Raw genomic sequence first — 72089 nt, 5'->3', positions numbered from 1 at the left:
GAAGATTTGAAGAAGATGAAGATTTTAGGGTTCTAAGTTTTGAGAGAATGCGCTTACTTCGCAAGAGGTTTGAGAGCAAATGTGTTTGTTGTGAGTGAGTAGTGTGTGAATTGTCAAAGTGTTAAAAGTAAAACGATTGCAATTCAAAAGAGACAAACAAACATAACATTAATGACAAAATTGGGGGCGCGTGAAAAGTACTTTCAAAGCTATTAAATCATCATTGCCCTTTTAGTTATACACCAACACATACAGGCCACGTAAGAAGTTCACAGAGTAACTACCAAATTAGTGGGCCAGAAGTTACTTTAAAAAGTAACTCCCAACGTTTCCACTAATTCAACTATTCAGAAGCAATAAATCCAGCTTCTGGACTTCAGATGCTGACGTCATCAGAAGCGAGTTTTCCTCAGAACCTCAATAAAGAGCTTCTGATGGACTACCGCTTCTGAACTAACTTCAGAACCTAAAATCCTATTCAGGAGCAAGCAAGCATTTAATCAGATACAAAGTGCATGTTCAAATTTTTCTTTATAAAATCAAATCTTTCAACAGTTAAAGGCTTAGTAAATATATCAGCCCATTGATTTTCAGTATCAATGAATTGTATATCTAAAATTCCTTTTTGAACATAATCTCTGATAAAATGGTGTTTGATTTCAATGTGCTTGGCTCTTGAATGCAAAATTGGATTTTTAGACAAACAAATAGCAGCAGTATTATCACAATAAATGGGAATACTGTTAGCAGTTATCTGATAATCTTCCAACTGATGTTTCATCCAAAGTAGTTGTGTACAACAACTTGCAGCTGAAATGTATTCTGCTTCTGCTGTAGACATAGCAATAGTTGTTTGTCTTTTGCTAGCCCAGGATATAAGATTATCACCCAGAAATTGACAATTGCCACTGGTTGACTTTCTTTCAATCCTATCACCAGCATAATCAGCATCACAGAATCCAATTAGCTTATAATCTAAGGATTTCCTATAAAGGAGTCCAAGATTAGTTGTTCCTTTCAAATACCTGAAGATTCTCTTGACAGCAGTCATATGAGATTCTCTAGGATCTGATTGGAATCTTGCACACAAGCATACACTGAATAAAATATCTGGCCTAGATGCAGTGAGGTATAACAAAGAACCAATCATACCTCTATACAGCTTCTGATCTACTTTAGCTCCTTCATCTTCTTTGCTTAAGGTGCACGTAGGGTGCATTGGAGTGTTCATCACTTTACAATCTTCAAGTTTGAACTTCTTCAGAAGCTCCTTTGTGTACTTTGATTGATGAACATAGACTCCATCTTTGCATTGATTGATTTGAATGCCCAGGAAGAACTTCAGCTCTCCCATCATGCTCATTTCAAATTCATCCTGCATTAACTCAGAAAATTCCTTGCAAAGAGATGCATTAGTAGAACCAAATATTATATCATCAACATATATTTTCACAACAAGAATATCTTTCTCAAGGGTCCTTCTGAAGAGTGTAGTATCAACCTGTCCTCTTTTAAAATCATTTTTGATTAAGAAATTACTTAGTCTATCATACCAAGCTCTGGGAGCTTGTTTCAAGCCATATAGTGATTTCTTCAGTTTAAAAACATGGTCAGGATATTTAATATCCTCAAATCCAGGAGGTTGCTTGACATACACTTCTTCTTCTATGACACCATTTAGAAATGCACTCTTGACATCCATTTGATATAATATTATGCCATGATTAACTGCATAGGAAAGAAGTAACCTGATTGCTTCCAATCTTGCAACTGGAGCAAACGTTTCAGTGTAATCAATGCCTTCTTGTTGACTATACCCTTGTGCAACAAGCCTGGCTTTGTTTCTTGTTACTTCACCTTGCTCATTCAGCTTGTTTCTGAATACCCATTTTGTTCCAATAATGTTCTTGTGCTGAGGTTTGGGTACCAGATCCCACACATCATTTCTTTGAAATTGATTCAACTCTTCTTGCATAGCTAGGATCCATCCATCATCTGAAAGTGCTTCATCAACTGTTGTAGGTTCAATCATTGAGATTAGTCCAATCATTGACTCCTCTTGTCTGAAATGTGATCTTGTTCTTCTTGGACTATCTTTGTTTCCAATGATTAGCTCCTCAGGATGTGAAGACTTGTGTTTGAATGTGTTTCTGGGAGGATCTGCTTGATGTGAGCCATCTTGTGCTTCATCAGAAGCAGCTTCATCTTGTGCTTCTGATGTGGGTTCAGCTTCTGGACTATCTTCAGATTCAGCTATCTGATCAGGTTCTGGAGTAGCTTCAGGAACCTGTATCTCTGCAGAACTTTCACCTTGCTTTGAAGTTTTATCTTCAAGCTCCTTGTCATCAAATTTAACGTGCATAGATCTTCAACACAAAGTGTTTCTGAATTATACACTCTGTATGCCTTTGACCTTTCAGAGTAACCTAAAAAGATTCCCCTTTGGGCCTTGGCATTAAATTTCTTTAGGTAGAGCTTGTTGTTCAGAATGTAACATGTACATCCAAATTGATGAAAGTAAGAGATATTGGGTTTTCTTCCTTTAAAGAGTTCATATGCTGTTTTCTCCAAAATAGGTCTAATATAGATCCTGTTTTGAACATAGCATGCTGTATTCACTGCTTCTGCCCAAAAATGTTTTGGTAAATTGTTTTCATGAATCATGGTTCTGGCCATTTCTTGTAAAGTTCTATTCTTTCTCTCTACAACCCCATTTTGTTGTGGTGTTCTAGGAGAAGAGAACTCATGGAAAATTCCATGTTTTTCACAAAAAGCTTCAAATGGCTCATTTTCAAATTCTCCACCATGATCACTTCTGACTTTCAAAATTTTTGATTCTTTTTCAGATTGAATTTGAGTGCAGAAGCTACTGAATACATCACACGCAACATCTTTACTCTTTATGAATTTCACCCAAGTCCATCTGCTGTAATCATCAACAATGACTAATCCATATCTACTTCCATATAGGGATGCAGTACTCACTGGTCCAAATAAATCAATATGGAGTAATTCTAAAGGTCTTGAGGTTGAAACAATGTCTTTGGTTTTAAAAGATGATTTCACAATTTTCCCTCTCTGACATGCACCACAGAGTGCATCTGAATGATAGTCAATGTCTGGTAGCCCTTTCACAAGTTGTAACTTACTAAGCTTAGAGATTAACCTCCAGTTAGCATGTCCCAACCTTCTGTGCCACATCCATTTCTTATCATTCACTGATAGTAGGCAAACCACCTTCTGATCAGCCAGTTCAGAAAAATTGATTTTATAGACATTGTCAACTCTCTTTCCCTTGAACACAATGGATTTGTCTTTCTTGTTGATTACTGTACAGTTGGGTTTTTCAAAAAGCACATCATAACCATTATCACAAAATTGACTAATGCTCAAAAGGTTATGTTCAAGACCATCTACCAACCATACATTATTAATTGAGGTAGAGGAATTACCAATAGTTCCTGTACCTATGATCTTGCCTGACTGGTTGCCCCCAAATTTCACATTTCCTCCCTCTTTCATTGTTAGGCTGAGGAACATGGACTTGTCTCCTGTCATGTGTCTTGAGCAACCGCTGTCTAGGTACCATGATCTTTGCTTTGGCACTGCTCTTAGACATACCTGCATCATTGACATTTTTAGATTTAGGTACCCATTGTTCTATGGGTCCTGGAAGGTTAGTACTTAAGGCTTTACTCTTCACTTCTTGTACCTTGTGCTGTGAGTTGGGTTGCTTCTGATTAACCATCACCTTAGGTTTTGGTACTTCAGAAGCAGTAACTATCTTCTTCTGAAACTTAGACTTCAGAACCCCAGATTTTGGTTTCACCAGACTCTGAGGAATAGGTTCTGATCTTTTCAGGATCCTGACCTTTGAAGTCTTGGAATCAGATTTGATCATAGCCTTTGACTTAGAGTTCTTTGGCTTTGAAGTAATCTTAGCCTTAGAACTAGAAGCTTCAGGTTCTGATTGAACAACAGTTTCCAACTCAGCCCTTTCTGGTACAAAGAATGTTTTCAGACCTTCCTTGATGCATTCACAACAAGATTTTAGATTGGTTTTCTCAAGTTTCACTTCTGGAAAACCAATTCCTCTGCCGTTGTTCTTGTAAATGCTATAAATCATAGAAGCCACTCTGCTTCTGTCAATGCCAGATATAATAAAATCTTCAAGAGCAATTTCATGGTTACTTAAAGGTTTTTCATTACACTTTTCTTGTAGCTTCTGACATAAGAACCTGAGCTGATCTTCATATGTTTTACACATGAAGTCAAAGCCCCTAAGTCCTTGTTCAGAAGCTTTCAGATCCAATAGAGTTGATTTTTGCTGTTGTACCAAATCAGCATATTTTTCTTTTAAATCCTTCAACTCATTGGTTCTTACTTCAAAATGTGTAAGAAGTTCTTTAAGTGACTCAACAAGTTCATCTCTGGGAATTTTGGAATATACCTCGTTTTCATCTTCTGAGTCTGAATCTGATCCAACTTCTGAAGTTGCTGTTGCTACCAACCCAACAGCTACCTTTGCATCTTCATCAGCTTCCTCTTTATCAGATCCAGATTCACTACCCAAATCATCCCAGGTTGCCATTAAACTCTGCTTAATCTGCTTCTTGAGTTTGCTTGGTTTGAATGTAGACCTCTTTGACTTGTCCTTTGACTTTTCTCTTTGAAGATCAGGGCATTCAGCAATGAAGTGTCCAGGCTTCTTACAGTTGAAGCATCCCTTCTGATCTTCTTTCTTTGAGCTTCTGGAGTTACCCCTTCTGGAGAGAAACTTTCTGTTCTTCTTGGCCAGATATTGAAGTCTGTTTGAGAGCATGGCCATTTCAGCAGCATCTGGTTCAGAATCTGAACTTGACTGTTTTTCCTCTTCAGATTCAACCACTTTGAGAGCTTTTGATGACTTGCCTTTGGATGGAAGAGCTATTGATTTACTCTTCTTAGTAGACTCATGTTCATTAAGACTTAACTCATGAACTTTGAGAGAACTAACAAGATCTTCGACACTTAAAGTGTTTAAATCTTTAGCTTCCTCAATGGCAGTCACTTTTGGTCTCCATCTGGCAGGTAAGCTTCTGAGAATCTTGCTTACATGATCAGAAGCAACATAGCTCTTCTTTAGAATCTGTAGCCCAGAAACTAAGGTTTGAAACCTTGAGTACATCTCCTCAATAGTTTCATCATCCTTCATCTTGAATAGCTCATACTGATGTACAAGCAGAAGAGCCTTTGCTTCTTTGACCTTCTTGCTCCCTTCATAATTTGAACAGAGAGAAGCAAACATAGCTTTAGCAGTGGATTTGTCACTCATCTTCATATACTCTGCTTTGGGTATGGCAGTGACAAGGGCTCCTCTGATAATATGATGCTTCTTGTAAAGTTTCCTCAGTTCTGGAGTATGTTTCTTTCTATCCACAGCAGCTCCTTCTTCATCAAGGACTAAATCACCAACACCATCTTCCAGAATATCCCATAATTCTTCATCCAGGCTCATGATGTAACTGTAAAAGTTGGTCTTCCACCAAGAGAACTCTTCAGCATCTCCATTGAACTTTGGAACTTTTCCAACACTGGTTTTCTTACTATCACTATAATCATGTGAGACATGTTTATAGCTAGTTTCACCAGAACCAGTAGGAGGAGGAGTAGACATGTTTTTCTCAGATCTTTGACTGTTGCACGGTTAAGTGATACACAACAGACCAAGGCTCTGATACCAATTGAAGGTGAGAAAAACACAAGAAGGGGGGTTGAATTGTGTTTTGAAAAATTCTTCGTTTCTCTTAAAAACTGAACACACTGATCAGAAGCTAGGTGAGACAGCTTCTGAAGTGATAATCAGAATCTAAATGCAGCGGAATAAAACAGAGAGAGAGAAGAAGAACGACACAAAGCAATTATACTGGTTCCTTCCACAATCCGGAAGTAGTCCAGTCCCCCTTGCACTTCCAAGGAGATTTCACTATGAGTAATATCTGATTACAAATGCTCAAGCACACAAGCAAGAGACTTCCAATGCTCAAGCACACAAGCAAGAGACTTCCTTTGCTCAAGAACACAATCAAGAGACTTCCTGCTCAAGCACAACTGCAAGAGACTTCCTAACTAAACAAAATTACACAGAAAATTGTTTAAGGTTGAACACTTGATATACAATCAGAGGTGCTCACAATACAAATCAGATACAAACTCAATGGACTTAAGAATTTCTAAGATATGACTTTGAGACACAGAAATTCTAAGTGAATGCAGAACAATTTCAGCAGAGGTTTGGTACTTGTGAAAACCTTGTGAGTCTTTCGTTCAGCGTTCTTGCATTACCAAATCTCTAGGTCTTCACTCCTTTATATAGAGGTGTGAAAGAGACGTTGTGAAATTGCCAGCACACCAAAGAGTCGTTATTGAAGCTTGATCTTTCACCAATGATCTTTTGCCTGATTTGGTTGTTGTCCTATGAAGAACAAATTTGAAATCCATTCCTTATCTAAAGGAACATATATGCATGCGAGACCGTATTCTAGAGCTGTTTTCTTGTCCTGTAGCGTGGACACAAAACAGAGTAGTGGAGAACGTGGTTGTACAATTCGTACAAAGTACAATGTCAACGCTTTCGTCCAAATTGCAAGCACACGCCTTCAAACACCTTTGAAATGACCGTTGCAATGTTCCACTAATTTTCTGCTATGTTTTCGAATCCAATAGACAGCTTTTGCAATGTAGATTCTTCAATCTTTGAATGTTCTTGCAAATCCAGTTGATCTTCAGCTTCTGGTGAAATAGCTTCTGATGAGGCAGCTTCTGATGATGCAGCTTCTGATGAAGTGACTTCTGCAGCTTCTGATGACGCAGCTTCTGATGATGTGGCTTCTGGACCTCTTGTCTTCAGAAGCACTATTCTTCAGGAGCAGCTTTACTTCAGGAGCGGTATTTCTTCAGGAGCAGCTTGACTTCAGGAGCGCTTTGCCTTCAGAATCATCTAAGCTTCATTTTCTTTTGCTCTTTATTTGCTCATTCAGAACCAACCAATGATGTAACTTTTTAATTATGGTCCTGTACACTTGAACAAATATTAGCTAGTCCAATTTACAATTTTTAATACCTTGTTATCATCAAAACTCTTTAAGGTTCATTGTTAAACACATTTTGTTCCAACAACTTCTTGGTCCTTTCTTTGTAGAGCTTTGAAGATTCATAAGCTTGATTTCTCAATTCTTCAAGCTCATGCATTTGAACTTTTCTTCTTTCACCGGCCTTCTCTTGATCAAAGTTTAGGAACTTCAATGCCCAAAATGCTTTATGTTCGAGCTCGACCGGTAAGTGACAAGATTTGCCATAGACCATTTGGAAAGGAGTGAGGCCTATAGGAGACTTGTATGCATTCCTATATGCCCATAAAGCTTCATCAAGTTTAGCCAACCAATCCTTCCGAGATGTAGAGACCGTCTTCTCAAGTATTCGTTTGACCTCTCGGTTGGAAACTTCGGCTTGTCCATTTGTTTGCGGATGATACGGTGATGCTACCTTGTGCTTGACTCCATAATGATCTAGGGCTTTGGCAAGTTGTGCATTGCAAAAGTGTGACCCTCCATCACTAATAAGAACTCTTGGTGTACCAAACCGGGTGAAAATATTCTTCTTTAGGAACTTCACTACCGTCTTGCTATCGGCTTTAGGCGATGCTACGACTTCCACCCACTTTGAAACATAATCAACAGCGACCAAGATGTACTCATTGGAATATGAAGAAGGAAAGGGGCCAACAAAATCTATACCCCAACAATCGAACACTTCCACTTCATGGATGAGTTGTAGAGGCATCTCATTTCTTTTTGACATTGATCCGGTTCTTTGGCATTCATCACAATGCTTGCAATGTGTATTGGCATCTTTGAATAGAGTTGGCCAATAGAACCCGGATTGAAGTACCTTTGTGGCGGTTCTTTCCCCGTTGAAGTGACCTCCATAGGGTGAATTGTGACATCGCCATAGGATCTTCTTTGCCTCTTCATCATCCACACACCTACGCAAGAGATTGTCCGCTCCAATTTTGAACAAGTAAGGCTCATCCCACACATAGTGGTTAGCATCATGGAGGAACTTCTTGCGTTGTTGCCATTCAAAATATTCCGGAATGAACCCGGTTGCTTTGTAGTTCACCATGTCGGCAAACCACGGTCTCACATTGATTGCAAGCAACCTTTCATCGGGAAATTCTTCACGAACTTCCGGTTCATTCTTGGTTTCCTCATTGTTTGTCAACCTTGAAAGGTGATCAGCTACAAGATTCTCCGTGCCTTTCTTATCTTTGATCTCTAAGTCAAACTCTTGAAGCAACAACATCCAACGGATGAGCCTTGGCTTTGAGTCGGACTTAGTAAGGAGATACTTGATAGCTGCATGGTCAGTATAGACAACAATTTTGGAACCTACAAGGTAAGAACGAAATTTCTCCATTGCATAAACTATTGCAAGTAACTCTTTTTCAGTTGTGGCATAATTTATTTGTGCCTCATTTAAAACCTTACTTGCATAGTGAATAGCATGAAAATTTTTGTCCTTACGTTGACCCAAGACCGCACCAACAGCATAATCACTTGCATCGCACATTAATTCAAAATTTAAATTCCAATTAGGAGCAATGATTATTGGTGCAGTGGTCAATCTTTCTTTCAAAGTTTCAAATGCTAAAAGACATTCATTATCAAAAATAAAAGACTTATCTTTGTTGAGCAAGTTGCTCATAGGCTTTGCTATCTTTCAGAAGTCTTTAATGAATCTCCGGTAAAATCCGGCATGACCAAGAAAACTCCGAACACCTTTGACATTCACCGGTGGTGGAAGCTTTCCAATAACATCGACCTTTGCTTGGTCTACCTCAATACCCTTAGAAAAAATCTTATGACCAAGGACAATACCCTCGGTAACCATGAAGTGACATTTCTCCCAATTGAGCACCAAGCTAGTTTCAATACACCGCTTCAGCACGGTATCCAAGCTATTCAAACACATATCAAATGACGAACCGAAAGCTTCAAGCAACTTCACTACTTCCTTTCGCACCACCTCTTTCATGTTTGGATTTAAGCGGCGTTGTGGTTGTGCTACCGGTTTGTAGTTTTCTTCCACCATAATCTTGTGCATACAATAAGATGGACTTATCCCTTTCAAGTCGGATAACTTCCACCCTATCGCTTCCTTGTTGGCCTTGAGGACCTCTACCAACTTTGTTTCTTCATTGATGGACAAGGAGCTACTAATGATCACCGGTTTTGTACCATCTTTCTCAAGAAAGACATATTTCAAATTAGATGGTAAAACATTTAATTCTACCTTGGTGTCATCAACTTTTGCTTCTTCCTTGGCTTCTTCTTTCAAATCTTCAAGTATGGCTTGATTAGGAAGAATCTCCTTCAAGGAATCTAGCTCCTTCAAACACTCTTCAATAGCTCTTGCTTCGTCTTCATCAATAGCATTGAGTGCGTCCACCAAAGCACTCTCAAGGGGTGTTCTATTGTGCAATTGCTTCCGAGTAGTCAAGATGACTTCTTCGGTTGCATCCATTTTGAAACATGCACCCTTGTCTTTTGAGTACTTCAAGGCTTCCCGGATGTTGAAAGTAACCTCTTCATCATTTACCTTGACCTTCATGATATTATCATCAAGATCAATCATCATCCGAGCCGTTTGCATGAAATTCCTTCCCATTAAGATAGGCACATCCTCATCTTCTTCGACATCCATAACCACAAAGTCAGCCGGAAAAATAAATTTGTCCACTTTTACAAGAACATCTTCGGCCATACCTAGTGGTTTTGCAAAGGATTTGTCGACCAATTGCAACATCATCCTAGTCCGCTTTATACAAAGGTCACCAACTCTTTTGGCAACGGACAAAGGCATGAGATTTATGCTTGATCCAAGATCAAGTAGTGCTTTACCTACATGTGTTGTGCCAATAGCTACCGGTAGAGTGACTCTTCCCGGATCTTGCTCTTTCTTAGGCAACGTTCATTGAATAATAGCACTACAATTGGCATCAATTTGGATCGTCTCTTCATCGTTGACTCTTCTTTTCTTGGAAAGGATATCTTTCATGAATTTCGCATAGACCGGCATTTGCTCCAAGGCTTCTGAGAATGGTATATCAATTTGCAACTTCTTGAAGAGTTCAAGAAACCTTGCGTATTGTCGCTCTTTGTCTTTCTTCGATGGAGCATGTGGGTATGGTAAGCGTTGAGCCACCCCTTGCTTCTCAACTTCTTGTTTCTTGCCTTTATCTTTCCCCACATCTTTCTTCTTCCTCTCCATCTCCTCTTCTTCCACTAGTTCTCTTTTTTGATTTTTTTCTTTATCAACTAATTCTTCTTTATTCTTTATATACACTTCCTTCTCTATCTCCACAACATCCTCCTCGAACTTCTCTTTATCCTCCTCATTGACAACTTCATCATCCTTATCTTCATCTACAATATCTTCACCTACCCCTTTACCTACTACTCTACCACTCCTTGTAGCAATAGCTTTTGACTGCTATGCTTTATGATGCTCCTTAGGATTTGGTTGAGTGTTAGCGGTGAAAGTTCCCACTTGCGGAGGACTTAGAGCCATTTGTTGTGCTAACTGACCAACTTGTGTTTCAAGGCCTTTGATGGACGCGTCGGTATTTTTCTGGTTAGCCATGGACATTTGAATGAATTGCTTCAAAGTTTCTTCGGTGCTTTGGGAATTGTTAGGTTGTTGGGGGTTATGTTGTGGTGGGAATTGGTATTGATTATTGAATGGTTGTTGGAATTGAGGGTACGGTTGTTGGTAGAAGTTTGATTGTGGATATTGGTAGTTATTGTTGTAAGGTGTTCTCCAAGGTCTTTGTTGGTTTTGGTTGGCCGGATATCTTCCTTGGAAGTTGGAAGTACCCGGATTTTGGGCTTGTTGTGAGGTTTCGGCTTGTTGTGGTTGGTTAGGTCTTTGTTGGTTTCCCACATAATTTACCTCTTTTTCAAAAGAACCGGGTGTGGGACAAAAGCCGGTGGGATGATCTCCCGTGCAAAGCTCACAAGCGTTAACCTGAGATGTTCCTCCTTCTTGCTTGAGAGATTCGAGAATTTGTTTTGGCATAGCTCTCATCTCCTTTTGCATAGCTTCTATTTGTTGAGCGAGAAGCTTATTTTGAGCCAAAACTGCATCATTTGCTTCTAGTTCAAGGATATCGGCTTTCCTTTGATTAGGATTCCGGTTGTGAGAAGATTTTCTAGTGTTGAGAGCCATTTGGTTAATGATTTTGACAGCATCAGCTGGACTTTTCAAAGCAATAGATCCTCCAGCACTTGCATCTAGCATTGTCTTGGACATGTCTTGAAGCCCTTGACGAAATAGGTAGATTTGCATCTGGCTATCATAACCATGCTTCGGACAGATCCTAAGCAAAGATTTGTATCGCTCCCAAGCATCACATAGAGACTCACTTTGACCTTGAGAAAAAGTTGTGATTGATGTTTTAGCTTCAAGATGTCTATCCTCCGGAAAGAACCTCTCTTGAAACATTTTCTCCAATTCAGGCCAATCTTTCATCAAAGAAGTAGGTTGATCTAAGTACCACTCCTTAGCCATACCAATCAAAGAATGACGAAATAATTTGCAAAACATTGGCTCTTCCTCATCTTCCCTCATACCAAGAGTACCGGCGGTAACATAGAAATTTGTGAGATGCTTGTAAGGGTCTTCATGATCCATTCCAGTGAATTGGTTATGAGTTATCAAATTTATCAACCCCGATTTCAACTCGACTTGCTTGGCATTTTGATTACCAAGGTTAGCAAGCCTTCTTGGACTAACCCAACTTGGAAGAGCATTCTCATCTTCATTAGCCATTGTTACAATAGTTTCCCTTTCCGGTGATGATGGTGGAGTTGTGTGTAGAGAACCACCCAGAGATAGTGTCTGAACCGAACCCGAAGGAGAGTGAATAGAACTAGATGATTCCGGCTGAGCCAGCCTGGCTAGTCTCTTAGCTTCCTTTGCTTCCTTCTTAAGTAACCTAGCAGTTTTCTCTATCTCTGGATCAAATTGAAGGTCTTCTTTAGAAACGGTACCTCGCATAAACAAAGTTTACCAAGACTATACCAGGTGGTTAGCATAAAAAAATAATGAATGATAAAAATGTATAAGTATATGCATGAAAGAATTTTGTGCAAAATTGACTTAACATGACAAAATTGTTTCAAAACTTATAATATAAAATCCGCTACTCCCCGGCAACGGCGCCATTTTTATGTAGAATTTCTACATGTCATATAACTATGTACACGTGAGTATATATAGGATCGTTTTCCACAGGGAGTTGCGTTAAATCATAAGCGTTTTCACAATCTTTCACATTAAGGTATCCTTTATAAAATGTTTGTTTGTAACACTATATCCATAGATGACATAAAAGTAAAAACGAGAGGAGATCGAACTATTTCGCTTGCGGTATAAGATAACGAGCAAGCATAACAGCAGCAATCTCTCGATCGATTAACAGGCTCTAGCTTTATAACCAATATTATTACAATCATTTCTACAACATCCTTCGTGTCCAAAGCGACATCGTTATTTCTAAGTTAGCGTTTAAACATTCGTGTCCAAATCCCTTAAACGATAACAAAATCGATCAGATAACTTAATCGACAGTGTCCAGCCTGATTAAATATCCGAAAGCATTAAATTCTTGATTAAAAGTAATTATCAAAAGTTTACAAACTTGTCAAGAGTGATATAACATAAGATAGATTGTTATTCTAGTTCTAGATTCAAGAGTTTGTGTCCAAATCATCTTGAATCTCTTTGAAAGCATTAAAAACAAGGATAACAACAATATTGAATCATTAAGCTAGAACCTTATATATTAAAAGATCAAAAGATTACATAATAGCTTGTTTGTTACCTCAATACTACAAAGAAGATGATAGCTACACATAGACATGTATACTATGCAAAGGATGAAGGAAAGATGAAGATTCTATGTCATGATCCTTCGTGTCCAAAGTGATCTTGAGTTGAATCAACTCCTAAACACCTTGCTTTGTGTTTCTCTCTTGGAAATAGCTCTGACCTCTCTCTTAGAATGTATGAAAATATCAATGGAATAGTGAATGACCTAAAAGAGAGGTAAAAAATGCTATTTAAAGGGCCTGTGTTTTTGTACCTACGCCAATAGCGCATATTATGCTAATAGCGTGGTATGTCGGCCTATAATCTGGCCAATGGGCTTGTGCCACGTTGGCCTTGCCCTGCTTCTACGCTCCAGCTACGCTAATGGCGTATCCTTCAGGAGCTTTTACGCTAATAGCGTAACCCACGCTAATAGCATGTTTCTTCATGACCAGCTTCGCTTCAGGTGCGCTAATGGCGTAGCTCCCTGGAGCCTGTACGCTAATAGCTCAGTATACGCTAATAGCGTACTCTTCAAGAGTGCTCCAGATCCACGCCCCAGGTGCGCCATTGGCGTATCTTTCTGACCTTGGGCATTTCTTCATTACGCTATCAGCGTAGGATACACTAATGGCGTAGGACTTTGAACTTTGACGTTTCTTGCTCCTTGCTTGTATTTTCCTGCACAAAAAGGGTAGAATAAGGCTCAAAAGCATAAATGACATATTTGCATAATATTTGGAGTTTTCCATGGAGAATCTTGCAAAATAAGTCACTAAAATGCCTAAACTCCTATATGAAATATATCACTTTTAAACACTTATCAAGCCACAACAAACATAGCATGAAATATGTCCAAAATGCATGATAAGACAAAATATTATTATAGAAAACTTAATAACAATAAACTCTAACATCATAATCATGCTATAAGAAAAATATTCAATTTCAAACCAAAAGAAAATTGAATCTTATATACACCAAAATATTCATGTCACAATTGATTCACATATACCAATTGATTCTTTAAATAAAATAATGAATAACTCTAGACTCAATTATTTCCTAAATAAGGAAATATACTTTATGTTTATAAATAAACAAACAAAACTAGAATTATTATTTCCCAAAATTTTAAAAATCAAAACCTTATTTTCTACACTACAAACTTAGGGCAAACAATATTTTGAGATTCATTAGCAAAAGACAATGCATTTTCTACAGATATCATACAATAACCAAATATATGATTCCTATATTTACTTTATTTCTCAAAACTTCAGGTGCAAAATTTGTGTGAATCAAAATTCCAAAACGGATTTATGCAATGATAAAAAATAAAAATAAAACTAAGCCAAATAAAAAATTCTGCCGATTTCATGCATTGGATCCAAAAATATGATAATTGCTTTATAAAACTTTTAAGGATCCTTTTACTTGGCTAAAAAAAGACGTAGGCACGTAGGACACATATAATCCCCAAAAGAAACAAAAATTGTATATGAATCCAGAAACATAAACACGATCGAAAATCTTATCAATTATGGCAACAACAATAGTACTGAGAATGTGAACCATAAAATAGAAAATAAATGAACTGAATTTTATTTTCCATTCTGTGCAAACAATTCAAAGCTGTGCAAACAATTCAAAGTATTGTCATATTTAAAAAAAAAAAAAAAAAATAATAGTTCCACATCATTTAGAAATCGTTGCCAAATAAGATTTTTGTTTTCAATCGATTTTCACGATGCCTATCTTCTTGGAAAATTGCTTTTCTGACATAGAATACTTCCTATTGACACAAGTAAATGACCAAATTACCCCTAACGGTACGTAGTTAACTACCGTTGGTTAATGCTCCGGTAGTTAACTGCCGCTGGCAGTCAGCGGTAGTTAACTACCGCTGAAAAATTGATTTTCTGTTCTCTCTATTCTCTCTCATCCCTCCCATCTCTGTTCTCTTTGTATACCCTTTCCTCTCTCTTTAATTCATTCACCCCTCCTCACTGTTCAGCTACACCACCAAGCTATAATTCAGCAGCTAATTTAAAGAGAGAAGAATTCAGCAGCTAATTTAATTTATAGATCAAATTACAAGAGACCGATCAAATTCAGCAGCTAATCCTTATCCTATCTCATTAACAATTCTAATTCTTCGTCCATCTATGTCTCAAATTTCATCTTCTTGCATGTGTTGATTGATAACAATGTTTCATCTAATCCAATGTTATGTCCTCTCTCTTCTAACCTATTAGCCATATATGACCTCATTTTTCTACTGTATTTCCCAGTTCTTCCACACAGGGTTAATTTATATGAAAATAATTACTCACTATTAAACCCAGATTATGAATAATTCTCATTGTAAAGTAAAATTCACTTGAATTGAAATTATTTGTTGTTTTGAGGGGAGAATTTAAATTATTTGTTGTGTTTGATTCGATGATTACAGTAATGTTAAAATGGGTTTCATTTTTTGGAAAAAAATAATTATTATCTTTTATGTTTTTTTGGTGTGAATGAAGATGGTGAAAACTGAAGTTGAGAAAAGAAAGGGAGTAATTTGGACGATTGAGAGAAATTAAACAATGGAGAAGATGTGTTTGTAGAAAGAACAGATCGAAGGAGAGAGATGAAGAGAAGACATAGAAAAAACAATAAAGTGGTGATGGACAAAGAAATGCCAAGATTTAATCTTGGAAAATGAAAGAAGCAACAATCAAAATTTAATGGTGTAGCTGAACAGTGAGGAAGGGTGAATGAATTAAAAGAGTGGAAAAGATATACAAAGAGAACAGAGATGGGAGGGATGGGAGAGAATAGAGAGAACAGAAAATCAATTTTTCAACGGTAGTTAACTACTGCTGACTGCCAACGGCAGTTAACTACCGGAGCATTAACCAACGGTAGTTAACTACCGTTGGGGTAATTTGGTCATTTACTTGTGTCAATAGGAAGTATTCTATGTCAGAAAAGCAATTTTCATCTTCTTGATTAATGCAGGCCTTCTTAATAATAACAATACCAATGGAAAAAATCATATATTGGTTACAAGCAAACCAAAAGAAATTTTTCACGTGTACCGATTTTCGATCAATTGAAAAAATCAATTGAAAAAAGGAACCACAAACAATAAAAGAAATAAAATAAAACCTTTCCATTGGCATCTTATATTATGGCATAATAAAGTTGTTATGTTTGAGTAACCGAATTGACTTGTTCAGCCAATCGAACAGGGTTACCGAAATTCTCAAATCACTATGGAGTTGGATCATTTTCGGTGAATAAAAAAAATGCAACCCAACAATATCACATAAATTTTTTTTATCGCAGCACATAAAAGCATCGATGAATAAACATAAAGCCATCGACAAACAGTTCTTGCATATTTTAAATCAAATCATCGATGAATGAATATAACAAACGAATACATAAACAACTATCGAAGATTGAAACTAGATAATACATGTGGATATTAGATCTCAATAAATCAAACATGAAGACATACCACTTGTTGGAAATTTAGGTGTAAAAACAGATTTCATAAAACATGTTCAACAATTCAAAATTAATAGCGAAAGCAAACAAATATTGAGCATGATTATGATCGGATCTACGACATGTTTGATTTATCAAGGATATTAAGAATTAGGGTACTAGGAATACCTGGATAAAGCTTTCATAGCAAACCTCTTTCAACATCAACCGTAGAGTGATAATCTGAAACACACACTAAGGGTTAGCGGTGGCTGATTTGGTTCTTCCTCAACAGGTACCTTTATGCCTCAAGTTTTCTTCAGATGGGGAGAAGAGAGAGAGTTTGCAGTGTACGGTATATTAGGGATCATAGCCTCTTTTATATTGAATGACCATTAGGGTTTCCCATTATTCCGTTAATGGGCCATCCGGACATCCACTCATTTAGTCCATATCAACTAATTAAAATATTTAATTAATTATCTAATTAAAAATCTAATAGCCTTATTACTTAATTTGATCACTAATCAATTAAGGCTCACAATTGATAAATAGCTAATATAATTATTGTTACGATACTACATAATCATATTGGAATATAATAAATAATAAATTATTCCAACAAAAATAACTTTCGTTCATTTCTTCAATCGTGCCGCTCTTATTTTTGATTTTGTTTGGAAAATGTTATACTTTCAAACAAGAATCGGTCAAGATTTTCTTCAACTTCCCATAACCTAGAAATGTTATTCTCTCATTTTTCTCTTGACCAACATGCAGCCATTTCTACGGCCTGCATAAATAACTTCCTCTGTCACACTAAGAGATTTTTTTATAAGCAATTTCTCTAAACTCACTAAACCTGTTTGGAAGGCAATTAGAATCAAATCCAAATACAACGGTGCAGAGGCTGTCAAAAGTTAACCTACTCAAGGAATCTTGCAAGTCCACCTGTGAACCAGCTTTAGACACATCATCAATAAATAGTACTCCCTCCGTCCCATAATAACTGAGCTATTTTCAATAAAAAAGTGTTTTCAAATAAGTGAGCCATTTCACTTTTCAATACATCATTAATTACTTTTTTCCCTTTATCACTCTAATTAATACTACTTTCATTACTCCCAATCCAATATATTCCACTTTGCATTTATGATAGTGGAGAATAGACTAATACTTAACAAGAGTACTTAAAACCATTTTTCTCTCTCCTTCATTTAATCTATTGTTTTAATATGTGTGATTTGAGCAAATGGCTCAATTAATCCGGGACGGAGGGAGTAGTATGCAGTTCTGCAACTTTTTCTGAATAGTTTTTTTGTGTTAGATCAAAACTTTGATCTATTGCGCAGCAAAAGTGCATATTCAAATAAGCTATTTTAGCAAGATGAGAAAATAGCAAAAATAAAACTGAAAACTGAAAGAGATAAGAATAGAGAGATTCCTATGAATTGTGGAATCTCATTAAGGTTTGAAGTTACACAATACAAAGCCTTTTATAGCCAACTATAGCACTTGCTTGTAGAACAAGCTATGTAACCAACTAACAAACTTTGAAACAAAAATTGTAGCTAACTTTGTTACAAGGCAGTTATGTATTAATCACTTAACACTCCCCCTTAATTCATAACTGCTGAATGATAAAAACATCAAGTTTCTTCTTCAAAAATTCAAATCTGTCAAGCTTCAAAGCCTTTGTAAAGCCATCTGTAAGTTGCAATTTTGTAGGACAATAATGCAGTTCAATCATTCCATTAGTCACCTGCTCCCTAATGAAATGGAATCTAGTTTCAATGTGCTTGCTTCTGCCATGAGAGATTGGATTCTTAGCAAAGCTTATGGCATATGTTGTCAATTCTCAAAGTTAGAGGGTTTACAACTTCACACTTGAGCTCCTTTATCGCCGAGTATAACCACATAGCTTGGCAAGTAGCAAAATGTCCTTGCAATATACTCAACTTCACAGGATGAGAGTTCAACTGATTGCATCTTGGTGCACCAGGATATTTATGTCATCACTATTGAATTTGAAAACATATCTTGAAGTACTTCTTCTGTCAGTCAAGTCTTCACACCAATCACTATCTAAGTACCCTATAAGCTCTTTCACTTCACTTCTGCTTCCATTAGGGAATAGCAAACCAAATTCCATAGTACCCTTGATGTATCTAAGGATTCTCTTAGCAGCTATCAAATGAGATTTCCTTGGATCATGCATAAACTTGCTAATTATACTGACTGAATAGCATATATATGGTCTGCTATTGCATAGTATTAAGAGTCCCACATCAGATGGGTGATGGTCTGACAATGCGTTTATAAGTGGGGGCAATCCTCACCTCACAAGCCGGTTTTGTGGGGTTGTGTTAGACCCAACCACGATTTTTAAGAGGGAATCAGAACACCTCCAAGATCCACTAGGCCACCTGCTATCAGGCCACCACCATTTATGTCCACGAACCAAGCCCAATAATGCCAGTTGTAACACCCTATTTCCCGACGATAATTATTACATATTAAAAATAAATTTAATATTTAGGATGTTACAAAACTTCACATGATTTCACATATTAGCATAAATTTTCCTTGTAAATAATAATTTTCAACAGCGGAAACAATCATCTGATCTCACTAATAAAAATTTCTCTTGTCGTTCGACATCGAAATAAAAATAACAATAGTTCTCAAGATTTAAACTTAAAGATAAATAAATTCAACGTCAACCCCAAACCTAGTGTTACAATATCAGAGCTCGTAGCAACTACATGCATATTCAACTACCAAACAACAGAACTAGACGGAGGGCATCCCATCGTCTCCACCTGCTAAAACGTCCCACCGCTACTCCTCGGCAACCTGAGTATCTCTACTCAAAGTATAACCACCATAAAAAAAAAACACAACAAAATAAGGGATGAGAAATCCTGCCATAACATAATAATAGGGAAAAGCACGCACATTAAATAAATTTCACAGGAATACAATTTCTACTATCGCATCACTCCCAACAGTTATCATGTATAGCCTTTTCTTTTCACAAATCACGACAGCACATTATTTTCACACATAAACAATTAGCATAAGCATCAACAACTACACATCATCCATGATGTCACCAAATCACAAAATATCATCATGTATATGCGAAGATGCAACTCTTTCCTAACACCTATATACATGCCGGTACCGGTCTCTACTCACCAAAATTGTATGTCGGAGTTATGTTACTGAACATACACGTCACCAGAATCGTCACCAGAATCTTAATCATGATATGATGCATGAATAAACTCACTAAATACAACACCATAGAATTTACATATATATTTACTCACCAATAACGTCACCATAATTTATTTGTTTTTCTCATCATTATCGTCACCAGAATTTATATGTTTTTCTTATCAATATCGTCACCAAAATTTATATGTTTTGTTCATCAATATCGTCGCCAGAATTTATGTGTTTTACTCATCATTTACTTCACCAGATTCTACATATATCTCTCATCGTTACATCACCAAAATCCACATATTTTACTTATCATTGCATCACCAGAATCTACATATTATATCTCATCAACATTCCTTACCATTGCACAATATATAGCTCGTCATCCCTTAACACTCTCATAATATTCAACTCATCGATTACCCTATTCTTCGTTTTTAGTTTAAGATTTTACCTCACTATTATCATTACTTATAACGACTTCAATATTTACAACTAAAACTTTATTATATTTTAAGGCTCTATCTCCCTATTATCAATCACCTTTGACACCATTAATTATCATAAACCACTATCCCATATTTTCAATTAAATCCGTCTTATGCTCCTCTAGTTAATTCATATCTTAGGCTCACCATTGCTCTAAAGGAATCTCTTCTAAAACACCTAGATATACGTCCCTCCCTTAGGAATCACTTCTTTCATTTTAACTTAAGGTCATTACCTCACTATTATTATTACTCTTAGCATCATCAATTATCTTAAACGACCACACATTATTCTTCATTTATTATAATCTTGTACTCCTCTATCCAACAATTATCTTATTAATTAATTAAAACTAAAGATTTCATTCCTAAACTATTAACCTACACAGTAACTCTACTTCGAATATCAAAAATCTATTTATACCGTCGCATTTCTAACTCTTTCTAGCCTACTTAATAAACCAAGAGACCAACTACTGAAAGTGCTACATAGTTTCTACTCCTTAAAAATCACAAATCCATAGTTTCTAGTCCTTAAAAATCACAAATCCTTATTTGCCGTAAGAAATTTTCATTCGTCCCAATATGGCTACACCAAAAATAATTAAATTAAGATATCTAATTAAACCCTCACGCAACCAGCAACTCACAATACCCAATTCTTATTTCTATCAATAGCTTGGCAATACCAACACATAGTATACAGATTCCCATATATATCTCTTTGAATCATAGCTACTTTTGGAATTCTACTTTTATCTTTTAATAAATTATTCGATTGATAACTAAAATGTGAGAAAATTAAGGTCACGCATCACACTTCATGGTTGCATTCTAATCTGAATCCATATATAATTCTCTTAAACTACACTAATGCTCTCGTAGATGTTTAAAGGGTTATGCTGAATTTTCATGGAAAACACAGCATGACTTACATACGGTATTTTAATCATAACTAAAGTTCTAAAAACTTAAATGAAGTCCAACCAAAAGAAACTTAAAGCTAACAACTATATCTACAACTTTTATGAAGACGCTCAAACCTAATTCGAAGAAGAGAATGGTAGAAAAGTTGATTTTTCCAAGGCTTGGGAAAAAGCACGACCTTGCTGATCCCTGCTGACCCCTGTGTAGTATTTTGATCATATCTTGAGTTCTAGATGCTTAAATCGAGTCCCTCCAAAGGCTGGTGAAAGATAACATCCATATCTACAACTTTCATGAAGACACCTAAATCCAGTTCAGAACTTAAACTTGCCAAACTGAGACATTAAGAAACGCACGGCGACAGCAAAATCGCAGTTCTGCTGCGATTTCACTTTGGGGAACCCTTTTTGACTCCGTTTTCGATCATATATTCTCCAAACTCGACCTTAATCTTTACCCCATGATTATCCTATCATTCAAACATTAATTATTTGTTAACCTACCAGATTATCTACTCTTTTAAGTCTTAAAAAACTCAATTCAAAAACATAAATTAGTTTTCCTCAATTCTCATCTTTCAACTTCATCTTTTAATTCGTTCATCATAAATATCTCATCAAAATCTCACATATTAACAACAACATCATATTAAGAATTAAAAGACCCCGTCATATACTAAGATACCCTAAAGTGAAAAGATTCTCCCCCTTACCTCGAATTCTCCGAAAACGCGGTGTTTGACTCTCTTCTTCTTAGCTAGGGTTTCCTCCACACCTCTCTTCTCCTCTTTTCTTTTCTCTGGTTCAGCAAGAGATTCTGATTTTATATCTCTCTATTTATACTAACAAAACTAGGTTACTTTATTATTATTATTATTATTATTATTATTATTATTATTATTATTATTATTATTATTATTATTATTATTATTATTATTATTATTATTATTATTACTATTATTATTATTATTATTATTATTATTATTATTATTATTATTATTATTATTATTATTATTATTATCCCCTCCACTTATCACAATTTAATCCCTCCTCCCCCACTTATTTTATTACTTATATTCCCCACCTCCCATCTCCATTATATATTATTTTACCATCCCTTCAGTCGTCATTTAAATTTCTATGTAGTCACAATAACTATTAGAGCTCTATTTCTCTCAACAATACTATAAAACATCAAGCAAATTGCATTATCATCGTAATAATAATTGATACTCTACCTATTTTCTTTATCAGATTAAATAAATTAAATTTGGGGTGTTACACCAGTCGTGAGAGGGTGTGTTAAGAGTCCCACATCGGATAGGTGATGGTCTGACAATGTGTTTATAAGTGAGTGCAATCCTCAACTCACAAAGACATAGGTACCTCAATTAATCCAACCATTTCTCAAAAGTTGGTTGAATCCACTTTCTCTTCTTCGCTACCTTCGCTACCTTAATGAATTCAACCATTTGTCTAAAGTTGGTTGAATCCACTTTCTCTTCTTCACTGCACTCATCTAGCGTTGAGTTCGTTCACTACTAGAAAACTCGTATTTAGCAACGGCCATTTTCTGTTGCTAAATAGTCAAAATTCCGTAGCAAACGACTTTCTGACGGATTTTGCGACGCAGCAAAAATTCGTCGTAAAATGGGGTCGGAAAAATTTAGCGAGGGAAAATCAATTCCGTCACTCAATGCTACGACTGATGTGTGGTCGCAAACACCAAAATTCCGTCGCTATACCTCTCAAAACAAGCCAGTTTTCCGTCACAGAATATTGACGTAATAAATATCCGTCACAAATTACTGAGGGAAAAAACCGTTGCAAATTACTGAGAGAATACTCCCGTCGCTAAATAACTGGGAATTTGAATAGCATCGAAATGATGGCCGACGCTACACTGCAAGATATAAGGTTTGAGTTTAGATTTTCCGTCGCAAATAGGATTTATTTTTTTGCCTTAAAATTAGATTAGAAAATTTCTCAGTTATTTCTCAAAACACTTTTCAAATATAAAACAAGGTGATGTAAAATCACAATATAAAATGCATAAATAGGATAAAATATGACAAAAATCACATAAATATTTGATAAAAAAAAACCTTTTTGGTTGCGTTCAGAAGAATCACACTACTTATCTTTTGTATCAAAATATATTAAAATAATTACTAAATAGTATTATAACATTTACTTTAAACTAAAAGTTATAATGAAATTCTCAATATAATATGATAAATAATCAAGTAAGTGGACACAGATATTGATCCTAACTCGAAGAATGAGGTCGATATATATGGAGGTAGATGTGAATGGCCTTGTGCAAAAGACTCCATGAATTTATGTGACTGTTGTGACTGCTCTCAAGATAAAAGTGACTCCTCCTGTGATGCACAAATCAATTCCTCATTAGTCTTTAACCGTTCCTTGAGTTCCATGTTTTCAGCTGACATTTTAGACATTGCAGTCCTCATATGCCCATATTCAGATGGTAAGATGCCGTCAGATGTTCCGGATGAAGAAGACTTGTATTTTCCTGCCTCTGCTCCCAAACCATATATGTGTCCTTTCTTGTTGACTCCTCCAACTACGTCTAAGAAGATGTAGTTGTCTGACGATGGTCAGTGGACACGTCATCCCCCTCTGTTTGATGTGAGTTCCTTTCAAAAATTCGTCTTTCATATCCATCCTACAAAATTTGAGTTCATCTTAATTCTTACGAACAAAAATATGAAACTGAATTAACTACTACAATTACCTTAATTAAATTCATATATAAACCAACCAATAACAACTTAGACATATTAAAACTAGCTTTTAATTAAGAGAAATTATATTTTGACAACCACTTTTTGACAACTTTCTCTCTCATACTCACATGATGTTGTTATCCTCTCTCTTCCTTTTTCTCTCTCCATTGTTTTTTACCAATAAGAAGTGAGAAAAACAAGGTTGTCAACAAAGTTGTCATCAAATGGATGTCAAAATATCATTACTCTTTAATTAATAACTAAGTTATCATGACTTCTTTCTAAGTGAAGAAACATAAGATTATCACGTTCAGATGTCAGAACCCGATGAACAACAATAAGCATGCAGAACATTAAAAACTTTAGCATAAAAGCAGGCAACATACAACAATATACATGATTAAATAACAAAAAAACAATTATAGCACATGATGAATGAGTTATAGTATAGCATCATACATCAATACACATAAGGACAATTATAAATACTAATTTTAAAGTATTTCCAATTACCTTAACTATCCACCAGCATACCAAGTCCACAAAAGGATATAACTAATTCTAGAAAATTTTCAATTATTTTATGTTTATTGGACAAAAGGCAAGAAATGATAATCACATCGGATTGTAACTTACCGAAACCATATGAGATTTGGAGGATACCCATTTTGATGGATCACCTTTCATTTTGTGTGTCTTTTGATACACCTCCTAGCAGCTTGGAGTCATGTTTGAGTTAGTTTTCTATAGTACAAGATAAATAGATTAGTATTATTATTAATTTAAATCACTATGCTTTACTGCAAATATAATTTGTTTACTCACTAATCTTTTAGAATGCTCGGTGGTTGGAATTGACCCAAAAGTGTGCAATGGACCATCAGAGGATCTTCTATTTTTCTTATTAACTTCTGCCTTGTCCTTCCATTTACTATCTTCCCAATTTTGTTCCAGTTTTTTGCGCAATTGAACAGGGATCCATCCGCCTTTGTCTATTCCTTTTCGTACTCGATACATTGTATTTTGGGCCTTATGATGATAAGTCTTCTTTATGTCTTGCTTATGTTCAGGAAGCCACTTATATATCCTCTACAATAAAAGCAATGTAAATAATATAGGATAAATCGGACATCAAACTAGGAGCTCCAAATGTGACCTTCACAATGCATTACATATTTGTTTCAACTAATAAAGTTCTATGCATTGTGTCATAAGCAAACCAACTCACATATGCACATTAACAAGCAAACTGATTCACCATCACTTACTATATCTTCAGTTGATTCATGGATTTTCATACCATAGTACTATTTCAGCAAATTAATCAATATGTCACATACCAAACATTCACACTTTATGCCAACACATTTAATTACAATCATGCAAATGTTTACTAATTTCTGCCTCATTAAATAACATGACCAAGATAGCCAATTTAATTTAAAGCTTTAGATCACTAAGTATTGATTTGTTGTTTAGTGCTTACTTCAATGCTTCTGTACACTGAAATGTGACAAATGTATCAATTTTATACGGAATAGACTCTCGCATGATATCTCTCCTCCATGGTTTATAATATTAAAGCAAACAAATGTATCGGTAGATACATTGGTGATTATGCATATGTTTAATGTTTGTGAGAACACATATTTCATATGATATTTCGTAATGGATCTATGAAAGAAAATGAAGATATAATGTATGTGGGTAAAAGTTAGACTAGTTATTTTCAACACTCAACAACCTAGTAATATGGCTGAGTAGTGATTACTGATTACAGAAACATACGATGCTTGAAGTGAAAATCTGTTAGAAGTTAGAAGTGGAAGTTGCTTATGTTAATGTAAGTCTCTAAGTTGTAAACTTTGCATGGAAATGTTTACAAGAGTGGTGAAAAAAAGTGTTATTTATCTTTAGATTTCAACTTTACAATCTGGTCCACCTCATACATTAATAATGGGACCACCACGGCTGTCGTCACTGACGTATAACGTGACGGAACCTCGACGACCACCATATCAATGTACTTGATGACATAGATCGATATGGATGAGTGACATGGAAATTTCATGCAATGTGATCTCTAAATCATGTCTATTTCCAACTGGTCCAACAAAAACTTTAGTGAGATCAAAATTGAAGTTTGCAAATTCAATATTTGCACAAAATGATACAGACATGGTTATAACAAACATAACCTCATGAAATTTATTTTTGCAGAAAATCATAATATAAAGTCTGTATCAATACCAAAACAAAAGTATAGAACATAAAATAAAAGAGACTTCCACTAATCCAAGGCATCCTTGATGACAACAACCATATGAAAGACCATGTGTCATGTCTTTGATTAGTGGTATAGCTAGCATAAAGTTTGTCTCTACATGTTCTATCATTTAACAACAATAATTTATAAGGCAATGAACCTTATAAATTTTGTTGTTAAATAATTATACGACTAAATTATGTCACTATATAACTTGAGCGGCCTTTCAATACTTTTAACTATATACAACCAAGTGACATAAATATTCACAATCATTTCCTGAGTTAGGGTGTGTATTATATACAGTCATCCAAAAGCCAGAGTCTAACACACTAATGATCTCCAAATTGTCAGATCTCGGATGTGAGCATAAACTCGCTTGTTCTCTTTAATAATCCTTATGGTTGCCTTTTTCACAATTCAAGCTTTGAATTGCTCAAGTATTTTCCTAATAATCTTATTATATATGTTGTTTCTAAATGTGTATAATAAGATCATGCATAAAAATTCTATATGCAAAGCGTAGGAAAATACTTAAATTACTGAATTCATAAATTTTCTAACGGACAATATTTATAGTATTGTTGTTCAGGTATAATCTAAATTTCGAGGACGAATTTTTTTTTAAGGGGGGTAGGATGTAATATCCCGCTTATTAATGATACGATGTTTTATCTGATAACGATAAAAATGCGCGCGTTTAAGGTTAAGGACATTATGGTAATTGCGCATGGAAGGTGTATATAAGGACTTTAAGTCCAAAATTCTTCACAATTTACTTCACCTTCTCTCTCTAGGGTTTGGCAAAACATATTTCTCCTACTTCTCTCTAGAAATTGGTCTTCTCCCTACTCCTCTACACTTAATCTTCACTCAATCTTCACTTAATCCTTTATCAAGCTAGGATCTAAGCAAGAGATGAGTGCAACTAAGAGTGTTTGGCTAGGAAGTTTTGAAGCAAGTTTCTCCAACTAGGTTTCCTCTCATCTAGAGATTTTCTTGCAAGGGTTTTGGTGTCAAGGTCTAGTGATTTTGAGTTTATCTTCAGCTTAATCAAGGTGAGTTCTTAGATAGAATCCACCCTTGGGATTATGTGATTACTCTTGTGAGAAATACATGAATATTTAGGATTTATGCATAGAGATTAGTTACCCCTTCTCATGCCATGCTTGCTAAAATGTGAAATAATTGTCATATGATTGTTTTTCAGGTTTTCTATGATCAATAGAGTCATAATATACTTGGGGACACTTGGTTTTGAGGTTTTTGGCCTAAAAATACCAATTTTGCAAGTTCTGGACTGTCACGACTCGCCGGAGCGAGCAAGTGCTCGCCATGGCGAGCAAACACCACAGAAGCTGTGGTTTACTCGCCTCCAACTCGCCTAGGCGAGCAGACAGCACCAAAATGTGTTGTTGGCTCGTTTCGACAGTTTTGGCGTTTTCGTATCGATTTTTCTTCATGCAGTCTTTCTTTTCAAAAGTAAACACCTCAAGCCAAGACCCTATTGGATAATCTTTTAAATGTTTTCTTGAATGTGAAGCAAGTATTTAACTAATATAGTAAAGTGTGGCATGCGAGAGAAATGATAGGCTATTGATCGGGTAGCAAACTATTCTATAAGAAAGGGAATGAAACTAGAGCCTCGATATAGTTTATCGAGAACTAGAACGCTAAACATGAAATTATATGTAAGTTAAGACGTGAGACGATAGTTAAATCTTATCACTAAGAAGTATAAGTAAGACGTAGGTGTCGTGTCTCTTGAGGTTCACATTAGGTTGAATCTCAAGGGGATTCCATTAGGAGAAACGGGATAAGCTTCGCAAGAGGGGCCCGTACGACACTGAGGGAGTCCGATGTTTCCTTAGATAGGTTTTCATCGGTTAGATAGGGATTATACTCGGGATTACTCCACCCTGGGGATCTCCGTAAAAATGAATTCAGATAATGATATTGTTCAACGCTAACCTCTAACTTAATAAATGTGACTATGTATGTTATGATGATAGACATGAGCAAGTTATGAATATTACCGACGACGATCTTAGGTTTTTCCTAATCGTCCGGTTTAGAAACGTGTCATGAATATGATAAGTTTTAACCTTGATGCATTAGCGTATCTCGGTATAGTGATCTTAGGTTCCCTTGATCGCCATGACACGTAAGTTGTAAGTTAACCCTCTGGCAATATGATGCTTCAACGACGGTTCTAGTATGCACCACCGTCTAGGCAAGCATGACCACACACGTATAACCAACCGTCAGGTTGTATTGTAGACACGTGGTGACCGTAGGTTTCCCCGAGGTCACCAATAGCCTAGGGTTAGGTAGAACTCACTGAGGCATTATGTCTCATCCCTTTCCTTCTTTGTTCAGGTTCACGTGGCAAAGGTAAGGAGAAGGCTACGAATTGATCGTGCTATCATGGATCCAGCTCTTTTGTTTCATAGCTTAATGTTTTGTTATATTATAAACTTGTGTGTAGTGAACCTTTGTAGTACGAGTTTCATTAGACGGTCTATGTATAAGTGATGTAACATATGACTCAAGTTTGCTTTTGTAATTGAACTCTCGACTTATGTCGTTCCGTATTGTATAATTAATGTATCCAATATCAGTTTTAACGCTCTTGTTGAAAATTCTAGACACTTTTAATTTGGGCGTTACATCCAAATTTAAATGTCAAAAGAGATTGAAACTTTAACTGTACTTGCAAAAGTACGGTAAGGATTCTAGGGCTAAGAATCGTGCACTAGGGTTTTAGACTGATGATTAGATGCCTTGAGAAAGCTCTCAAGAGTGGTATTTATAGCCTGCTATGGGCTTGGGCTTTGGTTGCTTGGTTCCCAAGCAACAGGGGTATTTGTGTAACTTGGGTTTGTTGGGCGGTTTCTAGAGGCTTCTAGAAGCTTAACGAGGCGGCGCCCTTCAGGGGGCGCGCCAGGGCTCAGGAATCCTTCTGGAGGGCGCCCAGGCCTTTCCAGAGGGCTTAGAGCCTTCTTTGGAGGGCTCTCATGCCCTTAGGAATGTGATGACGGTCCACAGCCCCCCAAGCACGAGTCTTGGGACAAGGCGAAGTGATGACGTCGTGCGAAGAGTCTTTCTGTGATCATTTGATTCATCTAGGAATATAATGATGGTCCACAGCCCCCCAAGCACGAGTCTTTGGGACAAGGCGAAGTGGTGATGGTTTCATGAAATCTCGCTATGCCGTCGTACTATTTCAAAGGATTTCTCCGGGGCGGTTCACGGATGCCACGTATACCCCAAGGGTAGATATATGTCCTGAACTTGGAGCGTCGTGCTGAGCCTGTCATGGAATGCTTTGACGGAACCTGAGGGTGTATGTTCTGCATGCCCGTATTCTATACGCCCCCCAAGCATGAGTCTTGGGTCAAGGCGAGATGATTGACGATCCGGGTTTGCTTCGTGTATGTTTTGCTCGAAGGCGGTCGCCTTAGGCGATCTCGGTTGTTCCTTTGTATGGCGAGCTCCCCAAGGCGCTCTTGGGGGGTTTACAGACCTTTGATGTGCCTGTAACCACGGATGTCCGCCACGTGTCTTGATCTTAACTGTCTTCGACACGTTCCCCGAGGCGGCTTTTGCTCTTCCTTAAAAACGGATTTCTAGGTTTCATTTCTCCATTTCTCACTTGTCCAAGCGTTCACTGCTGCTTTCTTCTTTGGTTCTCTTCTCGTTTGGCTTGTCGGTTTAGAGCATCTGCAGATCCGTCTTCCACTCCTTCGCAGGTACTTTATCGACTTCTCACCCCTTCTTTTTCCCTCTTCTTTTATTTTTATGTTTTAGAGCGAAAAACGTTTAGTTTAGGAGATGGTTCTGATTAGGGAGTGCGATGGTGAGGGAAAACCGGTCCAACCCGTTGATCCGATTGAAAAAGAGAACTTGAGGAAAGCGTGCCTGAGGCACGCTACTGGTGCTGATGGGATCATCAATTGGGATGCTTATTACGATGGGTTATTCGGGGAAGAATTATTTAGTGACCTTTCGAGCGAGTCAAGTGCTAATTCGGGACATGATAGTGATTGTGTGTTTCTGTCTGCCACTTCAGGGGCAGCTAAGGAGGACGAGTGCTGGGAAATTCGTCCGCTTCAGGGGACTTTGCGCGCAGTGGAGGGGAAGAGATTACCTTCTAGGTTACTGGGAATGTCTCCGTTTGCGGAAGAGGTATTGTTAGAAGAGTCCCTTTATGTCGATGTCTCTGCTATGGATTTATTCCGAAGCAAGTTCGATATTTCGGCTACTGGGCGGGAAGAGGACGTGGTGCTGCTGTCTTGTGATCCGGACGAGCGCGTGTGTGATCAAGAGATGGCGGGCGAGGGGGACGAATCTTATTTTGTCTATACCGCCGTTCTAGAGGAATTCGGCGTGAAAATCCCTTTCACGCCCTTTGAGATGGACGTTTTGAAGTTTCTGAACGTGGCGCCCACACAGATTTTCCCAAATAGCTGGGCGTTCATTCGGGGTTTTGAAATTCTATGTAAGTCGCTGGGTCTTGAGCCTTCTATCGCCGTCTTTTTTCAATTTTATGGTACTAAAGATGTCAACAAAGGGACCTGGATAGCTATCTCCGCTCATTCTGGAAAGAGACTTTTTCCCACTTATGCTTGTAATTTTAAGAAGGAGTGGCGAGATACTTTTGTTAGAGTGCAGGGGTCGCCTGGATGCTCGACGTCCTCAGTTTTGGTGAACGGCGAGCCAAGGTTTCCTCTTCGGTGGTCCAGTGCCCCTGCGGCGGTCAAAGGGTACGACTTGGATGCGATGTCGCCCTATGAGCGTGAACTAACTCAGTTCTTGGAGAAGGTTCCTTTGACGAACATTCATGACCTTTTAAATAGGGAGGGCGACGCTGTCCGCATGGCAGCCTATTTGCGTGAGTGCTTTTTCAAAAGTCTCGCTTTTGTTTTGGTTTTGTCATTTTCACTTAATTTATGTATCTGAGTTTGTTCTACTTTGCGCAGGCGAAATGTTGCCCCTCACTGGTGCGGAGATGAGGAAGTATTTGGCTGATTTGGAGAGGAGCAAGAACCCCGACGGCTACGTGTCTAGCAGTCCAGGGGGCGTTTCCTTGAGGAGGTTGAAGAGGAAGGAGTCCGTCAAGGGAGATGCTGGTGTGATCGAGGTGGAGGACTTAGAGAATGCTGGTGGAGGGAATGCATCTGCTCAGGCGGCCTCTCCTTCGTCTAAGAAGGCGAGGACGGGTCGGGGGTCCAAGCCCAGCAGCAGTCGCCCCCTTCCGGAAAAGAGATTGGAGGGACTTCTCTGAATGACGAAGTGATGGACTCTTTCTGGCATTTCGGGTTTGACATCCGCCGGTATAATACTTTCCTTGTTTTCTTAGGCGTTGATTCCTTTGGGCCGTTAGGTCTTTGAATTTTAATGACTTTATTGTTTGATGATCCTGCAGGTATGTGAAGGAACAGGTACCCTTTACTAAGGTGGACGTTGAAGCCGGAGTGAAGGCTAAGTGTAGCGATCTGGTGGCGGACATCCATACTGCAGCTTTGAGGACCATGCTGTTGAGCCACTGCTTGGAGACGAAGTATGATTTGGTGGAGAAGAAGCACAATGATGCTAGCGAAGACGTGGAGAAATGGAAACATAAGTCTTCTGGACTTGAATGCCGCCTTAAGGAGGCGTTGAAGGACAAAACGGCTGCTGAATCCGCCCTGGCGGAAATGAAGCAAGCTAAGGAGGATGCAGAGGCGGAGAGGGATGCGGCGAAAGCGGCTTTAGAAAAGTCACAGTTGGCAGTAGATGAAGGGAGGCGGGCTCTAGCGATGTATTTTGAGGACGGTTTTATGCGTGCCAAGGATCAGGTGCTTCTGTTTAACCCAGAGGCCAAAGTTGATGAGCTTGATCCCTTCAAGATCATTGCAAACGGCGAGTTGGTGGACGATGAATAGTTCCTGTGCTTTTTTGTTCTTTATTTAAACTATGTTTCTTGGTCTGTAATCTTTACATTGGCGGTTTCTTAGAACGCCCTTTTAAACACTTTTGGTTGCCCGACGATTTGTGACTTTGAATGCTCTATATATGTTTGTGTCAGATGCGGTACCTCTTTTTCGCTAAGGCTTGATATTCCGCAAATGTTTAAATATTTCTATGATTTTCTACGTTGCGTTTGGTTTCATTCTAATTGTTGAATGTGTGTTCATGAGTTGTTTCTTCAGAAAAGCGAGAGCTTTCGGCGACTTTTGCGTCTCTTTTTAAATTTCGTCGCCCTAAAATGTCGTTATAAGCATTCTGGCGGGCCCGTCGAAGGGATATTTTGCTTCCCGCTCTGAAGGAAGGTATTTACACTTCCAACTCTGATGGAAGGTACCCCCATTTGGAAGGAGGACTTTGGGCTTCCCGCTCTGGGGGAAGACTCTCACTTCCAACTCTGATGGAAGGCGCCCCCTACTCTGAAGGGGGTCTTTGGGCTTCCCGCTCTGGGGGAGGACTTTCACTTCCAACTCTGATGGAAGGCGCCCCCTACTCTGAAGGAGGACTTTGGGCTTCCCGCTCTGGGGGAAGACTTTCACTTCCAACTCTGATGGAAGGCGCCCCCTACTCTGAAGGAGGACTTTGGGCTTCCCGCTCTGGGGGAAGACTTTCACTTCCAACTCTGATGGAAGGCGCCCCCTACTCTGAAGGGGGTCTTTGGGCTTCCCGCTCTGGGGGAAGACTTTCACTTCCAACTCTGATGGAAGGCGCCCCCTACTCTGAAGGGGGTCTTTGGGCTTCCCGCTCTGGGGGAAGACTTTCACTTCCAACTCTGATGGAAGGCGCCCCCTACTCTGAAGGGGGTCTTTGGGCTTCCCGCTCTGGGGGAAGACTTTCACTTCCAACTCTGATGGAAGGCGCCCCCTACTCTGAAGGGGGTCTTTGGGCTTCCCGCTCTGGGGGAAGACTTTCACTTCCAACTCTGATGGAAGGCGCCCCCTACTCTGAAGGGGGACTTTGGGCTTCCCGCTCTGGGGGAAGACTTTCACTTCCAACTCTGATGGAAGGCGCCCCCTACTCTGAAGGGGGACTTTGGGCTTCCCGCTCTGGGGGAAGACTTTCACTTCCAACTCTGATGGAAGGCGCCCCCTACTCTGAAGGAGGACTTTGGGCTTCCCGCTCTGGGGGAAGACTTTCACTTCCAACTCTGATGGAAGGCGCCCCCTACTCGGAAGGGGGTCTTTGGGCTTCCCGCTCTGGGGGAAGACTTTCACTTCCAACTCTGATGGAAGGCGCCCCCTACTCTGAAGGAGGACTTTGGGCTTCCCGCTCTGGGGGAAGACTTTCACTTCCAACTCTGATGGAAGGCGCCCCCTACTCTGAAGGGGGTCTTTGGGCTTCCCGCTCTGGGGGAAGACTTTCACTTCCAACTCTGATGGAAGGCGCCCCCTACTCTGAAGGGGGTCTTTGGGCTTCCCGCTCTGGGGGAAGACTTTCACTTCCAACTCTGATGGAAGGCGCCCCCTACTCTGAAGGGGGTCTTTGGGCTTCCCGCTCTGGGGGAAGACTTTCACTTCCAACTCTGATGGAAGGCGCCCCCTACTCTGAAGGAGGACTTTGGGCTTCCCGCTCTGGGGGAAGACTTTCACTTCCAACTCTGATGGAAGGCGCCCCCTACTCTGAAGGGGGTCTTTGGGCTTCCCGCTCTGGGGGAAGACTTTCACTTCCAACTCTGATGGAAGGCGCCCCCTACTCTGAAGGGGGACTTTGGGCTTCCCGCTCTGGGGGAAGACTTTCACTTCCAACTCTGATGGAAGGCGCCCCCTACTCTGAAGGGGGTCTTTGGGCTTCCCGCTCTGGGGGAAGACTTTCACTTCCAACTCTGATGGAAGGCGCCCCCTACTCTGAAGGGGGTCTTTGGGCTTCCCGCTCTGGGGGAAGACTTTCACTTCCAACTCTGATGGAAGGCGCCCCCTACTCTAAGGGGGTCTTTGGGCTTCCCGCTCTGGGGGAAGACTTTCACTTCCAACTCTGATGGAAGGCGCCCCCTACTCTGAAGGGGGTCTTTTTGGCTTCCGATGGAAGGTTAGGCGAGTAATTGCGTTGATGCCGCCAGAGCCCTTATCGTGGTTGGCGTTGTGGATCTTAGTACTTTCAGTGTGCGTATTCTGTTTGCATGATAGAAAAAATGCGGATAGAATCATAGATATGAAAAAAGGAAAGGGCGCCTCGTTAAAAACCCCTGCCCTTGCAGGGGAAAAGAGTGCCACCCTAACCCTGTATTATTGATAAAGTTAAAAGATAAGAGTTGCAGTGGTGATTTTTACATCATCCTTATTTAATACATAGTAAAATTAAAATGCAAAAGGAAAGGAATCTAGCTATAATAGTGACGCAGATTGGCCACATTCCAAGTGCGAGGTACGGCGTCTCCATTTAATTCTTCCAACTTATACGCCCCGTGAGCGTACTTTTCCCTGATTCTGTAAGGTCCTTCCCAGTTTGGAAATAGTTTGCCTATTCTGGTTGGGGCGACGACCTGCTTGAGGACTAGGTCGCCCTCTTTCATCTCTCTGGGCATCACTCTGGAGTTGTATCGTCTAGCTGCTCTCTGCTTTGCTGCGAATTCCCTGATGTGTGCCTGCTCCCGAACCTCATCAATGACGTCCAAGCTTACCGCCATACCTACTTCATTAGCTTTTTAAAGGAAAATAACATGTAAATTTACAATAGAAATATTTCCCTGCACCGAAAATGTTAGTCGCCTGGCGTAATGAAATAGGTACCTTCTTCGGAAAACGTATCTCGCCTCCACGTGGGGGTGTCGATTTCGACAGGTATCATGGCGTCTGTGCCATAAACCATAGTGAACGGTGTCTCCTTGGTTGTAGAATGGGGAGTAGTGTGGTAAGACCATAGTACCTCATGGAGTTGTTCTGCCCACAAACTTTTGGCGGCTTCTAATTTCTTTTTGATTCCGCTAAGAATAACTTTGTTGGCCGACTCGGCCTGTCCATTGGCTTGCGGGTGAATTACCGAGACGAATTTTGTCTGTATCCCCAGGTTCTTGCAGAAGTCCAAAACTGTTGAGCTTGCGAACTGAGTTCCATTATCTGACACTATGCATTTAGGTAGGCCGAAACGGCAGATGATCTTCTTCCAATAGAATTTCTTCACTCTTTCTGCAGTTATCTTGGCGACTGCTTCCGCCTCGATCCATTTGGTGAAGTAATCCACTCCCACTATGAGAAACTTCAGCTGCCCTGGGGCGAGAGGAAAGGGCCCAACGATGTCGACTGCCCATTTGTGGAAGGGCCATGGCGAGTATACAGAGGTCAACTCCTGAGCTGGGACGTGCTTTCTGTCAGAGAACCTTTGGCATTTGTCACATTTCTTTACGAAAGTCGAACTATCTTGGAGCATGGTGGGCCAATAATAGCCGGCGCGGAGGAGTTTGGCGGCTAAGGCTCGCCCGCCTATATGGCTACCGCAAACGCCCTCATGTACTTCCAGAAGGACCAATTGCGTTTCGTCTTCTCCTAGGCATCGTAGTAGGGGAGTCGTGCGGCCTCTTTTGTAGAGTTTCCCCGAGACCAAGGTGAACTTGGACGCTCGCCTCCTGATTGTCTGTTCTTCCTCGCCGTCGTTTGGTGTGAATGATCCTGTCAAGTATCTAAGCAGTGGTTCCATCCATCCCCCTGTGTTTTCTTCGACCTGAAGTACTTCGTCCACCTTCGTACTGGGAGTTGCAACTACTTCCTGGATAACTGTTCTGTTGTTGCCTGGTCGCTTGGTGCTGGCGAGCTTTGCCAACAAATCCGCCCTGGAATTCTGCTCCCGTGGTACATAAGTGGCTTCGAAGAAGCTAAATTTTTTGGCGAGGCTCTGCACTTTAGTTAGGTATTTAGCTAGCTGTGTGTCTTTTGTCTGATAATCGCCCGTGATCTGACTTGTGACGAGCTGGGAATCACTCTTGGCTCGTAAATTTTCGGCGCCCATCTCTAGGGCCAAGGTCATGCCCGCTATTAGGGCTTCATACTCGGCCTGGTTGTTGCTCGCCTTGAATTCGAATCTGAGGGATTGTTCGATGAGAACGTCGTCCGGCCCTTCCAAGACAATGCCTGCACCACTGCCTTTCAGGTTGGATGAGCCATCTACAGATAGGAGCCATACGAAAGGAGGTTGTTCCTGTACTGGGGAGGCGAGCTCTACTACGAAATCTGCTAATACTTGGGATTTGACGCTCCCCCTTGGTACGAACTGGACGTCATATTCTGACAGCTCTACGGACCAGGCTACCATTCTTCCGGCCAAATCAGGTTTCCCCAGTACTTGCCTGATCGGGTAATCTGATTTTACGACGATCTTGTGACTTTGGAAGTAGGGGCGAAGCTTCCTTGCTGTTACGACAACAGCAAGGGCGAGACGTTCTATCTTCTGATATCGCAGCTCTGCCCCCTTGAGTACCCTGCTGACGAAATAAATCGGCTTCTCCCCTGTTGCTGAATCTTCTACCAACACTGTGCTCATGGCGTTGTCGGATATCGCCAGATATAAGAAAAGAATGGCGTTAGGACTTGGCCGCTGAAGGACGGGCGGACTGGCCAAGAACTTCTTAATCTGCTGGAAAGCATCTTCGCATTCTGGATTCCACTCGAACCTCTCCTTTTTCTTAATGGAGGCGAAGAAAGAGAAGGCTTTGTCGCCGGCGCAGGACAAGAAACGAGAAAGAGCGGCGAGCCTGCCTGTGAGTTGTTGCACTTCCTTGACGTTGGTGGGGCTCCTCATGTTGATGATCGCCTGGCATTTGTCAGGGTTTGCCTCGATGCCTCGTCTTGTTAAGAGGAAACCTAAGAATTTTCCCGCCTGCACCCCGAAAGAACATTTTGATGGATTCAGACGAATCCTATATCTTCGAACCTGACTTAATATCTCCTCCAGATCTTTAGAATGACTGTATCCCTCTTTCGTCTTTGCGACTAGGTCATCAATATATACCTCCAGATTCCGTCCTATCTGCGCGGAGAAGGCGGTGTCCATAGATCGCTGGAAGGTGGCGCCTGCGTTCTTTAGACCAAAAGACATGACTTCATAGTGATAATTCTTTGTGCTGGTCATAAAGGCCATTTTTGGAGCATCCAGAGGGTCCATCCGTATTTGATTGTAACCTGAATAGGCATCCATAAAGCTTAGAGTTTGGTAACCAGAGGCGTTGTCGATCAGGTGGTCAATGTTAGGGAGAGGATAAGGATCTTTGGGGCACGCCATGTTCAAATCAGTGTAGTCCACGCACATTCGCCACTTCCCATTTGCTTTCTTAACAAGTACGGTGTTGGCTAACCACGTGGGATACTTTATTTCGCTGATAAAGTGGGCTTCAACTAACTTCTTTACTTCCTCATCAACTGCCTTTCTTCTTTCCTCGCCCATCTTCCTTTTCCGCTGTACTACCGGTTTCACGCCAGCCTTGATGGATAGGTGGTGGCAAGCAATGTCGGGGTCCATCCCTGGCATTTCTGATGGATGCCAGGCGAAGAGATCCAGGTTCTTCTTTAGCAGCTTGACCAGGGCGACCTCTTCTTCAGGGGGCAGTGACGTGCCAATCTTTGTTGTATGGTGGGCTTCGGGTCCGATGGAGACTTCTTTTAACTCTTCGGTGGGTTCTAGGCGTTCTTGCTGGAAACCTTCTCTGGGGTCTAGATCGATCATGTTGACTTCGTGCATTACTTCGTCACTTGACTTCTTTCTGGTTTTTTGCAAACGCAAACTGTTATGATAGCATTCCCTGGCGAGTTTTTGATCACCTCGAATGGTTCCAATTTTTCCAGAGTCCAGAGGGTATTTCATTACTAGATACTTCGTGGATAAGAATCCGCCCAACAGGTTGAAGGCAGGGCGACCTATGATAATGTTGTAAGAGCTAGGCGAGTTCACGACGAGGTACCTGACTCGAATGGTTTTGGCGTGAGACCCGCTTCCGAAAGTTGTCTTTAGGGTGATGTATCCTCTCACATGAACCTGCTCGCCTGTGAAGCCCGCCAGAGTTCCTCTGAAAGGTTGCAGCTGCTCCGGGTCTAGCCCCATTCGATCAAATGTGTCATAGTAAAGAATATCCGCAGAGCTCCCTGGGTCTATCAACACCCGTTTTATGTCCCACTTGAAGATTTGTAAAGTGACGACCATGGGGTCGTCGTCGTGGGGTACCACGCCTCGAAAATCTTTGGGCGTGAAAGATACCTCTGGTTCGTGCTTCTGATCTGCTTCCTCATATTCCTGGCATAGCATCACCTGTCTCACATACTTCTTTCGCGACGAACTTGACTCCCCCCCTCCGGCGAAGCCGCCTGAAATAGTGTTTATGGCGTGTCTTTTTTCGTCATTCACTTCCTCCTTTTTATGATCTGTTTTTTGTTTATTCTCGCCCCTTCTGTCCCTGACATACCCTCTTAGCTTCCCACTTTGTATTAGACGCTCGATTTCCTGGCGAAGATGGATGCATGAGTCTGTGTCGTGTCCTCGTACCTTATGATATTTGCACCATTTGTCTTCATCCCTTCCCATGACGGAGCTGCGGGCTGGCAAGGGCTCTGGGATCAACCTTGCTTCCAAGACTTCCTTCATGATACGCTCAGGTCTGGTATTTAAGGGCGTGAAGTCCCTTTGAGAATACGGATTGAACGGTCGCCTCTCCGGCCTTCTGTAGGGGGCGCGATCTCTGCCAGCTGCTGGTTGATAAGGTCGCCGTTCTGGATTGTTGGCGCGCTCCTTGGCGTCTCTGGCTTTCTTTTCTGCGTTGCTCTCCTCGCCCTTGATGTAGCATTCTGCTCTGGCTATAACCTCTTCCATGGAATCCGCAGGTTTCTGGGCTAGAGACTCGTTGAACTGCCCTGCCCTTAGTCCGTTTTGGAAAGCTCCTACGAACACTTCCTGGTTGGGGTTGATTACCTTGATGGTTGTGTCGTTGAACCTAGCTAGATAGTCTCTGAGGGATTCATTATGTCCTTGACGCACATTAAAAAGGCTAGTTGCTGGGACCTTGCGATGTCGACTGGCGGAGAACTGTTGTATGAGTTTTCTGGTCATGTCCTGGTAGCTGAGGATGGAGAACCGTGGGAGGTTCATGTACCAGCGTAAGGCAGCGTCAGTGAAAGTTCCTGCTAGCAATTTGCACTTCAGAGAATCGGGAGCCCCAACAACCGCCATGCGCGTATTGAAGGCCGTAACATGCTCCATGGGGTCGTTCTTTCCGTCGAAGGTGGATAGGTGGGGCGGCTTGAAGCCGTCTGGGACTGGTGCGTCCCAAATTTCAGGGGATAATGGTTGTGGTTCAGGGTCGTCTAGCTCGCCATGGTGTGATTCTTCTTTTTCCTCCAGTTGCTTTTGCTGCATGGTCTCCATTGAGGCCTGAAGGGCATCGTTGTGATCCTTCAACTGAGCGAGTTGGGTTCGCATGGATTCTAATTCTTCGGCTGTTGCCATGATGAAAGGCTTTTCTCTAAATCGTACGTGAGGTGCGATTTAGGTTGGTTGAAAGGGGTTGGGGTCTCTAAATCGCGAAGGAGTCTTACGATTTAGAGGTCTAGTTTAAGGGTTTCTGAATCACGATTTGCGATCCAGGGGTGTGGTCAAGGTTAGTTTTACCTTTTCCCACAGACGGCGCCAACTGTACTTGCAAAAGTACGGTAAGGATTCTAGGGCTAAGAATCGTGCACTAGGGTTTTAGACTGATGATTAGATGCCTTGAGAAAGCTCTCAAGAGTGGTATTTATAGCCTGCTATGGGCTTGGGCTTTGGTTGCTTGGTTCCCAAGCAACAGGGGTATTTGTGTAACTTGGGTTTGTTGGGCGGTTTCTAGAGGCTTCTAGAAGCTTAACGAGGCGGCGCCCTTCAGGGGGCGCGCCAGGGCTCAGGAATCCTTCTGGAGGGCGCCCAGGCCTTTCCAGAGGGCTTAGAGCCTTCTTTGGAGGGCTCTCATGCCCTTAGGAATGTGATGACGGTCCATTAACCAAATAAGGAAATGGAAGTTGCACCTCAAGAAATGAATAAGGATAATTATATGGTTCTCAACCTCACAAAGATATTGCCCTTGTTTCTTCTCTCTTACCATGGTTTGATAAGTCATGTACACAATAATATAATGAAGACCATGAACAAATAGTAGCCTTGAGTTTCACATAAATTTATAAGGTAATATGAATATAAAGTTTTGAGATTAGACAAACTTACAGACTACAATTTTCAAAACAGTAAGTCCAAAAAATGTTTAGATCAGAACAACAAATTAATTACCAAAGGGTTTAGGGTTTAAGGTACATCATACACCTGTAAAAGATAATCATGACTCTGTTCAGATTACCTCTGGGAAAAAACACGTGCTTAGATAATATTGACTTTGAACCAAACATACATTCAGATGTAAATTTACAATTTCAGCAAACAAAATCAACAAACTCAATTTTCAGTCTCAGTAAGAGAAGTAATATTAAAGTAGATAGCAAGGCAATTCAAAAACAAATATGATCACACATATACAAAAATTAAACAAAAAAATTAGTCTCACCGTAGCTTAAAAAATCAACCTTTCCACCAACAATTTCTGCAACTTTAGTTATCTTCTTGTTTTTTTCCTACAAATGGAAGTGATTCAATAAAAAAACAAATGTTAACAAAGAATAAAGAATTAGCAAAATCATCACACAATGCTTTTCTTATTGTTAGTAAAAATTGTAAACAAACTCACCTGTGTATGCCATTTTTGCAGAAAAAGAGAGAATGAGATGCATGCAGTGAGTTCACAAAAGCTGGTTTTGTTGTATATCTTTTTCACTTGGAGGCTGTAAGTGAACAATGACAGAGCTAACATGCAATCTTGGTTCAACAAAAAGAAAACCACTAATAAACACTTCAAAAAATGATGTTGGTTGCCTAATGATACATTGAAGTGCTACTAACAGACTAACTTTACACGAAAAACAAATCATTAATTGATGTTAGCAGAAGTTTTTATCATAAATTGAACGTGCTAAGTAAATGGAATTGGGATCTAGTTTTTAGGCAGAAGTGGTTATTATGCTGTTGTAAACCATGCATCCTAATTAGTGGGAATGGAATAGGGCACCACTTTTTAGTGAGAAGTGATTATGCTGTGTTAACCATGCATACTAATTAATAGGAGTGGATTAGGGTGCTACTTTTTAGTGAGAAGTTGTTATGATAAACTATTAGGAAAATTCTATGGTGAAGTCCTTCAATTGACTTTTTCGGTGAAGTTACCCTACATCCAATAATAATGCGCCACGTTTTTAAATAATGTCATGTCATGCTAATGGTTGCATGGTATGTACCGTGTACCTTTAGTCAAATTTAATGTATTTTAGCCCTTAGATTTTTCGAACCATCAGATTAAGCACCTCATTAGTGTTATTGTGTTGCCTTTCACACTATATTTATTTCCTTTCTATTTTTTCTTTCTTCTCCTTCATTTCAAGCACATCCATTCCAATTTGCATGATAATTTTTTACTATTCTTTGATGAAATGTTCATACAATCTGTCCACCATATCCACCACCATCATGATGGCCGCCGCCACCACCTCCAAAAATTAAAATTTGCAGATATGTGTTATTAAAATTTTCAAATCCATGCTTTTCAAAAAAAAAAATACAAGATCTGTGTTATTAGAAAAATCCGAAAAGATGGCCATGATTTTGGGTTAATTCTTCATTTTATGACGAATGATATTTATGGATGGCGAGGAATCCTTCTTGCCATTTCACTTTTCCTTTCGAACAATTTGTTATACTCCCTTCGGTCACATTTATAAGCAAAAAACCACTTTTTAGGTTCATTCAACACCTAATGTATTTGATTTATAATATATACCAAATACATTAAGTATTCAATGAATTTAAAAGGTGATTTTTTGCTTATAAATGTGACCGGAGGGAGGAGTTTATTTTTCATTTCACTCCCAGGTCATTTTTAAAAGTACAACCTTAATAGTTTAGATCAATTATTTCATGACGTTCGAAACATAATTTGACAGAATCCATGGCTCAAGCAATTGAGCATCCTACTTAAATTCCAGATTTATATATAGCACAATTGGTTCGTAATATATAGAACTGCTCTTTATATAATCATCATTTTCGATGTTGAAATTGCGCTAAATCGTCGGGTTTAATTTTGTGTTTCCAAGGTCTGAATCGGATTGAAGTGACCCGGCTGGAGGTTGAAATGATGTCTTTTTTTATCGGATTTATCTTATAATTAGGAAAGAACGAAAAAATTATTAATTGATTTCATGCGTTGCAGTGGTTTAATTCTTTTAAAAATGCTTCAAGGTTGCAAGTTCGATCTCTCCCATATGGTTGTTTTTATTTTTGTTTTGCTTAAAGGAAAAAATGCTGATGAAAAAAGAAGTACTTCATCAGTATGTGGATCCTTAGTTCGATCCACATTCCTTAGTTCGATCCACATATACTAGGTCATACTAGGTACCAAACCAAGGACCTAGTATGACCTAGTATATGTGGATCGAACTAATGACCTCAAGGTACAAGTGAAGCATTACAACTAATGAACCACAACTAATTTATCGCAAAATTCATGTTATGTTTGTACTATATACTAAAATCAAGTTGAATTAGTTTTTTTTGGCTTAATTGAACATTTGGTACCCTAACTTATTTTTTGTTTTCATTTAGGTCCTATAACACTAAAAAAAATCTTTTCAGTCCTTTACGATTTCTCCGTTACTCAACTTAGTTCTCTTCGTTAATTTTTTAATGTTTAATATTTCTGATATGATTTTAATCATTTGATTGCAAGTCTATTATATCCAATGTGAACCTTCAACACCTAATTATTTTTATTATATTCTTCATCTTGATCCGTTTTAATCGTTGGAGCAATGTCCTTCCATGTTGACTAGGTTTCAAATGTGATAGTTTGTCATATCGACTTACACCGAAGATAAAACTTTAATAGTTCATCACTATTTTAAAAATATTTGCAAAAGAAATTTATTTATTTTTTTGAAAGAAGAAATTTTTTATGTACCGATATTAAAAAGTCTTTTAAAAATATTTGCAAAAGAAATTTATTTATTTTTTTGAAAGAAGAAATTTTTTATGTACCGATATTAAAAAGTCGATATGATAAAATTTTAAAAACTCATAACTATTTCAAAATATCAACATTAATAAGTGTTCTTATTTGCATTGCACCTGTTGCAGATTTTATATGCCAATATGATAAAATTTTAAAAACTCCTAATTACTTTTTAAAATGTGATCATTACTAATATTTTTTGTCAAATAGTCATTCACTTTTTAAAAATATCTACATTAATACAATGCTTCTATTCAATATTTTTTTAATTTTATACGTAAAACACCGTTTAATATTTGCACTACACTTGTTGCAAATTTAATGTGCTTATATTTGCAGAATAAATAACTTTATTTTTTTAAAGAATAAATATTTTATGTAACGATATGAGAAAGTTGATTTTATAAAATTTTAATCAATGCATTTTCCTTTTATTATTGATTTGTGCTTTCTTTGAGAGGAGAGAGAGAAGAGTTGGACTACATAGATTCAAATGAAAAAGAAAACTTATGCAAAGACATTTCAGTTTTTTTTTGTGACTTAAAACACATTTTGAAATGAATTAAAGAGCACTTATGACTAAATTGTGTTGGAACAAAATGTGTTTAACAATGAATCTTAAAGAGTTTTGATGATAACAAGGTATTAAAAATTGTAGATTGGACTAGCTAATATTTGTTCAAGTGTACATGACCATAGTTAGAAATTTACATCATTAAAAGGTTCTGAAGAACAAAAAGAGCTAAGGAATCAAGAAAAGGAAGCTTTAAAGCGCCTGAAGAGAAGTGCTCCTGAAGACTAAAAGTGCTCCTGAAGACAAAGTGCTGCTGAAGAATGATGACGTCATCAGAAGCTGAAGTTCATCAGAAGCGGATAGTTCAGAAGCGACTTCATCAGAAGCTGAAGCTCATCAGAAGCTGAAGATCAATTGGATTTGCAAAATTCAAGGATTCAGGAGTTGTTTCATGGATTGAAATTCATCTAAAGACAGCAGAAGACTAGTGGAACTTTGCAACGGTCATTTCAAAAGTATTTGAAGGCATTTGCTTGCAAAAGAAACAAAAGCATTGACATTGTACTTTGTACGAACTGTACAACCACCTTCTCCACTACTTTGCAGTTGTCCACGCTACAAGACAAGAAAACAGCTCCAGAATACGGCTACGCCTGCAAAGATGTTCCTTCACAATGGGAATGGATTTCAAATTGGTTCTTCATAGGACAACAACCAAATCAGGCAAAAGATCATTGGTGAAAGATCAAGCTTCAACAATGACTCTTTTGATGTGCTGGCAATTTCACAACGTCTCTTTCACACCTCTATATAAAGGAGTGAAGACTTAGAGTTTTGCATACGACTCAACTACAATTTACAAGCGCCAAAACTCTGCTGAAATTGTTCTGCATTTACTTAGAATTTCTATTTTTCAAAGTCTCATCTTAGAAATTCTTAAGTCTTAGAGTCTGTATCTGATTTGCATTGTGAGCACCTCTGATTATATATCAAGTGTTCAATCTTAAATATTTTTCTTTGTAATCTTGTTTGATTAGGAAGTCTCTTGCAGTTGTGCTTAAGCATAGAAGTCTCTTGATTTTGTTCTTGAGCATAGGAAGACTCTTGCGAAGTGTGCTTGAGCAAAGGAAGTCTCTTGCTGTGTGCTTGAGCAATTGTAATCAGATTATTACATTCTAGTGAACTCTCCTTGGAAGTGCAAGGGGGACAAGACTACTTCCGGTTTGTGGAAGGAACCTGTATAATTGCTTTGTGTCTTTCTTCTTCTCTCTCTCTCTGTGTTTTTATCCACTGCATTCAGATTCTGATTATCACTTCAGAAGTTGTTTCACTTAGCTTCTGACCAGTGTGTTCAGTTTAGAAGAAACGAATAATTTTTCAAAACACAATTTAACCCCACTTCTTGTATTTTTCTCACCTTCAATTGGTATCTAGAGCCTTGGTCTGTTGTCTCAACACTTAACAGTGTAACAGAAAAAGATCTGAGAAAAACATGTCTAGTGGTACTTCTACTTCTGGATCTGGGCCTGACCATACTACCGTTGCATATGATTATGACAACAACAAGAAAGAGTCCTAAGTTCAATGGAGACCCTGAAGAATTTTCTTGGTGGAAAACCAACTTCTACAGTTTTGTCATGAGTTTAGATGAAGAACTATGGGACATACTTGAAGAAGGTGTTGATGACTTGGTTCTTGATGAAGAAGGAGCTGTTGTTGATAGAAAGAAACATACTCCTGCTCAGAAGAAAATCTAGAAGAAGCATCATATTATCAGAGGAGCACTTGTCACTGCTATTCCTAAAGCAGAGTACATGAAGATGAGTGACAAGTCCACTACTAAAGCTATGTTTGCTTCTCTCTGTTCAAACTATGAAGGCAGCAAGAAGGTTAAAGAAGCAAAAGCTCTTATGTTGGTTCATCAGTATGAGTTGTTCAAAATGAAGGATGATGAAACTATTGACGAGATGTACTCAAGGTTTCAAACCTTAGTCTCTGGACTACAAATACTGAAGAAGAGTTATGTTGCTTCTGATCATGTGAGCAAGATACTCAGAAGTTTGCATGCTAGATGGAGACCAAAGGTGACTGCCATTGAGGAAGCTAAAGATTTAAACACTTTAAGTGTCGAAGATCTTGTTAGTTCTCTCAAAGTTCATGAGTTAAGTCTTAATGAACATGAGTCTACTAAGAAGAGTAAATCAATAGCTCTTCCATCCAAAGGCAAGTCATCAAAAGCTCTCAAAGTAGTTGAATCTGAAGAAAAAGAAGAAGAAGAAGAATCATCTGGTTCAGACTCTGAAGAAGATGCTGCTGAGATGGCTATGCTCTCCAACAGACTTCAGTATCTGGCTAAGAAGAACATAAAGTTTCTGACCAGAAGGAGTAACATCAGAAGCTCAAGGAAAGAAGATCAGAAGGGATGCTTCAACTGTAAGAAGCCTAGACATTTCATTGCTGATTGCCCTGATCTTTAGAAGGAGAAGTCAAAGGACAAGACAAAGAAGTCATTTTTCAAACCAAGCAAATTCAAGAAGCAGATTAAGCAGAGTTGAATGGAAACCTGAGATGATTTGGAAAGTGAATCTGGATCTGATAAAGAGGAAGCTGATGAAGGTGCAAAGATAGCTGTCGGGTTAGTAGCTACAGCAACTTCAGAAGTTGGATCAGAATCAGATTCTGAAGATGAAAACGAGGTATATTCTAAAATTCACAGAGATGAACTTGTTGAGTCACTTAAAGAACTTCTTACACATTTTGAAGTAAGAACCAATGAGTTGAAGGATCTAAAAGAAAAATATGTTGATTTAGTGAAACAACAAAAATCAACTCTATTGGATCTGAAGGCTTCTGAAGAAGGACATAGAGGCTTTGACTTCATTTGTAAAACTTATGAAGATAAGCTAAGGTTCTTGTGTCAGAAGCTACAAGAAAAGTGTAATGAAAAACCTTTAAGCAACCATGAAATTGCTCTTGAGGATTTTATCATGTCTGGTATTGACAGAAGCAGAGTTGCTTCAATGATTTACAACATTTACAGAAACAGTGGCAGAGGGATTGGTTTTTCAGGAGGGAAATCTAAGGAAATCAGTCTCAAAGCATGTTGTGAATGTATCAAGGAAGGATTGAAACCCTTCTTTGTACCTGAAGGTGCTGAGTTGGAAACTGCTGTTCAATCAGAACCTGAAGCTTCTAGCTCTAAGGCTAAGATTACTTCAAAGTCAAAGAACTCTAAGCCAAAGGCTATGATTAACTCTGATTCCAAGACTTCAAAGATCAGGATCCTAAAAAGATCAGAACCTGTTCCTCAGAGTTTGGTGAAACCAAAATCTGAGGTTCTGAAGTCTAAGTTTCAAAAGAAGACAGTTACTGCTCCTGAAGTACCAAAACCAAAGGTTGTTAAACCTAAGGCAATGGTTAATCAGAAGCAATCCAATTCACAGCACAAGGTACAAAAAATGAAGAGTAAAACTTCTAGTACTAACCTGAGAGGACCCATAAGACAATGGGTACCTAAATCTGAAAATGTCAATGATGCAGGTATGTCTAAGAGCAAAGGAGAAACAAAAATCATGGTACCTAGACAGCGGTTGCTCAAGACACATGACAGGAGAGAAGTCCATGTTCCTCAGCCTAACAATCAAAGAGGGAGGAAATGTGAAATTTGGAGGCAACCAGTCTGACATGATCATAGGTGCAGGAACTATTGGTAATTCCTCTACCTCAATTAATAATGTATGGTTGGTAGATGGTCTTGAACATAACCTTTTGAGTATTAGTCAATTTTGTGACAATGGTTATGATGTGTTATTTGAGAAAGCCAACTGTACTGTAATCAACAAGAAAGACAAATCCATAATATCCAAGGGTAAGAGAGTGGAAAATGTCTATAAAATCAATTTCTCTGAACTGGTTGATCAGAAGGTAGTCTGCCTTCTATCAGTGAATGATAAGAAATGGATGTGGCATAGAAGGTTGGGACATGCTAACTGGAGGTTAATATCTAAGCTTAGTAAGTTACAACTTGTCAAAGGCCTACCAGACATTGACTATCATTCAGATGCACTTTGTGGTGCATGTCAGAAAGGGAAAATTGTGAAATCAGCTTTTAAAACCAAAGACATTGTTTCAACCTCCAGACTCTTGGAACTACTTCATATTGATTTATTTGGAACAGTTAGCATTGCATCCTTATATGGAAGTAAATATGGATTAGTTATTGTTGATGATTACAGCAGATGGACTTGGGTAAAATTCCTGAAGAGTAAAGATGTTGCTTGTGATGTATTCAGTAGTTTCTGCACCCAAATACAATCTGAAAAAGAATCAAAGATTTTGAAAGTCAGAAGTGATCATGGTGGAGAGTTTGAAAATGAGCCATTTGAAGCTTTTTGTGAAAAACATGGAATTGTCCATGAATTCTCTTCTCCTAGAACTCCACAACAAAATGGGGTTGTAGAAAGAAAGAATAGAACTTTACAAGAAATGGCCAGAACCATGATCCATGAAAACAATTTAGGAAAACATTTTTGGGCAGAAGCAGTGAATACAACATGTTATGTTCAGAATAGGATCTATATCAGACCTATTTTGGAGAAAACAGCATATGAACTCTTTAAAGGAAGAAGACCCAATATCTCTTACTTTCATCAATTTGGATGTACATGTTACATTTTGAATAACAAGCTCTACCTAAAGAAATTTGATGCCAAGGCCCAAAGTGGAATCTTCTTAGGTTACTCTGAAAGGTCAAAGGCATACAGAGTGTATAATTCAGAGACACTCTGTGTTGAAGAATCTATGCATGTTAAATTTGATGACAAAGAGCTTGGAGATAAAACTTCAAAGCAAGATGAAAGTTTTGCAGAGATACAGGTTCCTGAAGTTACTCCAGAACCTGATAAGATAGTTGAATCTGAAGATAGTCCAGAAGCTGAACCCTCATCAGAAGCACAAGATGAAGCTGCTTCTAATGAAGCACAAGATGGCTCAAATTAAGCAGATCCTCCCAGAAACACATTCAAGCACAAGTCTTCACATCCTGAGGAGCTAATCATTGGAAACAAAGATAGTCCAAGAAGAACAAGATCATATTTCAGACAAGAAGAGTCTATGATTAGACTGATATCAATGATTGAACCTACAACAGTTGATGAAGCACTTTCAGATGATGGATGGATCTTAGCTATGCAAGAAGAGTTAAATCAATTTCAAAGAAATGATGTGTGGGATCTGGTACCCAAACCTCAACACAAGAACATTATTGGAACAAAATGGGTATTCAGAAACAAGTTGAATGAGCAAGGAGAAGTAACAAGAAACAAAGCAAGACTTGTTGCACAAGGTTATAGTCAACAAGAAGGCATTGATTATACTGAAACATTTGCTCCAGTTGCAAGATTGGAAGCAATCAGGTTACTTCTTTCCTATGCAGTTAATCATGGCATAATATTATATCAAATGGATGTTAAGAGTGCATTTCTTAATGATGTCATAGAAGAAGAAGTGTATGTCAAACAGCCTCCTGGTTTTGAGGATATTAAATATCCTGATCATGTTTTTAAACTGAAGAAATCACTATATGGCTTGAAACAAGCTCCCAGAGCTTGGTATGATAGACTAATTAATTTCTTAATCAGAAATGATTTTAAAAGAGGTCAGGTTGACACAACACTCTTCAGAAGGACTCTTGAGAAAGATATTCTTGTTGTGCAAATATATGTTGATGATATAATATTTGGTTCTACTAATGTATCTCTTTGCAAGAATTCTCTAAGCTGATGCAGGATGAATTTGAAATGAGCGTGATGGGAGAGCTGAAGTTCTTCCTTGGCATTCAAATCGATCAATGTAAAGATGGAGTCTATGTTCATCAATCAAAATATACAAAGGAGCTTCTGAAGAAGTTCAAGCTTGAAGATTGTAAAGTGGTGAACACTTCAATGCATCCTACGTGCACCTTAAGCAAAGAAGATGAAGGAGCTAAAGTAGATCAGAAGCTGTACAGAGGTATGATTGGTTCTTTGTTATACCTCACTGCATCTATGCCAGATATTTTATTTAGTGTATGCTTGTGTGCAAGATTCCAATCAGATCCCAGAGAATCTCATATGACTGCTGTCAAGAGAATCTTCAGGTATTTGAAGGGAACAACTAATCTTGGACTCTTTTATAGGAAATCCTTAGATTATAAGCTAATTGGATTCTGTGATGCTGATTATGCTGGTGATATGATTGAAAGAAAGTTAACCAGTGGCAATTGTCAATTTCTGGGTGATAATCTTATATCTTGGGCTAGCAAAAGACAAACAACTATTGCTATGTCTACAACAGAAGCAGAATACATTTCAGCTGCAAGTTGTTGTACAAAACTACTTTGGATGAAACATCAGTTGGAATATTATCATATTATTGCTAACAGTATTCCCATTTATTGTGATAATACTGCTGTTATTTGTTTGTCTAAAAATCCAATTTTGCATTCAAGAGCTAAGTATATTGAAATCAAACACCATTTTATCAGAGATTATGTTCAAAAAGGAATTTTAGATATACAATTCATTGATACTGAAAATTAATGGGCTGATATATTTACTAAGCCTTTAACTGTTGAAAGATTTGATTTTATAAAGAAAAATTTGAACATGCATTTTCTGTCTGATTGAAAGCTTGCTTGCTCCTGAATAGGATTTTAGGTTCTGAAGTCAGTTCAGAAGCTATGGTCCATCAGAAGCTCTTTATTGAGGTTCTGAGGAAAATACGCTTCTGATGATGACGTCAGAATCTGAAATTCAGAAGCTGGATTTTATGCTCCTGAATAGTTGAGTTAGTGGAAACGCTGGAGGTTACTTTATTTGGTAATACTAGTCCACTAACTTGGCAGTTACTCTGAGAACTTCTGACGTGGCCTATCTGTATTGGTGTATAACTTAATAGGGAAATGATGATTTAACAGCTTTGAAAGTACTTTCACGCGCCCCCAAAGTCATTAATGTTATGTTTGTTTGTCTCTTTTGAATTGCAATCGTTTTTACTCTTAACACTTTGACAATTCACACTCTACTCACTTCACAACATACACTTCATACTTTCAAACCTCTTGCGAAGTAAGCGCAATTCTCAAACCCTAGAACCTTAAACCTTCATCATCATCAATGGCATCATCAAGCTCGTATCATAACATTCCAGAATCTACTGCACAAGAGGCTCCTGCCTATGATATCAAAGGAAGAACCATGGAACTAGAAGAATGGGATTTAAAGGTTCAAATAGAAAATCCTGTGGATTTTGAATCTCTAGCTTTCCATGGATGTTGGATTAGAAGTTTCTACGAAATGCAAGATCTCATGCCATACTTCAGAATGTTGAATGGACCAACCTACGAAGCTTTGGTTAGGCACTTCTGGGTAAGAGCATCGGTATATGATAAAGCTGCATCAATAGCTGAAGAGAGGGAGAAGGTTTTGCTTTATCCTAGTCTGAAAGGGAAGGCTAGAGAAGAAATGGGACTTGAACCATTTACTTGCTCTAAAATCAGGTCAAGCATCTGTGGTATTCCAGTAGTCATTGCTGATTGGCAGATAGCTTCTATACACAGAGTAGAAGCTTCTGGAAAATATTCAGGGATAGATATTTCAAGTTCTAAAGAAGGCTTTTGGAAAGAAAAAGTAAACATGGCTATTTACAACTCCACGCGGGCAGGAAAGTATGCTGACGTAAGCATTGATAAGAAGCTGCTTCTGAAGATTCAGAATGAGAATCTGCTACCAAAAGGTGGAGGTGATAAACCTACATTGGGACAGAAAGTCTTTCTTCAGCACTTTATCAAGAAGGAAAAGGTAAATATGCCCAAGTACCTCTTCAAGTACTTGATTGATAATCTGAGAAAGAGTCAGTTGAAGAAGAGACCCTGGGCACCTTATGGAAGGCTCCTATCAGAAATCTTCTATCAAGGAAGGATTTTGGACCGACTCAGTAGTGTTGAAGCCTACTCAGATGAGTTGCTTGACATTAAGACTGAGAAGTTCATTAATGCTCATACACTCAAGTAGATGAAGCTGATCAGATCTGTCACCAAGCTCGACACTGACTTGAGTGAATCCAGAGCTAAGTCTGATCTTATGAAAGACTTTCCACCCATCTGCAAGAAGGATCCTCTAGATGTGCAGATGTATTTCATCAAGGATCACTTTGAAACAACTAACAAGGTCATCAGGTTGGAGGATGTACCTGAAGAAATGTATAGTGGTGCTATGCCAATTGCTAGAGGCAGAAAATCAAAGAGGAAGTTGACTGCAGAAGAGTACTTGGAAGCTGAAAAACCTGCAAAGAAGGCAAAAGCTGCTTCTGATAAGCTTAAGATTGTTGGTTCTGCAATGCCATCAATTGAAGAAGAAGTTGAGGACCTGGACTCAAATTTGGTTCTGAACAGGAAAACAAGAAGTGAACAAGCTGCTGCTTCTTTGATTGCTCCTGATCAACCTATAATACCAAAGAAGAAGAGGAAGCCAACAGTAAGGAAAATCAAGGAATCTCCTCATGTTATTAAGGAAGTAGAAGCTGCTACTACTGCATCTGGAATTGTTGAAGCAGCTGAAAAAGCGTTGGAGATCGTTACTGAACTACAAGATATTGTAACTTCAGAAGCTTCACAATTACTGATGGCTTCTGATACTGCTGGAGATGATCAGAAGAGAACAGCAGACTGTTCAGAAGCTTCTATGACAGGTAATGTCTCTACTCACACAGAACCTGTAATACATGAGATCTCTGAATCCTCTTCATCAACCTCATCATCATCATCATCATCTGATTCTGATGATGATAAACCCCTAGGTCAACGCTACCCAAAACTAGTAAAAAGCCATCCAACATCAACCAAAACCAACAAAAAGCCCTCTCAGACAAGCTCCTATGAGCATGTTGGTCATGTGATTGATCAAAAGATAAATGACATGTCTAAGAGAAGAAACCAAATCATTGATAGAATTCTCCTCAATCACCCTCTTCAACCTCTAAACATCAAACCCCTCAACATGGTTGTACCTGACAATGTCATACAAACAGCCTCTGAAATAGCTTCAGAAGCAGTTGCTTCTGAGAGAGTTATTTCAGAAAGCCCCCAACACCATGCACATGAACAAACAAAGACCTTATCACCACAACAACAACCACCTAACACACAAACTGAACCACAAATGGCCCCCTCAACCAGCTCAAATTCAACCCTACTTGACCAAAATGTTCCTGAACCTACTGTTCTTGAACAGATATCACCTGAACCAGCTGCTCCTGAACAACCTGTTCCTGAGCCAACCCAATCATCTACCATTTCTTTACCTGACCAAACTGTCAAGATAACCCGCTATGATGGTGTCTCTATAACCAATGAAATGGATATTGACACTGAGGATGATCAAGATGATCATGCCTCTGACATGGTTATAGACACTGATTATGTCCAACCATCAACCAGGAACTCTATAGCTACAAATGGCCAATCATCATCAAATCTAGCTATTATACCCATAGCCTCACCTAAACCTTCTAAACAACCTTCACCACCCACCATATTCCTTGATCCTGATGTATTACAAGGTGTGTGTGAAGACATTGTTGCTGAGTTAATCAAGCTGATAGAAGGAAGACATGACTTGGGTCACACAGTCAGCTATCAGAAGCAATGGAGGAGATTGAAAGAGAGAGTAGTCAATGTCATTTCAGCACTGCATGATTCCTGCATTGAAGCTCAAGAATAAGCTAAGCAGAAGCTGGAAGACTGGCTGAATGGTATGGAAGCAAGTCTGGATGAGATAGAGTTCCTTGGAACCTGGGTGAAGAATCCACTGAGCATAAGAGGAAGAGATCCCACAGATTTTCTTCCCAACTTTATTCACCCCAAGGATCTGGATCTGACATTCCTTTCCAAGGTAAATCTGAGCAAGGTTGCACCTGATCTGGCTCTAGTTCAGAAGAACAAGGTGTTGGGGGAAAGGAACAAGGAATTGGAAAAATAGCTACAAGAGCAGAAGCTAATTCTGTTAAAGTTCAAGGCTGAAACAGATGCTAAGATGGAAGAAGCAAGACTCAGAGAAGAGAAGCACAAGTCAGAGATGGATCGGAAACTTGAAGAAACACAAGAGATGCTGAAGAAGATCTTAGAGAACCAAAACAAGCCAAACCCTTAGTTGCACACCTATAGCTTGATTGTGTTCTTTATGCTTCTGATATATAGTGTTTTATCTTTTTCTTCTAACTTAGTTTTTACTTCTGACTTAGTTTTTGCTTCTGATTATCTTTTGCTTTTGAACTCTTTGTATATCATTCATACTAGTTAAGTTTTTGGCTCTGATAATCATTCTAGTTTTTATGCTCTGATTTCTTTATTATGCTTATATGTTGCTCTGAACCTTTATTCTATGTTTTTCTCATCTCTTCTTTTTGACTATTTCTTTTTGTTAATGACAAAAGGGGGAGTATATGTGATAGTATTTAAAGGCATCTGAGCCCCATTAATGATATTTGAAGATTATTTTGAAAAATTTCTATCATTTTTACCTGAAAGGTATAAGCTGAACGAAAAAAAAGGAGTATCAAATTTCAAATAAAATTAATTGAACCATTCTTCTTTTCTATAATCTACACCTCAATTATTTGTTTTTAAAAGCTCTGATATTATTGCGCGTTGAACGAATTTAATTAACCTGGATAGAGCTTAGGGGGAGCTTACAAACCTCACCTTAAAGACTATCAGACTCAGGGGGAGTTAGAGCCTACAAAACTCAAACTCTGAGCTTACAAACCTCAGAACCCCAAAGTCAACTTGTTAGGTAGATTAACAACAATTGATCAATTTTTAAATACTATTGTTTGTCATCATCAAAAAGGAGGAGATTGTTGGAACAAAATGTGTTTAACAATGAACCTTAAAGAGTTTTGATGATGACAAGGTATTAAAAATTGTAGATTGGACTAGCTAATATTTGTTCAAGTGTACAGGACCACAGTTAGAAATTTACATCATTAAAAGGTTCTGAAGAACAAAAAGAGCTAAGGAATCAAGAAAAGGAAGCTTTAAAGCGTCTGAAGAGAAGTGCTCCTGAAGACTAAAAGTGCTCCTGAAGACAAAGTGCTCCTGAAGAATGATGACATCATCAGAAGCTGAAGTTCATCAGAAGCGGATAGTTCAGAAGCGACTTCATCAAAAGCTGAAGCTCATCAGAAGCTGTTTTTCACCAGAAGCTGAAGATCAACTGGATTTGAAAAAGTCAAGGATTCAAGAGTTGTTTCATGGAGCGAAATTCATCTAAAGACAGCAGAAGACTATTGGAACTTTGCAACAGTCATTTCAAAAGTATTTGAAGGCATTTGCTTGCAAAAGAAACAAAAGCGTTGACATTGTACTTTGTACGAACTGTACAACCACCTTCTCCACTACTCTGCAGTTGTCCACGCTACAAGACAAGAAAACAGCTCCAGAATACGGCTATGCCTGCAAAGATGTTCCTTCACAATGGGATTGGATTTCAAATTGGTTCTTCATAGGACAACAACCAAATCAGGCAAAAGATCATTGGTGAAAGATCAAGCTTCAACAACGACTCTTTTGATGTGCTAGCAATTTCACAACGTCTCTTTCACACCTCTATATAAAGGAGTGAAAACTTAGAGTTTTGCATACGACTCAACTACAATTTACAAGCGCCAAAACTCTACTAAAATTATTCTGCATTTACTTAGAATTTCTGTTTTTCAAAGTCTCATCTTAGAAATTCTTAAGTCTTAGAGTCTGTATCTGATTTGTATTGTGAGCACCTTTGATTGTATATCAAGTGTTCAATCTCAAACATTGTTCTTTGTAATTTGTTTGATTAGGAAGTCTCTTGCAGTTGTGCTTGAGCATAGAAGTCTCTTGATTGTGTTCTTGAGCATAGGAAGACTCTTGCGAAGTGTGCTTGAGCAAAGGAAGTCTCTTGCTGTGTGCTTGAGCAATTGTAATAAGATATGACATTCTAGTGAACTCTCCTTGGAAGTGCAAGGGGGACAGGACTACTTCCGGTTTGTGGAAGGAACCTATATAATTGTTTTGTGTCTTTCTTCTTCTCTCACTGTTTTTATCCGCTGCGTTCAGATTCTGATTATCACTTCAGAAGCTGTTTCACTTAGCTTCTGACCAGTGTTTTCAGTTTAGGAGAAACGAAGAATTTTTCAAAACACAATTCAACCCCCCTTCTTGTGTTTTTCTCACCTTCAAATTGAATTGATAAGAAAGAGCACTTATGACTAGAGGAAAAAGAAGACTTTGGTTTACCAAGAAAGGAATATTGAGCTTACTGAATAAGTATTTTTTTAGAGGAAACTGCACTCTCCTCCCCTAAGTTCTATTAAATTGAAACTGACATCCCCTCTGATTTTAAAATAAACACCACCTCCCTTAAGTTTTCATTAAATAGGCAAATATCACCCTTCTTCACTAACATTATTAAATTGTCCGTTAACAATTTTTTTTTAATAAAAAAATCTTGCACGTGCAAACTTGTGTATATTTTCATATATTAGGGTGCTGTCATATCTTTTTGTTGTACAACCAGAGGTATCTTACTCAATTTCCCCTCTTTACTATGTTGCTTATTTCATTGGCAGGTTTAGCTTTTCAAATTCTTTAGTGAATGTTGTCATAATACTAGTATTTAAATAAACCAGTATCTCCAAAATTATATTAGTCTCTGAAATTATATAAACCATCAAAATCTACAAAATATCAGTAATACTACACCAAAATACTAGTGTAAAAACAAACAAAAAATAAAAAACCAGCGGCTGCATATTAATAACTTAAATATTTCCAAAACCCTCCTAAATAAACCACTAAACATCATTTCCATCGAAGCAAATAGCTATCTGTTACGAGTGACGTGACTAGAACAAGTTGCATTTCCACCATTTTCAACGTGAACGATAACATCACAAAAGGAAGAACGATGTTGCAATAACCGTTGACAACGACGAACACAGCGATAGAGAGAACGCCCGTCGACAAGAACAGTGGTTGGTGGCAATTAAGGTAGATGATCATAGATGGCAACGACAAGTGAGGTTGAAGATGAGTGACTATGGAGAGAAGACAAAAGTTTTCTATTAGAATAGCAAGATTTTTGGCTGTTTTTTGAGAAAAAGGGCAGGCAAAGATTTTTGTATCTAACGTTGAATACAGAATTCAATAGAGGGGAGGTATGTGATGATTTATAAAATAGAGGGGAGGTTTGTTGTATTTAGCTCAAAATTAAGGGAGGTTATTATAATTTTCCTTATTTTTTAATGTCATCAAAATAATTACCTTAATCATGTATTTTTTAAAGGGTAATGTTAACCGGTGTCCCGGTGCACTGGTTAAGAAAACAAATGTAGTAAGTATTGCATTGGAACATGTGTTGTCAACTCCTAAAAAGCATAAAATTTAAATCATACTGTCATAAAATGATAATTGTGTAGTTGACTTATAAAAATAAAAACAAGATCAGTTATATCGTTAAATGATAATTGTACCGTAATTTAACTTCTAATTGTGCCTTAAAAAAAACGCAATCAGGGATGTAAATATGGGTATTGAAAATTTGCTTTAAAAAAAGTATCGAAAATGATTATTAGCTCGCGGAAATTTGCGTTAATAACGATATCAAAAACATTTAAATTTTTAAAAGGAAGTCTTTTTCTTGAAAAAAAAGGTTTTATATTAAATAATGACAAGTTAATTTGAAGAGTAAGAGAATGACATTGCTTTAGGCATTAATTGTATGTGGTCGAATCATGTAAAAAAAATAGATAAACATTATATTCATATCTTCAATATAAGATAATTATTATCATATGTTTTATTTAAATGAAGTTGTGGGGAATTACACAGGAAGACAATAATTGAATGAAGTTGTGCGAAATTGAAAGATAGTTGAAAAGTCTCGAAAGAAGTTTGGAAATATGCATGTTTTTTTTTTGACAAAAATAAATGATATTCATTCATTCATTCAAATTGATAGAGTACATCGATACAATGAAAATTCGCTAAAAACAAAAAGGATGAATATGTGAACAAACTCACAAAATTCATGTTAATAGCATAAATTGGCAAAGTACTAAAGCCTACACATATGACTATATTTAAGTCACCGGAATACTCATGTCTCCGTATCTGCAACATTGATGACTCCAAAGTCATTGATTTGATCTGAACTGGATCGAAGCTGATCTAACAATCTGAACCGAACAAATACCTGAACGAAACAAGAAAACAAACAACGTCGCACAAAGACGACGTACAAAACAACGTCGCACAAAGACGACAAAATCACGAAAGAAAAAACGAAATAGATGTGAAAATCACTTATTTCAATAAAAAGAAAAATAGAACAAACGAGTTAGAGGGGTGATTTTTGGGTCAAAAAATTGACCCTAAATCACCCCTCTTTGGTGGATGAAGGTGAAGAAACTAGGATTTTGGTGACGGCTAGAGAGAAGGGGAAGAGAGCGTCGTAGCTAGTTTTTTTTTTTGACAAAAGATATTAGCTCAGAAATATGCATGTTTTTGTTCACCCAATTGAGTGGTAATAATAGTGAGACTTTGTTACAAGCTTGGGAATTGAATGATAGTTAATATTCTTAAGGCAATTAATTGTTCAACTGCTTTGACTTTAAGATCTTTGTAGTGAAATTCTAAAATTGATAAAAGTGAAGACAGCAGGAATCGAACCATGTAAGTATGCGTAGATTCGTACATATTTACATTAAAAGATAGAATCGAAATATATTATATATGTAAGTATGTTATATCTACATTTTTTCTTTCAAAACATCATTATGAAATATAATATTAACATAATATGCACGTAATCAAATTATATATATTTTGTTAAATTATATATATTTTTAATTTATATGTAAAACACCATTAAATATTTACACTGCACCCATTGCAGACTTTATATGCTTATATGCACGTAATCTTATTTTTGCATAAGGAAAGTGAAATTGAGTGAAATAATTCCGGAAAAAAAAAAATTAAAGTGAAATTGAGTTTTTTTATTTTTTTTTAAAAGTGAAAACTCAATCTATTCCTTTATAATTTTCTTGCATGCCAATTTAGTCTTTGATAAAACAAATAAAAAAAACTCAATTTGATTATATTTCATATCGAAATTTCAGTCTTCGACATTTGATTTTATTTTAGTCTTCAAAATTTCAGTTCATACTTCGTTCTTATTCCGATAAGGTCATATTTAACGATGTGATTGATTATATTTGATATCGTTAATCGATTGGGTCCATTTTGATCATCAGATGAATGTCCTTTCATGTTGACTAGGTTTCTAATGGGATAGTTCGTCTGATGGACTTACATCGAAGATTCCGATTTCCAAAATTCCAGTTTATGCTTCGTTCTTATTCCAATAAGGACATAGTCAACGGTCCGATAGATTATATTTGATAGCGTTAGTCGGTTGGGTCCGTTTTGATCGTCAGAGCCATGTCCTTACATGTTGACTACGTTTCTAATGACATAGTTCGTCAGATCAACTTACATTGAAGATTCCGATTTCCGAAATTTCAGTGCATGATTCGTTCTTATTCCAATAAGGTCATATTCAACGGTCTGATTGAGTATATTTGATAGCGTTAACCGTATTGCTACTAAGTTTTCACCTTCTGCACTGTGCTTGCCAAGCTGAAGCTGCTCTACCACGCGCAATGATTCAAACCGACAATCCTCCACCACTCCAATACTCATTCATCTATCTGAACTGCTTCCCCCCTCCTCCTTTCCCACCTCCTCCTCCTCCCTCTTCCCCTCATTCGGAAGCTACACACACGAGTTTCTTTATCGAGATTCTTGTATGGTTGTTCGTCCTTACTTTGTTTGTTGTTGGGATAACCATTTGGATTTTGGCCAAATGTTATCTCAAAAACAGACAACATCTCCATAAGAAACCTGAGGAAATGGAACAACTCAAAAAGAAACCTGCGGAAATGGTAGAAGAAACAACAACTCCTCCAGTGGTATGATAAGCAGTGTGTAATCAAAGTTTGTAAAAGTAAAAAAAACTAATTTATATTTATATTATTTCAATATTATTTTGTTATTTTATGATCTCTAACAATTGGTAAATAATGCATATATTAAATATTATTTTCAACAAGCACACGCGTGAGCGTGCGTGCGCGCGCGTCGACACACACACACACCACGTACCGAAGCAAACTACAAATTATGTGACTGTGATCTCATTCTTCCGTTTTTATAAATATAAATACTGATCTTTGCTTTTAAAAAAAGTTACCTTTACAAAAAATTTCTTCTCTTCTCTATCAAATCTCTTTCTCAAGAAAATCTTTTATTTATGTTCTGTTTTGTAAGTTTAAAACCTTTGTTGGATATGTTGCAGTGAACTCCTTACTGGTGTTGTGCCATATACTGATCTTCGTGCAGAAGCACAGGTAAGTCTATCTTTTTGGTGTGCAGGGCAGTTTGAACTTATTGCTTGTCTATTGAACATTATAACTGATTCTATACATGAGATGCGTGGATGTTCTTATCCTATTGTTGCTCAGTTTTCACCTTCTGCATTGTGCATGCCAAGCTGAAGCTTCTCTACCACGAGCAATGATTCAAAGCGACAATCGTCCCCCACTCCAATACCCATTCATCTATCTGAACTCCTTCCCCCATCCTCCTTTCCCACCTCTTCCTCCTCCTCCCTCTTCCCCTCATCCGGAAGCTACACATACGGGTTTCTTTATCGGGATTCTTGTATGGTTGTCTGTCCTTACTTTCTTTGTTGCTAGGATAACCATTTGGATTTTGGCAAAATGTTATCTCAAAAACAGACAACAACTCCAAAAGAAACCTGAGGAAATGGAACAACTCAAAAAGAAACCTGAGGAAATGGTAGAAGAAACAACAACTCCTCCAGTGGTATGATAAGTAGTGTGTAAGCAAAGTTTGTAAAAGTAAAAAGAACTAATTTATATTTATATTATTTCAATATTATTTTGTTATTTTATGATCTCTAACAATTGGTAAATAATGCATATATTAAATATTATTTTCAACAAGCACACGCGTGAGCGTGCGTGCGCGCGCGCCCACACACACCCACCACGTACCGAAGCAAACTACGAATTATGTGACTATGATCTCATTCTTCCGTTTTTATAAATAAAAATATTCATCTTTGCTTTTAAATAAAGTTACCTTTACAAAAAATTTCTTCACTTCACTATCAAATCTCTTTCTCTTGAAAATATTTTATTTATGTTCTGTTTTGTAAGTTTAAAACCTTTGTTGGATATGTTGCAGTGAACTTCTTACTGGTGTTGTGCCATATACTGATCTTCGTGCAGAAGCACAGGTAAGTTTATCTTTTTTGTGTGCAGGGTAGTTGAACTTATTGCTTGTCTATTGAACATTATAACTGATTTTATACATGAGATGCGTGGATGTTCTTATCCTATTGCTGCTCAGTTTTCACCGTCTGCACTGCGCATGCCAAGCTGAAGCTTCTCTACCACGCGCAATGATTCAAAGCGACAATCGTCCCCCACTCCAATACCCATTCATCCATCTGAACTCCTTCCCTCCTACTCCTTTCCCACCTCTTCCTCCTCATCCCTCTTCCCCTCATCCGGAAGCTACACATACCGGTTTCTTTATCGGGATTCTTGTATGGTTGTCCGTCCTTACTTTTTTTGTTGTTGGGATAACCATTTGGATTTTGGCCAAATGTTATCTCAAAAACAGACAACAACTCCAAAAGAAACCTGAGGAAATGGAACAACTCAAAAAGAAACCTGAGGAAATGGTAGAAGAAACAACAACTCCTCCAGTGGTATGATAAGTAGTGTGTAATCAAAGTTTGTAAAAGTAAAAAGAACTAATTTATATTTATATTATTTCAATATTATTTTGTTATTTTATGATCTCTAACAATTGGTAAATAATGCATATATTAAATATTATTTTCAACAAGCACACGCGTGAGCGTGCGTGCGCGCGCGCCCACACACACCCACCACGTACCGAAGCAAACTACGAATTATGTGACTATGATCTCATTCTTCCGTTTTTATAAATAAAAATATTCATCTTTGCTTTTAAATAAAGTTACCTTTACAAAATTGTTCATCTCTTCTCTATCAAATCTCTTTCTCTTGAAAATCTTTTATTTATGTTCTGTTTTGTGAGTTTAAAACCTTTGGTGGATATGTTGCAGTGAACTCCTTACTGGTGTTGTGCCATATACTGATCTTCGTGCAGAAGCACATGTAAGTCTATCTTTTTTGTGTGCTGGGTAGTTTGAACTTATTGCTTGTCTATTGAACATTATAACTGATTCTATACATGAGATGCGTGGATGTTGTTATCCTATTGTTGCTCAGTTTTCACCTTTTGCACTGTGTTTGCCAAGCTGAAGCTGCTCTACCACGCGCAATGATTCAAAGCGACAATCCTCCCCCACTCCAATACCCATTCATCTATCTGAACTCCTTCCCCCCTCCTCCTTTCCCACCTCATCCTCCCTCTTCCCCTCATCCGGAAGCTACACATACGGGTTTCTTTATCGGGATTCTTGTATGGTTGTCCGTCCTCACTTTGTTTGTTGTTGGGATAACCATTTGGCTTTTGGCCAAATGTTATCTCAAAAACAGACAACAACTCCAAAAGAAACCTGAGGAAGTGGTAGAAGAAACAACAACTCTTCTAGTGGTATGATAAGTAGTGTGTAATCAAAGTTTGTAAAAGTAAAAAAACAAAAACTAGTTTATATTTATATTATTTCAATATTATTTTGTTATGTTATGATCTCTAACAATTGGTAAATAATGCATATATTAAATATTATTTTTAACAAGCACATGTGTGAGCGTGCGTGCGCGCGCGCCCACACCCACACACACCACGTACCAAAGCAAACTACGAATTATGTGACTATGATCTCATTCTTCCGTTTTTATAAATATAAATATTCATTTTTGCTTTTAAAAAAAGTTACCATTACAAAATTGTTCTTCTCTTCTCTATCAAATCTCTTTCTCTTGAAAATCTTTTATTTATGTTCTGTTTTGTGAGTTTAAAACCTTTGTTGGATATGTTGCAGTGAACTCCTTACTGGTGTTGTGCCATATACTGATCTTCGTGCAGAAGCACAGGTAAGTCTACTTTATTTGTGTGTAGGGTAGTTAGAACTTATTGCTTGTCTATTGAACATTATAACTGATTCTATACATGAGATGCGTGGATGTCTTTTTTTTTTTTTTTTGCATGTAAAGAATGAAACATTTTTTCCCAATTATAAACTTTTAATATTTGTCACGTTCCTTAAAGGGACTCTGGCTTGCCAATCTGAATGTTCAATTGGCAAGAATTAATGTGGATTTCTTTTGTTGCTGAGAGCAAAATGAAGATGTTTCATGGGTCAAATGATTCCATATGATTGTTTAGTTACTAATTGAAGCCATATGAATGAGTTAATTTCCTAAGAACGAAAGTGAAGCTCATTGAACTACCACATGAACTTGAGAAGTGTAGAAGCTAGTTTTGTTTCATTTGACTTCAGATATCCAACTAATTGAGCTTTAGGTCGAATAAAATCAAACTAATATCATCATGTAGTAGTCAAATGAGTTATATCTGCATCAAAATTAAACAAGTTTCTGGTTGGACTGTTACTATTAGTAATTTATTACTTGGTTGGAGATTTTCTTGACTTTTGCATATTGGAATCTTTAGGAAAATATTGTTTGGCTTTATCAAAATTTCTTTTTCAAAACTCTGTAAAAGTGATATTGATCAATTTTTCCTCAAGGGAGGCTCACACAGTACTTAAGATGAACTATACTGAGCAACAACTAACAGCAGCTGTTGTTTCTGATGGATTACGACCGGTCCTTGCCAGCGCGGAGTTGGGTCTACCATCAAGATTGGTATCGATACGAAAGTGCTGGGATGCTAATCCTAAAAGTAGACCGTGTTGTGCCTTAATATGACTTTATTTGGTTATGTTACCAAATAATGCCTATATTAAATATTATTTTCAACAAGCACACGCGTGAGCGTGCATGCGCGCGCGCACACATAAACCTCCGTCCACACCTCACAGATTTTGGTTTTAATGAATACAAGAGTGATATTAAGGGAGTTTCTCTTGAGAATTGGAAGTCTTTCGGAAAACCTACTGGTGGTTTTCACAAAAAGAATATGGTTGGGACACTTGTTTATATGGCACCTGAAATATTAAGAAAGGAATTACACACAAAAAAGTCGGATGTATACAGTTTTGGGATATCACTCTTGTTGTTTCTGATCAAGTAAAGAATTTGAGTTTTTTTCTTCAATTTGTATTTCTTTTTGGTTCAAGGAAAATTGAATGATGGTAATGTCTTGAATATCTGATGTTGTTAGTTATGTACCATAAGAGGAACTAATTGCAACTGTTTTACCATGATTAAGTATGCTATTTCTTAAATACATTGTAAGATTTGAAATTTACCAAGATATTTACTCCGTATTTTTTCTTGATTTGATTTTACACTACATGGTTACCTTCAAACCATTCAATTGTCTCCTTGGAAAGGTAAACAATATATTCATTTTGGTTCTGAATTTATAAACTGTCTAACATAGTCATTTACATTATTATTATTTTAAAATGTTTTCTGAAATTCAATCATTAGGCTAGATCTATTGTCAAAATCCAACATTCATATTTTGTAATATTAATTAATAACGTTCCTATTCTGTCTTAAAAGTTGGTTGGTGATTAAAAAATAAAATAAAAATACTTTAATGATTTACATCCATCTTATCCTTTCTAAGTCTTAATTCTTCCTTGTTTTAATTTCACATTCAAATGATCACGTGTTAAGAAAATAATATAAGCAGGCATACTAATGATGATTCAACCTTTAGATTCTCATTGGCATTAGGAGAATTATCATGTTTTGTGAGAATTTTTTTTATTGTGAAATGCATGTTTTGTGAGAATTTCTTATTGTGAAATGCATGTTTTCTGAGTTTCTATACTAATTTTTTTAGGTGGCATGTGTACAATTGTGGCGTTCCCTTTAGATGAATCATAACCCAAAATTCAAAGTTAGATTCGATTAAATAAATTTAATTTAGAAAAGAAGCAACTTACTAATGTCAGGTTTGGACATAATTAAGGTTGTCAGTCTTAATATGCTTCACCTAAGATAGTAGTATAGAAACGGACATATACAAATTAAATCAAACATTTGAAACATAAACTTCACTAATTGAATCTGACAAATAAGAAGAGTTCATCGTAAAAACATTTTTCTTTACGGATTTCTCGCTTTTTTTGTTTCTATCATCCAAATTTTTTCTTTACGGATTCAAATTGTTAACGTATTTGAAGAAGGGTTTTCATGTTCATAACACCCGCTCTAAGGGTAGGTTGCCGGATTGACTCATGAACTTGGTTTGAGTTTGTTTCATTTCTTGCTCTTTTTCTTTTCCTTTTGGTTTCATTATTTTTTATCTTTTCATTTCTACTCTTTGTTGGGTGTGGCGTTTTGCCCCCAACTTTTTGCTTAACTATTTAGCTTGAGAAGGTTTTGGTCTATGTCCCCCTTCTCTTTTTGTTATTGTTTCCTTTTTAAATATTTCTATTAGCCTAAAAAAAATGTTAACATATTTTCCCTTCACCCCTTAAAAAAAACTTTTCCCGTTTACGTAATTATAATCGGATCTCATGGATTGGTAACGGCTCGGTTTGGTAAAAATAGCGGATAGCTGATAAGTTAGCTGATAGATTCTAGCTGATGGCTGATAGCTTATAAACTAATTGAAATGTTTGGTAAAATTAGCGGTTCAACTAGCTGATAAATGTAAAATGACATAAAAGTACATTTTTAATTCATAATAAAAATTTATATCAATTAATATTTAAATATTTACAATTTGGTAATTTAATCTTTTTAATTAATTATATCTTTGATACTAAACTATCAAATCAAATCAAATTTTATTCAGTAACATTTATTTTATTGTTATTTTCATTTAAGTATTTATACTTTGTTTTTGTTTGAGGAATGTATTATTATTATTACGTATTTTTTTTGTCAAGATTTTATATGTATTATTAACAGTGAATTATATTTACGTTGAATACTTACTTCACTGAATTATAGTTACGTATTTAAAAAAACAAAGAATTATTTTACCTAACAATAAGAGCATGCATGACCTTTCTAAATAAAATAACAGTATGTACCCGGAACCAAAATAAAAATAGCACGTGGTTTTTCGTAACAAAAACAAGATGCACATTTTTTTTAAAGAAAAGAAATGTACATGTCCAGCATCTAAGTTTATTCAAAAAAAAAAAAAAAATTGTCCAGCAACTAACGCAGCTATATATATTAGTTTAAATTACAATAAATTATAAAGGGTAAAAAAGAATTTTAGATAAAACAAAAAGGGTAAAATTGGAAGTAAAAATGGTAAGCTATATAAGTTATAAGCTCAAACGCTACTTGGAATAGCGTATGAAAAATAGTTTATAAGCTCGTGAAATAAGCTATAAACTCGTGGTGAAAAAACATTACCAAACAGAGATTTTTTGGTCAAACGAGTTTATAGCGAAATATATTTTTGAAGTCGTGGCTATTAAAACGTTATGAAGCCTTGGTCTCATATATATGCGTGTTTTTCCTATTTCAAACATTTCAACGTCGTGCATTTAAATAAGGACGTCCCACAAAGGTCTAGCATGAATGGATATGTCAAATAATAATTGTTTCAAGGTCAGGACCGTTTCTGAGATTTTGGTGGACTAGAACGAACCTATAATTTAGGTCCTACCTAATAAATATATATAAACTTCAAATTTGATACAAAAATTTAAGCAATTATTTTTAGAGCATAATAGACCCCTAAAAAAAATTAGGGCTCAAATTTCGTATTTATTTTTTGGGGTATAGGGCGGTCGCCCTCTTCGCCTTGCCTCAGATACGGCCATTTTCAAGGTTATACTTTGGCTTCAGAAGAGAAATTTCCCTAGTAACTAATCATCTAGAGATATTCGATACACCACACAAAATTCATAATGCATTTTCTTCTTTTATCTTTCTTAAAACAAAATCTCATGTTATTCTTACAAGTTATATCACACTCAATAAATTATCATCTACATGTTTCCTCATGAGGTTTAAAATTGTTACATTCTTAAAACTAGATTTGAATCTATAATCTCTGATTAAATTGAAAGAGATCCCTTATCTTCTTATTATCTCATTGAAGTGCTCTTGGCTTAAATATAACTTACAAGAACTTAAATTTTGATTCCATGGTTTAAAATCTTGTCACAGTACCTAAAAGATACGTGTAAAATCTTGTCACTTTTGCATAGTTGTTACATGCATTGCAGGCAAAGAGAAAAGAAAACTTATGCCAGAGATGCAAACATTGTTGAGAATCCATAGGAACAAATAGAGGAAGATGAACTACTAATTACATTGTCATAATTAACAACCAACAAACCTTTAAAAGATTGGCTTGCACAAACCATATAACTTATGATTGAGATCTTTTCAACAAAACTGTTATTTCCAAAGTCATAATTTGGAATGAAACATACGTTGCAGTAGAAGACATTGGAACAATTGCAATTATTTAAAAATCACTAAGGTTGAAACTAATTTCCCTTGTTTTATGTTCTTGGAATTTATCAAAACCTAAGTGTTTCTTAGTTGTTGGCAGGAGATTTTAGGTTCAAAGAAGAACATGAAGGTGCTTGTATTATAATTTTGTATTTATCTCGGATATATTTTTGTATTATAATTTAATTTTATATATAGATCTAAGGATAATTTTCCAAATAAATATTCTCTACTCCATATAAATATATCATATATAATTTTCCAAATACAAACACTAGAAAATTCAAAAAACGTGTGTTAGATAAATGACATAGTCCAAGAAGCGTGGGCCCACTTAAGACAATTGTATTCCCCAATTTCTTTTGAATAATTAATGTTTGATGGAGATTCCAATAAGTGTATACATCGTGAGAGGGAGAAATGAATAAGAGAGTGATGTAATATGTTGATGATATGATAAAAGAGATAAAGATAAAATAAAATGTTGAATAAATTTTTGGGAATATAAGATGTCTAAATATCATTGTTTTTTTTTAAGGTAAAATTGGCATGTAGTAAATTTCATGTTTAGTAGAAAGTTTCAGGCAGCGGCAGTTGGATCAACGGTACAATGTTTTTTTTTTTTTTTGACGAAACGGTACAATGTTAATAACCAATCTTATTTTTAGTCCACTGAATGTCCGTCATACTCACTCCACGACAATATTCCCTTATTAAACTTTAGTGAAACTAATGATCTTTAATGTCATTCTCTAATATTGTTTTTGGTCAAGTATGAAATTCTCTAATACTCCACATATAATCTAGGTGGCATTTAGTATGGGAAAGGGAAGTAGTTTCCCACCATAGGAAAGTAAATATTGACCATTAGATAAAGTAGAGAACATGATTTTATCATAGACAATCAACACCAAATCTTTTTCCACACTCACCAATCACCACCAACTGTCTCAACTCTCTTTCTTCCTCTCCTACTCGTGAAACAAAAAACATGGTTCTTTTCTCAGAAGCTCTAGGAAGCTATCAAAGACAAAAGGCTAAAAATTGCTTCTCTTCAAAACAATCCAAGAGTCTGCTTCCTGTTTAAACACATCAGAGCTGTTCCACAACCTCTTATGCTTGCTTAACACCATCTTTCAAATTTCAATTGATAAAAAATTCACAGATCCAGGAAAATTAAATAATGAAACTAACATGAGGACCCAAAATCTCAATAACCAATTGCAAAATAAAGAAGAAAAAAACCTTAGATTGGATTTGGTTTTTTTAGTTTGGGGAATTGACAAAGCTTGTAACTTTCTTAAATTCTAATTGAAATTTCTTATATGATGTTATGTTTTAATTTTTGTTTATGTTTATTTTTTTGTGACTGTGAAGAGAAACACATGTCTGTGGAAATTTTTTGTTTAATGATTTAGGTTCATCATTTTAATTGTGAAAGTTTGCCATTAAAATTTAGAGAATGGTTTTTAACAATGAAGCTTGTTGTGGTAGTTTTCCAGATTCGAATCTGTTCTTGTTGTTTTGATGTTCTAGATCTCAACTTGTAGGAAGAGAAGATTGGTGAAAATGAATGATTTGTTTGAAGAACACATAAATGAATTAATGAAGATGAATAGTTGTTTGAAGGGAGAAATAAATTGAGAGCTGAAGAAGATGTAATTTCCATCGTGACATAATAAACTGAGTTGTTAAAGATGAAGTGAAAAAATATATAGTGCAGATAGACTATGATAACAATGGTGGTACTACTTAATCAAATGGTTAGAAAAGGACTTTCCCATGGTGGGAAAAAAAGTCTCCATTCCCATTCTAAACGGCACCTATAATCTAATAGTACTATTTTATAGCTCATGAGAAAAGTGGTATTACTAAACTGTAAACTACTTGGTGAGAAGCAAGGGTGTGTGTGTGAATAATGGTATTTTCAGGAAAGCAACATGGTTGGGAAAACACCAAAGGCTTCACCCTTCAAGTCCTAACAGGAAGGTGGTTTATGGTGTTTTCATCATTTATGATCATGTCAGTATCTGGAGCAAGCTACATGTTTGGACTATACTCAAGAGAAATCAAATCAGTTTTGGGTTATGACCAATCCACTCTCACTCTCTTGAGCTTCTTCAAGGACTTAGGATCTAACATAGGCATTCTCTCAGGCCTACTCAATGAAATCACACCTCCTTGGGTTGTCTTAACAATTGGTGGTCTTCTCAACTTTTTTGGCTATTTCATGATTTGGCTTGCAGTAACAAGAAAAATCCCTAAACCTCCAGTATGGAATATGTGCTTATACATATTCATTGGAGCCAATTCTCATTGTTCAACCAACACTGGAGCTTTAGTCACCAGTGTAAAGAATTTCCCTGGTAGTAGAGGTGTTGTCATAGGCCTTTTGAGTGGTTATCTTGGTTTGAGTGGAGCTATCATCACTCAACTATACTATGCCTTCTACGGAAATGACTCCAAATCTTTAATTTTGCTTATGGCTTGGTTACCAACTGCTGTAACTTTTGTTTTTATGCCAGTTATTAAGCACCATAAGAGAGCTGAACAACCAAATGATTCCAAAGCTTTTTATAATTTTCTTTACATGTCTTTAATCCTTGCAGGGTTCCTCATGATAATGATCATAGTGCAAAACTGTTTCAACTTTACTAAGAGTGAGTATTATGTCACTTCCATTTTGATGCTTCTCTTGCTCATTCTCCCTCTTGTTGTTGTTATTATGGAAGAACAAAGGATTTGGAAGAACAAAAAAGAGCAAATCAATGTTGAAGATCCTCCTCCTAAGCCACAGACTCACCAATCTAGAGGAGAGACTACTCAAAATCAAAATCAAAAGCAAGTTTCCTCTTCCCCAAGTAGAGGTGAAGATCATACAATATTTCAAGCCATTTTCAGCCTTGACATGATGACTCTTTTTGTAGCCACAATATGTGGACTTGGTGGAACTCTTACTGTGGTAAATAACTTGAGTCAAATTGGATTATCTTTAGGATATCCTGCACATAGTATAACCACATTTGTGTCCCTAATGGCAATTTGGATCTATCTAGGTAAAGTTACACAAGGGGTTATCTCAGAATTTATCATAACAAAGTTAAAACTCCCTAGGCCTCTCATGCTCACATCAATCCTTATATTGTCTTGTTTAGGTCACCTTCTAATTGCATTTAATGTCCCAAATGGTCTTTATGTAGCATCAATTATTATTGGTTTCTGCTTTGGTGCAAATTGGCCAGTACTTTTTTCAATCATATCTGAACTCTTTGGTCTTAAATATTACTCAACATTGTATAATGTTGGGTCAATAGCAAGTCCAATAGGGTCATACTTGTTAAGTGTTAGGGTTGCTGGTCATCTCTATGACAAAGAAGCCCTAAAGCAAATGGCAGCATTAGGGTTAAAGAGGAAGTCAGGGGAGGAGTTGAATTGCAATGGAAGTCAGTGCTACAAATTGGCTTTCATTATAATCACTGCTGTTAGCCTCTTTGGGGCACTTGTGTCTTTAACTTTGGTGATAAGGACTAGAGAGTTTTATAAAAGTGACATATACAAGAAGTTCAGAGAGGAAGTTAGAAATAATGAAAATGAATTGGTTGTGACTCAGAACAAGGTTGGACCTGCCTCAAATGATGCATAGACAGATATCTTCGGTAAGGAATTAGTAGATGCTTAAGAATTGGAAAATACTCCCTCCGGTCTCAATTGTAAGAAACTTTTCACTTTTTTGGTTCATTCAATAAATGATGTATGTGGTCTATAATAAAGACCACATACATCATTTATTGAATGAATCTAAAAAGTGAAAAGTTTCTTACATTTGAGACCGGAGGGAGTAAATAGTATAGGTTCATGCAATCTTATGCTTTCTTTTCAATGTAAAAGTAGGTATCCACTTTTGAGATATTTATTACATATATGGATGGTATATGTGAGAATTGAGATTAATAAATAAATAACAATTACTCTCTTTCGTCTCATAATAACCGTCATTTTTCGTTTGAAACAAATTATTTACCAATATGTACGGCAGCTAGACCGTTGTGGGACCTCATTTGAATGCATTATACTCCCTCCGTCCCGGAATAACTGACCCATTTTCTAAAAAAAAGTGTCCCAAAATAACTGACCCATTTCAATTTTCAATACAACTTTCATCATTCCCAATACAATATAACACTAAATAATATTACTTTTATCATTCCCAATACAATATATTCTACTTTCCCTTTTATTTATATACTTTTCTTAATCTGTGTGAAAAACCAAAGTAGGTCAATTAAACCGGGACGGAGGGAGTACTGAATTGTGTATGAAAAAAAAAAACATGCCAGAACAATGGAATTCATATCTAACGTTTGTTTGGTTTTCTAGTAGCCACGACTTCTCAAAATGTTAGTACTACTTAATAGGATAGGATATGACCGACCAATCCAGAAGATGCGTTTATAACCTATCCCTATACTATGAGAATTCAGGCAGTGGTCCCTTTGTGGTTATCGGTTACAATACCTCCAATATTTGAAGGGAAAAAAAAAAGGAAATGTACAATAATTTTATTTTATTTTTGGCCTGCAATGGACAAATTTATTAAGTAGAAATATATTGTGATTTTTCAGTTTTTTTGTATTATTAATTATTATTTTTCGTTAATATTAGAGCAATGCTATTTCCTACTAGAAGGAAAACCACGATCATGTGTAATGCACAAACAGTATTTTTTAATTTATAAAATAAAATCAAAAAAATGGGTGTTTGGTGGAAGACAGTGATACTAGTATATTCTT

At 37.4% G+C, this 72089-nt stretch overlaps 2 protein-coding genes and 1 pseudogene across 2 annotated transcripts; 2 read left to right on the top strand and 1 right to left on the bottom strand.

The window, feature by feature from the left end:
* Positions 1-23306: 23306 nt before the first annotated feature.
* Positions 23307-24804, bottom strand: LOC146954733 (uncharacterized; annotated as a pseudogene).
* A 25979-nt stretch (positions 24805-50783) lies between these two features.
* LOC146954732 (uncharacterized) lies at positions 50784-51680 on the top strand. Its single transcript, XM_085745692.1, has one exon. It carries the CDS (start codon positions 50784-50786, stop codon positions 51678-51680), a length of 897 nt encoding a protein of 298 aa, XP_085601818.1.
* Positions 51681-69125: 17445 nt separating this feature from the next.
* On the top strand, positions 69126-71288 carry LOC146954731 (protein NUCLEAR FUSION DEFECTIVE 4-like). Its single transcript, XM_085718013.1, has one exon. The coding sequence runs from the start codon at positions 69218-69220 to the stop codon at positions 70940-70942; it is 1725 nt and encodes a 574-aa protein (XP_085574139.1). The 5' UTR covers positions 69126-69217; the 3' UTR covers positions 70943-71288.
* The last annotated feature ends 801 nt before the right edge of the window (positions 71289-72089 follow it).

The sequence above is a fragment of the Medicago sativa genome, chromosome 1 (genome assembly GCF_051527215.1).
Source record: "Medicago sativa cultivar Bolivia chromosome 1, Bolivia_mono, whole genome shotgun sequence".
NCBI lineage: Eukaryota > Viridiplantae > Streptophyta > Magnoliopsida > Fabales > Fabaceae > Medicago > Medicago sativa.
The sequence above is the reverse complement of the archived record's forward strand: the minus strand, read 5'-3'. Positions and strand labels throughout refer to the sequence as shown.

Excerpts from the sequence above, each read along its gene's own strand:
- LOC146954732 (XM_085745692.1), top strand. The coding sequence starts at position 50,784 with ATGGCATCATCAAGCTCGTATCATAACATTCCAGAATCTACTGCACAA.
- LOC146954731 (XM_085718013.1), top strand. The coding sequence starts at position 69,218 with ATGGTATTTTCAGGAAAGCAACATGGTTGGGAAAACACCAAAGGCTTC.